A 69663-nucleotide genomic window follows, 5' to 3' on the forward strand; every position below is an offset into this window, starting at 1 on the left:
TACCCAAACGAATGAGAGATTCAGAGTAGTCAGATTTGATTACGACTTCCTCACTCGTAGCGTTAACCGGTGCTGGGAGTTTGTGGGGGTTTGTATGTTTACCGCGAGTTGATCTCGTTGAACGTCGCACTTCCTCCACCGGGGAATGCTCTTGATTTGTGTCATAACAATAATCAGCTATATTGCTATCCTCATCACTCGAACCCGACTCAAAATCTCTCTGATCAACATGACCAATGACATTGTCCGGACAAGGTTTTAAATCCATTCGATGCACGTGTTTTGTCATACTTTCATCATCGACTTGACAAATCGAATAAACATGGTTGTCACCACTGATGCGATCTTTGACCTTATACACAATGGGGGACCAGTGGTCTTGTATTTTATTTCTTCCGAGAATACCTCTCGCCTTATAGTAAACTAGTTGGTCTGGATGCAACGGAGCATCATGGGCTTTCCCATCCTGCTCGTTTCTACGTTCCGCTGATGTGAGTAAGGACTCATAAGCCTGTGAGTAGGAATGTTGCAGGCGTTTTTGGTGCTCCAATATCCAGGAATCTACGTTTTCCTTCTCAACACCAAGCAACACATCAATGGGCAAAGTAGGATTCCGTCCGAACATGAGGAAGTAGGGTGTAAAACCAGTCGAGGAATGCATTGAGGTATTGTATGCAAACGTTAACTCCAAAAGATGATCAGGCCAACGTCTTTTCACATCCACAGGTAAAGTACGCAGGAGATTGTGTAGAGTCCTATTAAAGCGCTCGGTCTGTCCATTACCCTGGGGATGGTAAGGCGCTGTCCTGCTCTTTTTAATACCGTATAGACTACACAGGTTTTGTATGACTTGTGATTCAAAATTCCTGCCTTGATCGGAATGTATACGGCAGGGCACACCGTAGCGCAGAAACCATTCCTTCACAAGCACTTTTGAGGTTGTTGACGCCTTCTGATCTTTGGTGGCAACGGCGACAGTGAACTTTGAAAACACGTCAGTGATAACAAGAACATTTTCCAACCCATTTGAAGCAGGGTCCAGTAAGGTGAAATCAATACAAATGACTTCGTTTGGCCTGTTCGCAAGCAAATTCTTCGTGGTTGTATGAGTGGCAACATTTGGCTTAGCCACAACGCACCGGGAACAATTCTTACACTTCCTTTCAACATCATGCCACATATCAGGCCAGTAACAGCGAACCTTCACGAGGTTGAATGTGCGCTCGATCCCTTGATGACCCGCCCGGTCATGAAGATTTTCAAGAACAGTATCCTTTAATGCGTTGGGTAACACAAGCTGATCTATAATACCGACGCCGGGATCATTTATTCGTCTGTATAACACATTATCCTTCAAAAATAGACGTTTACACTGGCGGAAAAGCATTAAAACCACCCGTGGGAGGGTTAACCGTTCCAGTTTTGAAGGTATCCTATCATGGTCCCAAAATGATCGAAATGTTTTTATAGTTGCGTCAGATTGCTGCAAGCTTGAAAGTTGCTCCAAAGTATATGAGGGTAATGCGTGAAGGGTTTCACTTAATGCGAAATAGACAGGTTCGGGATTAGTATTAAAATGTACAGAATGCATTTCACGAGGCAAAAAGGTTGTCTTTGTGACTTCTTCCACCTTAGATTGTACATCGCAAACAATCTTTTCAGAGTCACTGGATTCATGCGGCCTACGCGATAACGCATCGGCGTTGCTAAGTGTTCTTCCAGCTTTATACTTCAACTCAAAGTCAAATATGGCCAAATCGGACACCCAACGTTGTTCTACAGCACTAAGCTTTGCAGACTGTAAATGACACAACGGACTATTGTCCGAATACACGATGAACTTCCGACCTAAGAGGTAGTCCCTGAATTTTTCACATAAAGCCCATTTTAGTCCTAGAAGTTCAAGCTTACGGGAACTATAGTTTTGCATATTCTTTTCAGGACATCGAAGAGCCCTACTGGCATACGCAATGACACGTGACTGTCCATCCTGAATTTGGGATAATATGGCCCCAAGACCCTCCATACTAGAGTCAACCTCAATAACAAAAGGTTTAGAAAAGTCGGCAAATGCTAATATTGGAGCGTTGATGAGCCTCTCACGAATGTCATCGAAAGCTTTGTTACACTCAGTTGTCCACAAAGATTTTAACGTCTGAACATGATGACTAATAGCCTCTTTTAACAGATTCTGCAAGGGCGCTGTAACCTTTGAATAATTCTTAACATACCGCCGATAGAACCCACAAAATCCAAGGAAAGTCCGCAACTCCTTGACAGTTACCGGTCTAGGCCACGACGACACCGCGGAAACCTTCTCTGGATCCGTTGACACACCTAACGAAGAAACCACATGACCCAGATATATGACTTCTGATCGACACATGTAACACTTGCGTTCTCAGCACCCGAAAAACTCGATCGAGCCTTTGCAAATGTTCATCAAAGGACTTGGCGAAAATTATTAGGTCGTCCAAATATATTAGAAGTATTTTAAAAACATCCTCTCTAAAACAGCCCTGCATAAGTCTCTGAAATGTTGTAGGTCCATTACACACACCGAAAGCCATACGACGAAAATGAAAAAGTCCAAAAGGTGTCGTAAATGCAGTCTTGGCCTCATCCTTCTCATCCATAGCTATCTGATTGTACCCACTCGTTAGATCGAGGGAACTGAACCAAGATGCACCAAACATTGCGTCGAGGCTTTCCTCGATGCGTGGTAACGGGTAAGAATCCTTAATAGTCTTGGCATTTAAATGCCTATAGTCCACGCACAATCGCAATTCGCCAGACTTTTTCCGAACAAGCACAATGGGAGATGCGTAAGGACTATAGCTTGGTACTATAATCTGAGAATCTATCAGTTTGTTCAGGTGTTGTCTAACTTCTTCTAATTGTCGAGGTGGTATTTTACGAAAAGGTAGTTTGACTGGCACGTCATCTTTGAGATGGATTTCATGACGTATGGTATCCGTATACCCAATATCATCTCCAGTACTAAACACATGGCGATGACAGGCCAGAAGATCTCGCAACTTCAACTGTTGCTCGGCAGTTAGATGAGTAGGAATATCCACAAGCGGCAAGTCAGAATGCTCCCCAACTTTGTCAGATAGACCTTTCATTTCAACATTAACCTTATCAATAAATAGTTCGTTGTTTTGTACTGAAAGACGTATGCTGTCTGATTCAATGTTCCCTGTGGTTAATGTTCCAATTTTAGTGTAAGGTTGAATCCATATGTCTGTATTTGAAAAGTTCGCTATCTGTACCGGGTATCTGTTATACGAGTGACCGACAACTGTATCACACACCAAAAGTCCATTAGGCAGATGTGTTCTATCTTTTAACTCCTGAACACATAAATCGGTGTTTTTAGTAGTAGGGGGGCCTGTAGTCATAAGAACATTTACGCTACATGCCGGAACACACACTGGACTTGCTCCCGAAACATTCACAAAACCATAAATCTCCCTATCAACAGTCTTCTGATTACCAAAGGTAGCAGTCAAATGTCAAACAACAGCATCATGCTTGTCAACTGGGGTCTTTTCAACCTGTTCAAGAAAAGCCCAACAATGGCGAATGACATTCATTCCCAGAATTCCAGGTACCTCAGATTTACTCTTCTTGGTAGAAAGATCACTGGGGTCTTTTGTACCCAATAAACATTGTTTAGGTAACTTCTTCTCCATTACACACAAATCTGCATGCAGGACACCTAAATATGGGAGGTCAAAGCCATTAGCAGCTCGAACATTAAGGAAGTCAGTTTTAATAATATCCGCACCCAAAGGTAAGAGTTTTTCTTTATAGAAAGACTCCGTAAGACAAGATATTTGCGAGCCAGTATCGACGACAAACCGACATGGAACACCAAACACACCCAGAACGATTGTGGGACAGTCTCCAACAGCATCCTGATAAGAAATATGTTCATTAGAGCCAACATAATTATGATTGCCCTCGCCTTGGCTCACAGTTGAGGGCGTAGTTAGTTTTCCGCAGGTTTCTTTGAAGGACAATTCCGCTTAATATGGCCCGGCTCACCACAGCCATAACAGCGACGAAAGTTCCCACTTCTCGGTGACGATTTTGACTGTTCCGCCATCATTCCCATTAGCTTGGTAAGTTGCTCCTGCGATGCTAACATCTTCATCATACCGAACTCCCCATCGCTGATAGTAACAACTTCTGTCAAAGCATCTTTGTATGCTGGGGTTGGTGGGTCAAAATTTGCATTGTCCTCTTCTGACCAATCTAAAGTAAATTTCCGAATTGTTAGAAAAGTAATATTGGGACTTTCTCTCTTTTGTCGCTTGAGCTCCTTTCGAAGAAACGAATCCCGGACCCCTCAACAAAATGGTCACGAAGCATGTGTTGGTCAATCCTAGTTGGGTCACTGTTGCTGATTCGCTCAGTTAATTCTCGTAGTACATAAGAAAAATCACGTAAAGACTCATTTGGTTTCTGTCGCCTTTCATAGAATTGCCGTAGCAATTGGGACGTCGTTAAAACCTCACCAAAAGCCTCCACCAATGCTGTAAATATACCTTTAACTTCGCTGACACGTCTGAGCTTCACCTCCACCTTCGCATCTCCTTCAAGATGTGACATAATGTAACGAGATTCCTCCTCTGCAGACAACCCAAGCCCCGACATGATAGCTTTAATCTCCTCAATCCATTCATGCACTGATGGCTCACCCACCTTTTGTGGCCTACCACGAAACTTTCGAGCTTCACGTCCCCTTTCCATATAAACAACAGACCTAGACGAAAACGATTGATTTGGTGACCCAGGCAATGGGGTTCTGAGAGAAAACCGAGGTGTTTGAGGTGTTGACGCAAGTGACCTCTCAGCCTTGAAGCAGCTAACTGTCTTTGTAAATCACGGATTTCTCCTTCATAATTTCGCTTATCACTAGGGCTCTCAGCCATGGTTGCCAGTAAACAGGTAACAAAAATATAAATCAAATACATACACATGTATATTCAAACCAATCCTCAGTCAAAAAACAAGGCCATCCCTATCATCCGACTGAAGAAAAATAAAACAGAACATGTAAAAATATAATAATAATTGAGTATAGGTTGGAGCAAAGCTATCTCCGCTCAACCTTATTTCTAAAAATCAATCCACGACTACCTGTAACGACAGTTTCGGAAAACAACATACGATGACGTCACTAATTAGATGTCGCAATAAGCTATCTGGGTGAACACCATCAATCAGTAAACTAAAATTATGTGAATATTTTGCCTTCTTGCCGCGATTCTTCCGACACCGTAACAGGTCATTCGAGAATCCCAGAGTTGATTGATTCAGTTCGGAATTTAGAAGTTTTACTTCATTGTTTATTCGCGACAAATAATCTTTCACTCTACTGTCGTCAACGAGAAATTGTTCCGGGTCCCTGTGGCCTCGTGATGAATTAAACGCACAAGCAGATATGGGGGGCACTTCAATGAATTTAATTCTCGAATCGGGATATTCGCCAACAATTTGTATTGCTCGCCTATACTGACGTAAAACGGCACTCACTGGATCCTGATGTCTAGCATAAATAAAATCCCCTCGTTTGTCAGTGACATCACATGTTCCCAACCGAAAATAAATTACAACAGTCTTATAATCAGCATGCCAAGAAGACAAATTTTGTTGAATAAAGTTAATACCACTTTCCGTGTTTCTGCCTTTGAATGCCTCGATTTTGATGTCAATTAAGTGACTGTGAGCAAAATGTCTCCTCAAATAATTACCCTTACTAACCCAAATCCGTCTGGGTTAGACAGTGGATACTGCGTAGACCCCTTGCCGGCGCGTACCGTTCCCTAACACGTGAACTTGAAGACCCTCTCAGTTTGAAAAACTTTCTGAGAATGGGTGCGGAAAATTTCCATTTTTTGTGGGATTAATTCAAGACCTGCATGGCGATCATCGCCAATGCAGCCTGCCGCACGTCTCTTATTACTCACATCCCATAAGCAAGATTGTGAGAGGTAAATAATTGAATTGACAAAATTCTCTGTCTCAGCTTTGCTGAGCGCCTCTTGATGGGTGCGCTTCACGTCCATGTTTAACAACAACAAAGGGAGAGAACTCGTGTTTGTACTAATACTCGACGTCTCTGATTGGTCAATTTCATACGATCTGTTGACTGAGATAGGAAAGTTTCTATTTCGCTCAACTCGCTTTCAACTGGTTGGGAGCTTGTAAAAGTTGGTACGATTAGGGTGTTCTCACGCTGCATCTCGGGTCGATACTACAAGTAATTACTACAAGTCGCACCATGAGAATGGGCCTTTAGGCAGATTTAGCTCTTGCATAATGTATGTTTAATTAATGTAACTATAGGTTTTTTGACGCATGTTTATTAATGTATTTATAGAATATAATTACGCTGGTAATGCGGCGTGTAATTGTGAAGGTAAATATATTTTTATTTATCAATAGGAATAGTTTATTTATATTAAAGGAGATAAAATCGGTTTTAAATTCCATGTACTAATGAAGCAGGGCATACGCCATACAGTGTGCTACGAGGATTTTTTCCGGACAGCTGCACTACGGCCTACTCCTATATCGAATTCCAACCGCTAAGGGTTATTCTACGTGCATGCCAATGTGTACAGGGCACCTCGTTTTGATGTCCCATCCGAACGACTTTACACGTTTCTTGCAAGGTCCTCCGTCCTGCACCACAGAGAAGGGGAAATCACGCTGGGAAATCTTGACCAACTTTCTGCTATTATTGACCGGTGTTGTGCAAGGACCTGATAATCTGCATATAAGAAATGAAATGAAATAGAGGTCAATGTCCTACTGTTCTCCTTCAACGGAGCTATTGAAGATGGTCATACGCCGTCCCATATAATAACTTTTCAACTTCAACGGAATTATCAGTGAAATGAAATTCGATCGTTTGTCTGTTATCGCTCGTTACTTCAGTCAGTTATATTGAAGGACAACTCGTGTTTGGCATCACTTCCCGTTTCTTCACGTGCTTGTTACACGTCTCCCGTAGCAATGATCTCTGTGTTAAAATTATATTTGGAATGTATTTAACCAGTTCTATCACATATGTAATATTGACTGACACCAATATTGTCCTATAAGCCTCTCTTATGAGACTGGCCCAACTCTATAGAACCAACAGGAACGGTGAAGTTGTTTTGCGTCGCTCTCGCATTGGTCATACTTTTTTTAACACATATGTTCATCTTAAAACAAGGGCCTCAACCGGAATGTGAACACTGCCATGTTCCTTTGACAGTGAAGCACATTTTGATCAAGTGCAATCATCTCAAGCATACAAGATGACGATATCACCGTTGCCAGTCAGTACATCAGCTATTTGCTCAACCGGATCTATATGATAATTGTATATATGTATCGAGTGTTATGCTTTTTAAATATTAATATATGTAAAAGATTTAATATTTGTTTTTAAGTTTATTGTCTGTGATATTTGTTTTTATTTGCATATATAAATATCTGTGATATTATTTTAATTTGTATCGTTAAATTCGCCATATGTTTGGCGCAATACAGCCCGGTTGGAGCTGACGTGCCATAAACCCCATTTCATTACTCGATGTAAGTCTGAGTTTATGACTGAATGTGTTGGATGGGGGTGATAGTTGCGCTATAATAGCCCCACCCCCGTTTGCCAGGATTCTGTTATTACAAAAACATCTAGGTCGTAATCAATTATGATGCCAAATAGTTCAGTGCACTTATTCCCTACAGAATTGGCATTTATTAAAGCAATTTTAAAAGCCGCGGAACACTTTCTGAATTTTTTAGGCCTTTTCTTCATACCATCTGAACAGCCACGCCTGGTTTTAGTCCAAGTACATTTAATAATATGCTGTAAAAAGTTAACTTCTTTTTAATATACTACAGTTTTCTTATGGTGGGGTGCAAGGGGTCGGGTCGCTTGTTCAACCTCGTGGGTTTTCTCCGGGTCCTCCGCTTTCCTTCCACCGCTAATGACCTCTACGCGCTAGCGAATTATTGAAATAAAATTATGACATAAGGTCACGATGAGAAATAGTCATTACACTTGAGTTATAATCAGTCTGATTACAGGTGAGTATTTTAAAACAATATGTGAGTAGCCCTACAGAATGACATGTGAGATGCTTCATTCATCACTCATTCACATACCTAGATTTATCCAATATTTTAACACAAATATTTTATCCAGCTAGACGAAAATTTTGGCACAAATTCCACAAAGAAAAGTGTACATGTAATGACGAGCACAAAACGTTATTACGAAGGATCAAATCGAATGAGGGTAGCGGGTTATGTAGGACCAAATCGAATCAGAGTAACGGGTCATGTGGGACCAAAATCGAATCAGAGTAACGGGTCATGTGGGACCAAAATCGAATCAGAGTAACGGGTCATGTGGGACCAAAATCGAATAAGATGGCCGGCCATGTAGGACCAAATCGAATGTGAGTAGTGGGTTATGTAGGACCAAATCGAATGCGAGTAGTGGGTTATGTAGGACCAAATAATTTATACAACAAAAACAAATCCGACGATACAAAACATTAGAGGAAAAACGTTAAAAATACCGATAAGCACGCCCTGTTTAGAATTTATGGGGCTTTGCACAAAACAGCCGACAATAGAAAAAAATCCAGGAAAAACATTAACAATATTTGCTTAAAATACCGATTCCTGTTCAGAATTTAGAGGACTCTTGATTTTTCATTTGCACTGCTTAAATCATTGGCAAACCTCTTTGCGGTTCGTACGCCTATAAATACCACGTTTGTGGAAACAAACGTTAAAGAGCTAAAACAAAAACCTTAATAGGGTAGCCGTAACAATTAGTTATCATGGATGTAAGTGTCTTTGCCTGGCAAACAAGGATTTCATCAATACATATCTTTTAATTTTGCTCCCAAGCTTGCACCTCTATATTATCACCATACTACGGTTTGTCATTGAGTCAAGTGACACGCCCCCCCCTCTCTCTCTCTCTATCTGGGCCTGCTACCAGATATTATCAACTAAGTAAAAATTACATTTGTCGTTACAGACTCTGTTAAAGTGATCGCTGGCGGTTGGAGTAATTGGTCTGAATACGGTACCTGTTCTGCTTCATGTGGTGGAGGTACCAAAACCAGGACAAGGAAGTGTGATAATCCCGCTCCAGCTAATGGTGGAACTAACTGTTCTGGTCAATCAACAAGGAAAACGGCATGTAATCAACAACAACAATGTCCTGGTTTGTAATTTCATCGTTATTCAATCATAATCTTGTTGATATATACTATATACTAGACGCATTGCATAAAACTTGCCAAATGTTTTTATTGTATATTTGTGACCACATCGCCAACTTTACCTGAGCAATAAAGCACAGACTTGAACCCCGCCCTATAAAATGCACCCCGTACCTGGTTGAATCACACACTACAACGTCAGCAGCATGCCTCGACTCACGACAGCTCAGAGGAACCAGGCACTTGGGAGACTCGGCGCTGGCCACACTGCCCAAGCCCTTGCCAATCACTTCCAGGTCAATGTTCGGACCATCTACAGGCTTCAGCAACGCTTTCGGGCCATGAACACCACGGATGATCGCCCCGAACTGGTAGACCAAGGGTTACCACAAGGCGACAAGACCGCCATGTTGTGCGACAGCACGTGCAGAATCCCTTCACACAGTCATCCGAGACAGCACGTCAGACAGTGGGAACACACGGAAGACCCATCAGTACCGATACAGTGCGCCGACGTTTCACCAGAGAGAATATCCATTGCCATAGACCTTACTGTGGACCGATCCTCTCCCCTCGCCAGCGACGTGAACGTCTACAGTTTGCCCGCCAACATCTGTTCACAGATGGAAGTCGGTATTGCTTATCAACTGCAGAGGGCAGGACCAAAATATGGTGTCGACGTGGCCTGCGTTATTCTGACCAATGTGTCATGGAACAAGACTCATGGGGAGGTCCAAGCATAATGGTTTGGGTTGCATCGGCCTGAATCAGAGAGTGGGTCCTGTGGTGTTCCAAAGTCTTGGTCCAAGTACAGGAGGCGGCATCACAGCTATCAGACCCCACGTCATCGAAACAAAGTTTTCCAGCATGACAACGCCCGTGCCCACACAGCCAGAGTTACTCCGGACTTTCTACAGCAGAACGGTGTCAACGTTATCCACTGGCCAGCCCTTAGTTCGGACTTAAACCCGATTGAACATTTATGGGGTGAAATTTTGAGGAGATTTAATATCGTCGTACCGACTCCAAACACAGGCGATGGATTGCGCCAGGCTTTTCTGAGAGTGTGGTTCCAGGGACCAATGGTGTTCATCAATCGTCTGGTCCACTCCATGTACACACGCTGCGCTGCTGTTATTGACACTCGCCTTGGACACACCAGATATTGATGTATAGACTGTACAGACTCTAAAACTTCTCGTAATGTCTTGGAATTGTGATGAATTAATCACTAATGTGTCAACATATTGTTCACAAAAAATTGCTTTGATCCATTTAGTATGTCGTTTTCTAGAATGATTTGATTAAAGTGCCTCTCTGATTTTGAAATCGTACTGACGTTTTTTTTCTTTTTGTTTTTTTTCTTTTTTTTTTCTGTTTAGTATAGTATATGACCGTGCCTTTAAAATAGATTTTCATGATTTTTAGTAATTACTTGATGGGTTTTGCCCAAGATCATATATTAGTCCCGAAATTACCTAGTTTGTCTCTCTCTCTCTGGTTTTTGTTTATTAATAAAGACTTTCAAATAACCCAATCCATCATTAGAGGCCATGAGTGGTAGGGGGTCAGAACCTGCAATGCCCGAGGAAAAAAAGTCGGGTTACAGACGGTGGCCGCGGCCGTCTGCGAGAGGCGAGAGAGTCCCCATTTTGTGCTTATATCGTATATATATATATAGCTTTTAACACATCTTTTCTTATGTTTTCGATGTTGCATGATCTGAATCTGGTCATAAAAACCAATTTTGACAGGTTTTATATTAATATCATGCTAATTTATATTTTATATTGGTTTTTCTCGAGTAACAGGTTTCATATCACTGACGTGGTTTCAATTACTATTTTACAGTGGAATATGACATTTACATATGGATTTTAATCGGTGTTGCTGTGGTGATCTTTCTTGTATTTATCACATGGTAAGATATTATGTATATATAATATATACGTCATTGCCAGCTTGCAATTAGGCTCATGTTTCGTGTATCAATAGAGAGAGTTCTAATATATGATTCAGTTATATTCAATAATTTTCTCGGTGGGGGGGGGGGGCACGCGGCTTAAAACTTGGAATCCATAAGCTGTCCGGGCACAATTATCCCTCATTATCCTTGGGCGATCCCACTCCATGTCACGTACCAGCGGGTAATCGAAACCACGCTACTTGTTGATCTGACGCACGCGTGTGTTAAGCCGTTCCGCCACTTACAACCCCTCCCCACATCATGTATCAATAATAATGGAATGAATACGTCAAGTAGACCACCATAGCTGTACAAATGAAATAAAATGGGGTTTAACGTTCTGCTCCTATACTGGGCTAATGAAGACGGGCATACACCATACAGTGTGCTATGATGGAAAGATTTCCCAGGCAGCGGCACTATGCCCTACTCTTATATCGAATTCTAACTGCCAAGTGATCTTTTACGTGCACGCCAATGTGTACACGGGACCTCAGTTTGTCGTTCCATCCGATAGACTAACAGCTGTACCAATGAAATTAGGTTTACGTCCTATTGTTCTGCTTTGACTGGGATAATGAAGACGGGCATACGCCTAACAGTGTGCTATGAGGGAAATGTGCCCGGGCAGCGGCACTATGGCCTACTCTTATATCGAATTTCTACCATGGGATCTTTTACGTGCACGGGACCTCGGCTTTCGTCACATCCAAACGACTAGACAGCTCTCCTTGTCAGGCCCTTCCTCCAGCACCATTGACAAGGGGAACCACATCGGAAAATCCCGCTGAACTTCCTCGGCCAATGCAGGGATTGAACACGTGATCCCCAGGATAGCGAGGTAGCGTTTTACCCACCGTGGCTCCCACACAGTTGTACACTATGTAAACATTTTATTATTAGGTGTATAAGAATAAAGACAAACATCAACACATCCAAGTCAGACAAGAATTCCATCCCAAAGGAGCTCCCTGTACATCGTACACGTGTATCACAAGAGAGGACTGGCGATAATTCTAATTTGTACGACACAATAGCTGAAGATAAGCCACATTACAATACAATAGACGAACAAGTGCCACACTACGATACAATAGCCGAACAAGAGCCACACTACGATACAATAGCCGAACAAGAGCCACATTACGATACAATCGTCAATATTGTAATGCCACCATTAGACCGGGGTGGCGTCCTTACTACGCAGTTGCGACCATACGGCGACCAGAAAATGCACAAGGTTGCCGACAAACATGAACACAACGATCGAAAATGTCCACAACCCCCCCTCCCCTCCAAAAAAATAAATAAAAACTAAACGGCATTCCAGGTCAGATCGTAGAACCCTGGCGTTTGTTTTGATCATGCTCAAAACACACGCCGTGAATCAGCGATCATTGGCGCTCTCGAAGACCACAGCACGATATTTGGTGTTTCCACCACGCTTATGGCGACCTTGGCGCAGTCAGGACGCGCCCCGGTCTGACGGGGGTATAAGAGTATAGTGTCTTATGCTAATATATCAAACGTTGATCGTAGTAGAGAGTAGAAATTATGTCCATAAAAGTAGGCTTCTGACGATTTAAGGTTGTAAATATTGATGTTTTTACAGAATAATTGCATTTAAATTATGGGAAATGCTAATTGTAGGGGAGGATCGGGTGCTTCCGTAGACCAACATGGCCGCTTTATATAAATGAGAATTTTAGGGAATATCAGGCCTAACCCTAACCCTTTGTAGAAGACCGAACTTACCTTTTACCAATCTTAAAAGGGTTAGGGTTCCCCAAAATACTCATTTATATAAACCGACCATTTTGCACTCCGGACATACCCGAACCTCCCCAAAAATTGATGCTGTAAATGTTGATGTTTTTTGCAGATTGATTGCATAAAGTTTTCCTCCACAAAAATGGGCTTTTTGATCAGAATATTCCCTTTACTTTTGATATTTTACCTTTTACGTTTGTCTACTTGTTCTTTTTCTATTATTGTTTTAACGTCCGCTTCCACCGAGGGTGATATCGCAGACAAGATGTCTCTCCTGTACGAGGAAACCGGAGTAAACCCACGAGGTTGAGAAGACATCTCCAAGTTGCATACGCTCACACCAGGTACCGAAACCACGACCGCAAACCAGAGATGACCGACTAGCTACACCTCGAAGCGCGACACTCAAGACCCCCCCCCCCCCTGTTTACTTGTTACTCTAGATCGCATTTTGAACCGGATACCCCGGCATACAGCTGCGGTATATGGGTATAATTAGGGAAAAAATCTCGGATGGGTTAAGATAACTAATTATTACATAGTAATTATTTAACCAAGTTACTACTCCCTCAAATGTATCCATGAATGAACACTGCTCGATCACTTCTTTGAAATCTAACGTTACTATTTGTATTAAAGAAAGTGATAAGGGGGGCGTCATCGTTATCATGGACATGGAATACTATGATAATCGAGTATATATAACCATGTTATAAGAACAGTGGGGGTAATAAACGGCTTAATCCAAGACCACTAGCACGAACTGACTGACAACGAACGGAAATTTTAGAATCTGGCCATTTAAATTATCTTGAAATCTAATTGTGGTCGAATAACTGTTAGTAATAATGAATATTTAATTAGCGTAGAATCATCAACACATATAAGCGAACATTTTAATGATTTAAGTGAATAGAAGACATGTCTTTAAATGGCATTTGAAATATACACCTTCTCGTATTATCAGCACATGGCATTTCTTCGTTTCGTTGTGAATTTTCCGGGAAATAAAGTTATCCCGATCATCAAGCCACATTATCCCTATTTGTTTTTGCGTTCGCGATTGGCCGTTTTAGGACAATTACTGGTACCGCCGCACGCGCCAATCGTAAAATCTATTTTTCGGGATGCCATAGAGTTTGTTAATACACTGGCCCTATATCTAAATGGTGACGACGTTTGGAACGTGTATGGCAACAATAATCTTTAAATAGCATTTATAAACTGGATAGGGTAAACACAAAAACACATACTAATGGAAAACAGCTACTATTGTATTTAATTTAAGGCGACGTTTCGAACAGTTTTCTTTTAACGTTATCGAGCTAATGAGAGAATACTCTTCAAACCATCGCCTTTATTACACTAGTAGCTGTTTCCCATAAGTAAACATCGCCGTAAATACACTAGTAGCTGTTTTCCATAAGTAAACATCGCCGTAAATACAGTAGTGGCTGTTTTCCATAAGTAAACATCGCCATAAATACACTAGTATCTGTTTTCATCCTAGTAACATGGACGAAAACCTTACTTTGTTCTTTTCGTTGAATAAGCAGACTGCTGTCCCTCTAGCAGACTTGACTGTAGCTTTTCATCTTGAAGCGAGAGCCCCAACCAGAATGTGAACACTGTAATGTTCCTTTGACAGTTCGAGTGTGCTTAACTGTTAAAGGAACATGACAGTGTTAAAGGAACATGACAGTGTTCACATTCTTGTTGAGGCTCTCGCTTCAAGATGAACATGTGAGTTAAAAAGTATGACCACTGTTGGCATTCGTATTGAATTACTAATAGTTGGTTCGGTGCGAAGTTACATTCGACTTATTATATACTTTTATAATTTACCAATGTTTTCACTCAATGTAGTTAGTAAAATGAAGATAATGGAATATGAAATGAAATGAAATGTGGTTTTATGGCACGCCAGCTCCAACCGGGCTATATTTAATGGAATATGAAATGGTTGTAATAATATGATAAGAGGCAAAGAAGGCTAGGCGTTGGGTTTGTTTTGCCAAATTTACAGACAAGATATTAACCAAAAAAAGTGGGTGTGACACTGCCCCGGGGTGTCGGGGCACACCAAAATAAATAATTGCTGTCTTTACGGTATAAGGAACAAATATGCAAAGTTCCAAGATGATCCATTCAGAATTGCAGCCTATAGACGATAAATACAAAAATTGGGCGTGGCTCTTCCCCTGGGGGTTGGATATGGAACAATATAAATAGGTACCACCCTTTTATTGAAATGATTGATATGCTGAATTTCAACAAAATCTGTTAATTATTGCAGTGGCGTGGTACCACTCCCCTGGGGGTCGGGACATGCACCAAAATAAATAATTGCTATCCTTACAGTATAAGGAATACATATGCCAAGATCCAAGATGGTCTATTTAGAATTCCAGTCTGTAGACTTTGCCCAATATATATATATAGGTACAACCCTATGCTGGATCATTCCGGATTGATTCCAAATCTGTTAATAATTGCAACCTGTAGATCATTTACAGACAAAAAGCAACAAAAGGTGGGTGTGGCACCACCGAAAGTGGTGGAGGAGGAGGAAGGGGTTGTGCACCAACATCAATATTTGCCGTCCTTAGGGTATAAGCAATAAGTATACCAAGTTCCAAGATAATCCATTCATAACTGTTTTCCCTCGGGCGCTAAAGGGAAACATTGGGCGTGGTTCTGTCCCCGAGGGTAGGGGCATTCACCAAAATCAATAGTTGACGCCCTAAGGCTCTAAGGAATACATATGCTAGGTACTAAGTTGATCCATTAAGAATTGTGGCCTGTAAACGATAAACACAAAAAATGGACGTGCCTCTGCCCCTGGGGTCGGGACATGCAGTTGTCGTCTTTAGGCTATAAGGAATACATATCCCAAGTTCAAAGACGATCCATTACGAATCTGGCCTGTAGGGGGCACACATTGATACAAAGAAAAAATGTGTGTGGCTCAGTCCCTGGGGGTTGGGCAATCGCCAAAAACAATAGGGGTCATCCTTATCGAACTTAGTCAAGGTATTGATATAATGAAACTATACACCAAGTTTCATCACTCTAACTTAATTAGAACTAAAGTTATCGTGTCCCAAAGCATCAACCAATCAAATTGCTTATCTCTGTTTACCCTAAGCAGAAATGCTCATCTTCGAACTCCATCAAGGCATTGACCTAATAAACACAATCTGAAAAGCCTCCTAAAATAAAGCGAAATCTACTTCATATCACAAGGACCAGTTTTTGTGTATCTAAATACCTCGATCTTGGACGTAAATGTTCGCACCATACACATGTAATTAGCGTCAACGGCAATATGAATTGTGACGAGAGAGAGAGGGGGGGGGGGATATGGGGTTTAACGTCCATTCGACACAAACTATATCTTTGGGGATTAACATATGGTTCAATTTTATTTCAAGAATTCGCTAGCGCGTAGGAAATGAAATGAAATGTGGTTTTATGGCACGTCAGCTCCAACCGGGCTATATTGCGCCAAACATATGGTGAATTTTACAAGACAGGCTAAATTATATCACAGAAAAACATATGCATAAATAAAAACAATATCACAGTTAGTAAAATTAAAAATAAAATACAACTTTTATGCATATAAATATTAAATACAAAAATGAAATGATATATATATACATACAATTAAAATTTATGATAAAATCCTGTCTCCTTTAAAAAGTCTAACACTTTACCATATAAACCCGGTTGGGCAAACATATGATGTAATGACTGACAACGCTAGCGCGTAGGAGTCTTTATCGGTGGGGGGAAACCGGGGGACCCGGGGAAAACCCGTGAGGTAAGACGGGCGACCTTACTCCTTGCTACGTACAAGCAGTGGTTCGAAACCATGCCACTGGACTCAATGACAGACTTTGTGATCAAACGCGCACGCATTACCCCCCCCCCCCCCCACACACACACACACACACACACACACCCGAATTGTGACACAAAAAACATCAGATATATCTTGATTTGTAATGGATGGTTTTCGCCATTTTTACACCGGAAAAACGGGTACAATCTAACGGGTATAAAACGCAACCATCGATGGGATTGTAACATTGAAAGGGGTCCTGATTCGTAAATAGATATACAGTACAATAGATTAACACACGTGTATATATCTGTTCTCTCTTAGGTACTATGTAACCACAGACAATTGTAACTATAGACAATTAAAACCACAGTGTTACTATGTAAATATATATAAATATTTGGTCCGAGTGGTCTTTGGTAGTAGTAGTATCTTGGTGCTTTAACGTCTGCTTCCACAGAAGTCATATCGAATGAAAAGAGGGATTTCTGAGCACAACGCATGCGTCGACTGCATAAAAAAATTACAGCTGAAACTTGTTCATTCATTTTCTTATGAATTAGGCTATATAACAATAATGTACGCTTTGTGTTGTAACAATAATAGTATGTGCAGCTATACTTTTCGTTTAAAAAAAATGTATGTTTTATCTCCTATAGACTCTGTTTCGCGGAATGCTATGACATATTTATCCACATCCCTGTCGGGGCAGGCAACTTCGACACAACAGTATGATGGGACATAAAATAGATAGTGAGTAGGTACAATTAATTGGACCCAATTATGGCGTCTTTGACACTTGACGTCATATTTTCATGACGTCATATGAAATTTCTGGCTTCACAGTTGTCGCAACTTTATATATACGGCTTTGATTCATTGTGTTTAATGACGTCCTCATTCAACTCACACCATCTCCGGGACCGACAGAACTATGACGTAACTCTGCGTTAATCGATTGCAATTCTGTCGATTCTGGGCGCACTACCGACATTCCCAAAAGAGAACCAACACGTCGAGTTCCAAAATCAAGGAAAAGTGCAAATTTACATCAACGATAATGCGTAGGGTACGTTTAGACTCTTTGGGAGTTATTCGTGCTCAATGGATTCTCCTTTGCGGTACTGGAACCGGATATAAAGTTATATAAAGCACTCGAGGACAATATCAAATCAAGGTACACTCATCATTTCTAGATGGGAACTGATATTTATTAGACTGGCTGTTCTATTAAGCGGGATCTTTTCTTTCATCAAATGTTTAACTCTTTAACTCAATATCATCCAAAATCTTCGACATTGAAAACACGAATTATTTGTCAATTTAAATCAACATTGTTGTTGTGACCTTACGGGGAAAAGATGGGCCTCTGATATCCAATAATTAAGACAAAATAAACATTTTACCGCATGGTGCATTTCAGCGCCATTTTTAACAAGCAGGGACTCGTAGAAAGAGGCTATATATATTTCACAAGTCATGTCAATCGGTGACGTCATATTCTTATCTGGAGAGCATGCGCAATAAATACTATCGGTATAGAGTGGAATAACTAGACGCTAGAGATTGCCATTCGATTGAGACTTCTGGTGTATTTCGCCTCAGCTACATAATCTTTTTTGTAAATCAACACTTTTTATGAGAAACGTTTCTCGGCCGTGTGCTTTATCCTTTATTGTCAGATGTGGAACAGGATGGGCACTCAAAGCACGAGATAATGATATAGACATTGAAAACACGAATTATTTGTCAATTTAAATCAACATTGTTGTTGTGACCTTACGGGGAAAAGATGGACCTCTGATATCCAATAATTAAGACAAAATAAACATTTTACCGCATGGTGCATTTCAGCGCCATTTTTAACAAGCAGGGACTCGTAGAAAGAGGCTATATATATTCCACAAGTCATGTCAATCGGTGACGTCATATTCTTATCTGGAGAGCATGCGCAATAAATACTATCGGTATAGAGTGGAATAACTAGACGCTAGAGATTGCCATTCGATTGAGACTTCTGGTGTATTTCGCCTCAGCTACATAATTTTTTTTGTAAATCAACACTTTTTATGAGAAACGTTTCTCGGCCGTGTGCTTTATCCTTTATTGTCAGATGTGGAACAGGATGGGCACTCAAAGCACGAGATAATGATATAGACATTGAAAACACGAATTATTTGTCAATTTAAATCAACATTGTTGTTGTGACCTTACGGGGAAAAGATGGACCTCTGATATCCAATAATTAAGACACAATAAACATTTTACCGCATGGTGCATTTCAGCGCCATTTTTAACAAGCAGGGACTCGTAGAAAGAGGCTATATATATTCCACAAGTCATGTCAATCGGTGACGTCATATTCTTATCTGGAGAGCATGCGCAATAAATACTATCGGTATAGAGTGGAATAACTAGACGCTAGAGATTGCCATTCGATTGAGACTTCTGGTGTATTTCGCCTCAGCTACATAATTTTTTTTGTAAATCAACACTTTTTATGAGAAACGTTTCTCGGCCGTGTGCTTTATCCTTTATTGTCAGATGTGGAACAGGATGGGCACTCAAAGCACGAGATAATGATATAGACATTATAGACAATTAATGCTTTGCATCCATGAAATTGAATCACAATGTCATTGTATTAATTCATAAGAAAAATTAACGTCAAACGAGGTGATGAATTTCTCTGTTTAAAAAGCCAAAATGACAATAGAGACCATGTGGGGGGGGGGGGGTAAATTGTCTCAGGAACCTGGCAAACCCCCTCCTGTAAAAATCCCTGAATCCGCCCCTGGATAGAAAAAAATTAATAAAATGAAATAAACAAAACAAATCAGCACTAAGGATTAGTTTTCATACCCAGCTATTATGATACTAGTGACAAACATTATTTTTACAACTTAAAATAGACAACCTACTCGCAATATCGCATGACATTATATATATATAATTATGTCATATGTCAGTGATAATGAACTGGCCTAACATTTCATTTTAGTTTCTATGTGCATTATTCTTTGCTAATACAATGTATAATTCTGCTTTCATTTTTATATGTCTGTCAATAATGCCGTTTCTTCGGTTTGGTTTCGGTCCATTTTCTACAGATCGAATAATATCGGCTAAAATTTAATCATTGATATATTATATAAATAAACATGGGTATTTTATTTTTTAAGTCATGTTGCAACTGATCTATGTAAAAAAGGCAGAATAACTACATTTTTATACGCCCACATTGAAATGTGGTTGTATATTGTCGTCGCCCCTGTCCGTCCGGCCGGCCGGCGTCCACAGGCTAAAGTTAATATCTGATTGACTTTAAATTTATACACAGTGTTTAAGGTCTTGATCACTTTTAAAAATCTTGTGGACGCTCTAGAGGCCAAAGTTAATATCCGATTGACCTTAAATTTATACACAGTGTTTAAGGTCATGAGACAAAGAAGCCTATTGATTTTCAGCTATTTCCGATAATTACTGTCAGATCACTTCAAAAAATCTTGTGGACGCTCTAAAGGCCAAACTTAATATCCGATTGACTTTAAATTTATACACAGTGTTTAAGGTCATGAGACGAAGAAGCCTATTGATTTTCAGCGATTTCCGATAATTACTGCCAGAGTTCTGGCCCTTGAACACTTTCCAGAGTCTTGTGACACTCTAGAGGCTAAAGTCCGATTGAATTCAATGAATTTTTATGACTTGGAACAGTTAATCCATGATATTAAAAGTTTTGTATACAAAACGTTAGCATGGGGCAGAACTTTATAAAAACCAAACAAATTCTAATGGTTTTCTGAGTTGTTCCTCTTAATAAGATTTTAGTGTATTATAAATGTTTCATTACCGAAAAAAGTAAAAATATGCGACGACTCTTGTTGACTGCCCAGACGATTTAGCTGCTGTGGGCGTATGTTTCGTTACCTGGCAACCTATCTTTTAAAATTCTTGAAAAAATCGCTCCGCTCACCTGATATGGGTTCAATTGTCATATTCCACATGCCCAACATTCTACCAAACATCTCCCGTCAAGTTACACCATCCGCCAATAAAAATAAAGGTACGGTATCCTACTTTTGCGCTTAAAATCATAACCAGTATAGATACATATTGGCATGCACGCAAAAGATATAAGAGTAGACTGTAGCGCCGCTGTCCTGGCAAAATTCCCCCCATAGCATGGTTTATGCCCGTCTTCATTACTCAGTCTGAGCAGAAAAGTAGGACGTAAAGTCAAACCACATTTCATTTTTTTTTTTTTTTTTTTGTAAACCCCATTTCATTTCATTTAATGGTGCCGCTATGGTGACAAAAATTCCCTCATAGCACATTAAATGGCATATGCCTATCTTCATTAACCCAGTCGGAGCAGAACAGTAGGACGTTAAACCCCATTTATTTCTTTTTTTTTCATAATCTCTTGTAGTAACACAATTATGTAATAAAAACCAGTACTAAAATATGATATCAGACATGATATGTTTTACATAAATTTGAAAATAATTAAAATGAATGTAAAATCTAACTACTTGTTTTAACTTTTTATGATGGCTTCAATCTGAACAGATGCGACAATTTAACTGGGAGCTAGGGTGGTTTAGTCAATAAGGCACTGGGTCGCTAAACTGGACCTTAAAGGTCCTTATGATTTTTCAGGGTAGTTTCTCCTTGTCAGTGCTGCAGGAAGAGTGTCTAGTTGTTCGGTTGTTACAAAAAAACGAGGTCACTTGTACACATTGGCGTGCACATATAAGAACCGAGGCACTGTGTACACATATAAGAACGAAGGCCCCTTGCACACATTTACGTGCACGTGTAAGAATCGAGGTCCCATGTACACATTGACGTGCATATGTAAGAACCAAGATCCTGTGTACACATTGACGACTGACGTGTAAAAACAAAGGTCCCATGTACACACTGACAAGCACGTGTAAAAACAAAGGTCCCATGTACACATATAAGAAGCAAAGTCCCATGTACACATATAAGAAGCAAAGTCCCATGTACATATTGGCGTGCATGTAAAAGATCCTGTTTCAGTTTGAATTCGATATAGAAGTAGGCCGTTGAGCCGCTATCTGGGGAAAATTTCCATCATAGCACACCGTATGGCATATGCCCCCCTTTACATAGCCCAGTACTACTTAAAACCCCATTTCATTTAATGTTAACGGATATCTTTTTCCATTTCACCCAAGCTGTTTGGAGACATTGCTATGTTAATTTTTTGTAAATAAATACCATTAGATAACAAATATTATTACATCTATAATTTGGTTTGGGCATTTAGACCAAAGTAAACAATCATAAGGGTATATATACTCTTCAAAAAAAGTAGGGGATATTGAAATGCAAATACCTATGCAGGTTGTGATATGATAAATAGTCATGGACACTTGACATGCTTTGAGAGTATGTTCACAGATGAAGAACTTATCGCCCCAACAGAACCACTGAGCTGCACATACGACACGCAATAGAGCCATAAACGTGGGAGGGGTTCATTGTCAAATTTGACACTTCAAGGAAAGGTTGATGAAAACTGCCGCGTGCTGGTTTATCTATCCATGTTTGCTTTCCTATCGGTTCTTGCATAAGATTTACTGTTTAGCGTATCTTTGCTTTAGTGTGTTACGTTTAATTTGATCGGGAGACGTTTTCGTCAACATCAACCGACAACACTGCAAGAGGAGTGGGTCAGATTGCCCTAAATCGTGATTGGACGGTTGATTAGGAGCATGCCATGACGAATTGTTGAATGTCTGAGGATTGGTGGAGCAATTTACTCATTATTAAGACATAAATCAAAAACGTCCATTTTCCATTTTCACTTTTTACGGTGTATCTCTTTGCGAGTGAAATGGGCCGTCAGATGAGCCGCCCATATGAACTGTTTATGTTTATGTGTAGGCAATTGGCCTGTTATTAACGTACACTGGTTACCTCTAATAAAAACAGCAGTGCATTTCCGCAGTTTTGTATTGTTTCTGAGTATCCCTTACTTTTTTTGAAGAGTATATATATGACCTCAATTTAATATCCCTTCTCAATACTTTCACCACACACAAACATTACAAACTTTTATTTTATATATTATATTTATTTATTATTTTATCATGCTAAAATCTAAATTCAGTATGCTTTTTCTTTAGAAAAAAGAGGGAGGGATAGGGGCAGAATTTTTATTTTATATATTTTGGAGACCACGTATATACAAGAGTACTCTCTCAATTTTCTCAGTCAACTTTAAAGGAGCTAAATCTCTAACTCAATATCATCCAAAATCTTCGACATTTATTTGTCGGTTTAAATCAACATTGATGTTGTGATCTTACCGGGAAAAGATGGGCTTTTGATATCCAATATTTAAGACAAAATAAACATTTTACAATTGATACACGAATCGTGTACCATAATGCGTTTCAGCGCTATTTGTAATAAGGGACTCGAAAAACGAGGCTACGCATATTCCACAAGTCATGTCAAACGGTGACGCTATATTCTTATCTGGAGAGCATGCCCAATAAATGCTATCGGCGTAGACTTGAATAATCGGAAGCTAGATATTGAAATTCGATTGAGAATACTGGCGTATGTCGCCGAACCTAACTGATTAGAAATTACAGTAAAAAAGAAACGATTGAATGGAAATCAATTTATATACATTCATATTACATTATTGTATGCGTTGCGACCCATTTGTGTCAATGTCTAGGTCCCCAATATTAGCGACTTAGCTCTTTTAAGAGAATACTTTTCGATACATTGTCAAAATAATTAAGTATTTGTTCTCCATAAGTAAGTGTAATAGTTTATTGCTGCATCCACTTATTAAATGCCCCTATCGTTTCATATGCTACAAGGCGGGGTTGAATGGCCGGATGGTTAGCACGTGCACGCTGTATCGTAAGGCCTGTCATTGAGTTAACTAGCGGGGTTTTGATTTCCCGATTGTACATGACAAGGAGTAGGGTTTTCTCCGGGTTCTCTGGTTTCCTCCCACTGCTAAAGACCCCTACACGCAAGCGAATTATTGAAATAAAATTGAACCATATGTAAGTCCCGAAATGACCTGGTTTGTGTTGAGTGGACGTTAAACCCCATTTCTCTCTCTCTCTCTCTCATAAGATAAGATAAGGTAAGATGTTTATTGCATCAAAACGTCCAATATGGACAGCATGCATACATATACACTTAGACATAGTCATATACACATAGATAACTCAATACATTCATACAAACAGTATAATACATGTATATCAAATGCTACAAACTAATAAGTTGCATTATTATCATCCTGTCTTGTAGTAAAAATAAAATTCAGTACAGTATTGAAATATTTATTTAGGCAACAAGATGCTGATTTTATCAAATGTTTTGGGCCATTTTGATGTACGCACTGTATGTCCATAACCTGAATAATCAACAAATCTGTTCCTTTAACGCCAAACTGTAAACGTGTTTACTGTACGGTACAGGGAATAATTTTATTGCGAGTTACTCATGCTGGATAGATCCACGTCCCTTTTCCATAAACAACTGTCACTGCGTCGTTCCGGAAATGAACTTGGAAAAGAAAATCATAAGGCAGGAAAGGCGGTCTTTTGTCTGAAAACCGATTTAGCCATTTTCTTGACTTGTAATTTCACTACCAAATCAGCCATTTTGTATCTTGTGTTGTGTTGATTCATTCCTCCATCTTTACGTAATGGTGAGTTGATTTTGATACAAATTTGCCATAAAATCACACCCTGTACAAGAGCAACTCATAACTACACATTGTTTTGGGATGAGTTGTCGTGATTACATGTCATTTGGGACTCGCGTCATTTGGGACTCAAAAAAATATGACCGCGACATTTGGGACTCGGGTATACGACGTTTGGGACTTTGGTATACGACGTTTGGGACTCAGGTATACGGTGTTTGAGACTCGAGAAAAAATGGTGGACACACGACAATTGAATTATAAATATATTTTATTATAATAAATAAAAGACAACTAATGTTTTCATTTCTTTATTATTATTTATAATCTGTTCGGCCATCATCTAAAACGAAAAAGATATGTTATTACTATTTCTACATAATAATGTTTTAATTTCTGAAAAATAAAAGACAACTAACTAGTAATACTGTTTTCATTTCTTTATTATTATAATTAAAAGACAACTAATAATGTTTTCATTTCTTTATTATTATTACTATTTCTACATAATAATATTTTAATTTCTTTATTATTATTCATAATCTGTCTTCGGCCATCATCTAAAACGAAAAAAGATAAATTCTTAAGAGTCCCAAATGTCGTTTATATTGAGTCCCAAATGTCGTTTGTGTTGAGTCCCAAATGACGCCAATCAAGTCCCAAACGTCGTCAACTGAGTCCCAAATGACGTGAGTCCCAAATGACGTGATACCGTTATCTTTGGGATGAGTTGTCTGTATACCGTTTCATCCCACTACCGGTTCATCTCAGGCTGTTTCATCCCAAATTTACACAGGTCCTTTCATCTCACTTGTATTGTGTCGTTTCATCCCACAAATTTAAAAACCGATAGAACAGATCAAAGAATAAAATTGCACGTAGCATCAAATAACCCAACGTTAAAAGAAAGCATGCAGTGTCCACCTTACAACAACAGGTTCCATTGATTTACGATTTATTTTATAATTTATCACACAGTTTAGACCACAATGTGTTACCATTCACATTTTAGTATTCTAAATTGATTCTTATTCGGAATTCTTATATTTGGAGTTGTTTAGTCGAGTAGACTAATCACCGGAATTCATTTACAAATACCGGAATTCACTTAAAAAAACCTGATTCCTCCCATAAAACTAATTTATTTTAAATGTATTGCAGACCAACCCTTCCCATCACCTGCAAGGGTGTGGTAAAGTTGGTAGATTAAACCTGCTTAGTTCGGGGAAATAGATTTCTTGATTTATAACACCAGATAGGTTTTAAATAAGTTTATATATTCCACAAATAACACATGTTACAGTTAAAACAATTAAATAAAACGCGTAGTCGATGCTGGTTACTCTACATGTATATCAAAACCATGACCATGACCGTTAAACACCAGTTCTGTTGATATTACACATAACTAGAACATATAATATATTTATGTTTGGCAAGTGATGGCCCCATTTGTGGAAAAGAGCCGGTGTTGACCTTCACTATTCTGTAACATGTGGTAATGATGGCATGCATGTAATTTAGTTTTATCCCAGCTACACTTCCGAATAACCAACCAGGACAAAGAATTACAAATCACCTGATAAACAACTTTTCAGACAGACCACCTTAATCACTGAAAGACTCCAACGAGTTATCCTTTCAACTACCCAAAAAATATTAAAACTAAACCCACATAAGAAATCAGACATTTCAACCACTAAAATAAAATGAACCATAATCCAGACAATATAATTCCAGACCCTTACAATAGAAAATCCACCACCAGAAACATCTTCACTAATTTATATTAATCTTAATCTTTAAGAGGCATTTAGTAACTGGGTAGAGCAATACACAAAAAACACATACTTATGGAAAAACAGCTACTTATTTATTTGGGCGACGTTTCGAAGAGTATTCTCTCAACGTTATCAAGCTAATACAGTAATACAAGAATAATGAGATCAATATATACAGAAAACTGTAACAACAATTCATGAAACCATACAGGACAACAACAAGATCAAAGGGGTTTATTCTACAAAAACTAATTAAGTGTGAAGAGTAGCCAAAATTTATATTAGCTCAAAACCAAAACTATAAACTCACAAATTCAAAACTACCAATATTAAAGACACTGGCCAGGACATTCATAACCAATGTCAATTGACAGAGTCCCGAAATACGACCCTGTTACAAATGTATAATACATTCCGGTGATTAGTCGGGCCCTTGTTTAGTTCCATTTCGTGTACGGAAATTAAATAAACGATCAGTTTTAAAATTAATTATGGTTTCGAAATAGTATCAACCTAATTTGTCTTGTTTAAAAGGGGCTCCTGCGCAATTTAGTTGATTATTGGGTAATACGTAGAGTCCATGATGTATTTTGGCGAGTGATTAAGCTGTCAATATGTAATTATAGAATACCTTTTTATAAAGAAGATAAATGATGTTAGACATCATAAACTAACAAACAATACGAATATTCAATGTACTTTACTACAAAAACATCGGTGAACTGATCTAAAATCATAACGTCAATTAACAAACAATACGAATATACAGCAGTGAACTAATCACGGTCGTGATCGGTAATCAACAAAAATCGATGAATAAAACAATAAGTAAGTGTTTAACAGTTTATTTAACAATAAGTACAACTCAGTTAATTAACTGCTATTCTAATAACAAGGGGTTGAAACAGCCCAATAAAAAAATAGGTTGGGATGAAACCACCCAGGGTGAAACGGTCGTGGGATGAACTGACCCACATCTGCTTCTATAACCTGTATTTTAATTGTTTTCCAGTAATCCCTTAATTATGTATACTCCCCGCCTCATTCGTTCAAGAGAGATAATAGGGTAAAGAGTTGGGGAGGTGTTAATTGTAGCCCGGTTGGGGAGGTTTAGGAACTTCCAAAATCCACAATTGTAGCTTTATACAAATGAGTATTTTGGGGAATACTAACCGTAACCCTTTTAAGAGTAGTAAAAGGTAAATTAGATCCAAGGGTTAGCGTTAGTATTCCCCAAAATAGCCTACTCATTTATATAAAGCGGCCATTGTGGACTCCGAAATTTCCAAACCCCCCCAATCAGCCTACAATTAACATCTCCCAAAGAGGTACTGGTCACCCAAATTCAAATTATCAATTGATCTTCTTGAAAGTAGTAACTTGGCGAGATTTTAAAGGAATTAATTTTTCAGAAAAGAAAGAGTATTTTTTTAATATATACTTACATATTATTCTGTTGTATACTGATTTACATAAGTATATACATGTATTTTAAAAAAATATTTCGCAATGTTACTCCCTTGAATGAATGAGATGAGGAGTATACACAATTAGGGATTAATGGAAAACAATTAACAATGAATGAGTTGGTGAGTATAGCAATAAAGGGATTACTAGAACAAATTTAAAATACAGGTTAAAGAAGCTATGCACAGCCAAGGTGTGATTTTATGATAATTAAAGTATTTGAAGTGATCATGATATCCTTTCATATGGGCAAAAAATTTAATATACATTTAATATGTTAAAAATCTTGAATTTTTCATGTTTTTGATATATAATCATAAATTAATGGTACCACCTGGAATGCACTTGTAAGTGAGGAGGATTATTTTGTATTGAATACATCTGTTTATGGGCAGCCAGTGAAGGGATTTGAGCACAGGTTTAATGTGGTCGTGGTGATTAGACACGCGGCAGTGTTTTGTTCTGGTGATAAGACATGTAGCAGTATTTTGTATCTTTTGTAAGTCTTATAAGTAAAGAAATTGCAATAGTCCAGTCCAATCTACATGTGACGCTGGAACTTAATAAAGTAAAGAAATTACAACAGCCCAATGTGATTGAAGAGTTCACTTGTAGTTTAGTTGAAACTTTATCTAAGTATTTCCACACACGATCAATGTTGAACAGCTGAACATTATTACAGGCTGCTAATGATATGTTTATATATTACAGGAAACTAATGATGTTAGAACTTTAGAAAACCACTACAAAGTCCATGCTAGAGAAGAGAAAACTGATGATATAGATGAATATTGTTATGTTAAAGAAGAGAAAACTGATGATGTAGATGAATATTGTTATGTCAAAGAAGAGAAAACTGATGATGTAGATGAATATTGCCAGGTTACAGAAAAGAAAACTGATGATAATGAAACTAATGACGTACATAAATACATGTATTGTCATGTTAAAGAAGAGAAAACTGTTTATCAGTGTAAATTGTGTGACGAAGAATTTAATTTAGAAACAGATTTAGAAAAACATTGTGAAATACATGTTAGTCAATATAAATTGTGTGATGAAGAATTTGAATTAGAAACTGATTCAGAAAAACACTCTGAAGTACATGTTAAAGAAGAGAAGTCAGTTTTGCAGCATGGTAAAAATAAGGAGACACCTTTTAGCCAGTATAATGAAACAAAGATACAAAATCCAGATGTTTCCAAAGAATGTCATATTTGCGGTAAATCTTTTATTAAAAATTACTTCTTGCAAATTCATATGAGAATTCATACCGGTGAGAGAACTTGTAAATGTGATGTTTGTGGTATATCATTTATTCATAGTAGCAGTCTTCAGCAACACATGGAAACTCATTCTGAAGAAAAACCATATCAGTGTGAGGTTTGTACTACATCATTTGAAGAAAGGAGCGAACTAAAACAGCACTTAAGAATTCATACTGAATACAGACCATTTAAATGTGAGATCTGTAGTAAATCATTTAGACAAATGAGTGGACTCGGGCAGCATATGAAAATTCACACAGAAGAGAAGCCATTTGAATGTGGTGTTTGTAATAAATCATTTTATACACATAGTCATTTGAAAGTACACATTAGAATTCATACTGGTGAAAAGCCATTTAAATGCGATGTTTGTAATAAATCCTTCTTTATTAGTAGTCATCTAAAGAGACACATGAAAACTCATATTCAAGATACAGTTTATAATTGTGAGGTTTGTTGTAAATCATTTTCTCAGACGAGTCGTTTTGAAAGACACATGAAAACTCATACTGAAAATAAACTACACAAATGTGATGTTTGTAGTAAATCGTTCACCAGGAATACTAATCTGCAACGACACATGAGAACGCATACCGGCGAGAAACCCTATAAATGTGGTGTATGTGGTAAATCATTTGCTCATAGTAGTACTCTACAGTTACACATGAAAGGCCATACAGGTGAAAAAACTCACGTATGTGATATTTGTGGTAAACCTTTATCTTCTGGAGGTAAACTCCAGTCACATATGAGAACCCATACGGGCGAAAAACCTTACAAGTGTCACATTTGTGGTAAATCATTTTCTTCTCATCTTTACGGACACATGAGAATTCATACAGGTGAAAAACCTTACAGATGTGATGTTTGTAATAAATCATTCACTTTTAAAAATAATTTACAGGTACACATGAGAATTCATACTGGTGAAAAACCTTTTAATTGTAACATTTGTGGTACATTATTTAGAGAACAAGGTCATCTTCGGGAACACATGAGAATTCATACCGGTGAAAAGAAAACATTATAAATGCGATGTTAGTAATAAATCATTTACTGTGAGGTATATACAGGTCTCTCTGGATTGCCCTTTTCCCCTGTAGATATACATGTAAGTATTGGGGGTACATGTATAGTGCGCTAACAAACCCCCTTGACTACTATCGTCAAATTATCTACATCATGACTACTGTTAAGCTCCCTACTCGAGGTCGAAACTTACGATTAAAGCGCTGTAGAACAATCTCAATTTGAACTTTTATGCATGTGTAATGTGTACAGTTGTATATAGTTAGAATTTAACTGTTAAATGGTTATGTTTATGTGGTACATGCAGAGTCAGATTAAGCTTGCTTTGGACTCCTGACTGAAAATGTCACTGGGTCCCTTGAATTAACGAGTAAAAGGAAGCATATTCTGTTCTTTGTCTGTCACAATTGCAGTTTGTACAGTATGGTAGATAGATAGATTTGTTTGAGATAAACATATACAACATAATAAATGACATTATGGTACAAATTGTTTTATTGGGATCCTGGGGTTGCAGCTCAGTGAAGTTCTACTCAGATCCTACATCACTTCAATACATGTATGTCTCCTATAGACAACATCATACTAAGACATGATAAAACATGGCCCAATTTCCACATAATTTTTAGCTGCGGCAGATTCAGTTTAATGTCCTACTGTTCTGCTCCAACTGGGCTAATGAAGACGGGCATATGCCATACAGTGTACTATGGGGGAAATTTTGTCCTTACAGCTGAGTTACAGCCAAGGGATCCATTACGCGCACACAGGAGCTCGGTTTTTAATCCCTTCAAACAACTATATGTTGTCCCTTGGTCCTGCACTACTGACAACGAGGAACCATGCTGGAAAATCCAGATAACTTTCTCAGCCAACGCAGGGATCAAACAGGGGACCTCCAGGTTAGTGAGCCACCGTGTCTCCCACAGGTCTAAGACATATCCCCAATCAGTTGCTGCCAGTATTTATCTGAAAATTAGACATTTTCAAAAAAGTCAAATTTTCAATCATGTGTGGTGGGGGGGGGGGATTGGATGGCTGTTGGTTAGCTGCAACCAGTTGCTGCCAGTAATTATCTGAGAATTAGACATTTTCAAAAAAGTCAAATTTTCCATCATGTTGGGGGGGGGGGGGGGAGATTGGATGGCTGTTTGTTTGCACACTGTACCATAAAGTCTATCACTGAGTCAACTGGCATGGTTTTGATTACCCGGTTGTACATGTACGTGACAAGGAGTAGAGTCGCCTGTCCAACCTAGTGGGTTTTCTCCTGGCCCTCCGGTTTCCTCCCACTGCTAAAGACCCCTATGTGCAAGCGAATTATGGAAATAAAATTGAACCATGTGTTAGTCCCTAAATGACCTAGTTTTTTGTCGAGTGGACGTTAAAACCCATTTCTCTCTCTCTCTCTCCATCATGTGGGCACCCTTAATAGTCTACGAAAATGATCAGATCCATCCAATCTAATGGCATATATGTATATCGAAAGACCACCATGCGTGTCAACTAACCTGTTTTTTACGTCAAATTCACCACCCTTCTCCCGATCTCCCGCACGGGAGGAAATTTCCCACAGAAAATGGTCATATGCCAATGCTACTTTTACTTTCACCAAGGGATATAACCGTCTTACTTTCGTTTTATATTTGGTCTCAGACTAGCAATTCTTTGCCCATTGACTTCAATGTTGAATGGCTGTAACATCACAGGCTGTAGCTTTTTGCTCATATTCCGTTGGTTCCAATCTTTATAGGCACAATGGGGACAACATTTGGCAATCTCCCCATCATAATTTTGTAGGGGGTTGACCATTTAGATTTTTTGCTACGCGGATTTGAAGGTGACTGGGGTGAAAATCTCACTTCCGACACAATGATTGCTCTGCAGAAGGACACTTTACACCTCCTATCCCTCCGCTGTAATATCATCAGTATTAGCCAAAACTACTATGAAATTGCAAATTTGATCCCTTTTCTCCAATTCTAGACCAAAAAGTCAACCCAAAAATGCAGGAAGAGGGGAGAAAAAAATTAAGGGAAAAATTGTCTATTTATAACTCGCACTACATTCGATCATGAAATAAGGGGAAATAATTACTAGTCTTCGTCCAAATCGACCTCATGATTGGCTGAATTTGACCGGAATCTTCTAATTCCGGTAATATGCTTGACAGCCAAACGTGTGTTTGTGATTATTATTGTTTGGAGTAAATAAAGTATAATGCCTAGTAAACGTCTATGCAATTTTGACAATTCTCCCGCGAAGAGAAAACATTTCACGCCACGTGACTTCAGCGACTAGCGTGAAATCGGAAGAGTGAAATTTAGCCGACTTTCAGTCTGCGATTTTGGATTACGTTTTCATTGCATTATATTACTAGCGATAGTATTATAATACTTTGATATCGATCTCAATATTGAAAATTTATCGAAATATAAGCGCAAATACCATTAAATATGATTTATGTACAGGAGAGACTAGCGCAAAAATACCGCTCTGACGTCACGTTTCCGGGGATTTCCATTTACGCGATTACAGCCATAGACTGATAGCCTGCCTTTCATCTGATATAAATATTGTATATTTTATCCTTCAAATTATTACGACTTTTATAAGTTTTAGCGGGCTTCAGTTTTAAAATTGGTACGAGCACGTACCTTATAATATTATAAGGCCCATAGTACGAGTCAGTCTATACCGCTTATGACGTCGCTCAGATATTATGACTGAAAAGCACTTATTTGGAGTGGCGTAGTAAAGTTCTTGGGTAGCATTTTATGTATATTTTCACAAAAGTTTTCAAAATAAAAATTTCTGTCATTAAAAATATTGACCCAAAACCGAAAAATAATTTCAATTTGAACGCAGCAAAAACGAGTGCACAGTGTATAAAGTGCTAAAGAATGGTGAATGAAAATGAAGTTATTTCATGAAAAAAAAAATATCCTCTGAAGAGCACAAAAATATATATATAGTTTCTATATTTTGCAGAAAAATGGATTATGCCGCAGGCATTCGATTGAGTCTTGGCAGGAGCCACGTAAGGCTCCACCGATTGGATAACCGAAACCGGAGAACTAACGTACAGGGGGAGGGAGGTACACAGTGCCGATAGTGGATGGGGATTTCTTGTGGAGACCCGCAGCTATAGGGTGGATAGGCCCAGTTCTTTTGTAGCACAGCCGGTCAACTCAACCAGCAGGACATTTAATCCCCAGGGGTGGATACTCCCAGAAGAGAGGATTCACTGCACCCAAGGGCGGAGCCAAACCTACTCGCTCGTGGGCTGTAATAAAATAGACCGGAAAATTAAAAAAACACTGTTTTCAAAGAACATCTGCCCTCATGTTTTCTACAGGAAACCACTCTAGATAAAGGGGTTATTTCAATGTAGATAGAAGCTTTAAATTATTTCTGCCATTTGGTGGGGAGCACCCCATTTCACATAGCCTTTACTTTTAACGAAAGAGGTCTTATAAAAGATGGTTCCCTGAGGGAGGCTACCTTCCCTACTCTTAGGGCAATTTTTAGAAGATATGGGTGGCCCGAATAGAATACCTACACCCCATTCCCCTTCCGGGGCCCCTTTCAGCAGCCGGGACTATAACAGACCAAACGTAACCAAACTACACAACATAGTTCCCGTATTACTACGCTGCGAGATAAATAGATTGGCCGTCTGTCAGACGGTCATCTAACTCAGTTATTTCAACTACGGAAAGACAACAGATATCACAGATTAATTACGGTAATTGGATTACTTTAATTACGGACATAACTAGGCAGCCAAGTTGGCTGAAAATACAATACGGCTCACAAATATTGCAGCTAGGGTGTGTAGGGCAATGTGTATGAATGAGTGGATGAATTGTAAAATTGTTTTATTGTGATTTTGTAAATATTCTTTTGTATAAATAGTTTTATACTTTCTTCTTGGAAGCTGACATCCGCATCAAAGGCAATACATATCTGGACTAAGACTAGTAATTATTTCCCCTTATTTCATGATAGTGCGAGTTATTAATAGACAATTTTTCCCTTAATTTTTTTCTCCCCTCTTCCTGCATTTTTGGGTTGACTTTTTGGTCTAGAATATGAGAAAAGGGATCAAATTTGCAATTTTATAGCAGTTTTGGGTAATACTGGTGATATTACAGCGGAGGGATAGGTGTGTAAAATGTCTTTCTGCGGAGCAATTATTGTATCGGAAGTGAGATTTTCACCCCAGTCAACTTCAAATCCCCGTAGCAAAAAATCTAAACGGTCAACCCTCTACAAATTTATGCTGAGGAGATTGCCAAATGTGGGTCCCCATTGTGCCTATAGAGATTGGAACCAACGGAATGTTGAGCAAAAAGCTACAGCCTGTGTTGTTACACCCATTTAACATTGAAGTCAATGGGCAAATAATTACTAGTCTGATACCTGATCCGTTTCAGAGTTGTCTGGGTTGGATAGATCCAATATTCTATTCAATATACAACCGATTTCCTGCTTTTGTTTCAAAGCTATTTCCGGATCCGCACTGTACCGGAATTGAACTTCTGAAACAACAGAAACATATTTTCCTCTTCGTTTTCTTTCTTTCTTTCTTAATGCCAATCGCTCTCTTAACTCTCTCTCAGTCGATCATTAGCCAGCATTGGCACATTCGACGTATTGATACAGAACTTGACTAATTGCGTTGTTTAGATTGGACACATATACAAGCACAGACTGTAGCAGACGATTGACCATTATGATTTAGACGTGATCGACTATTTAGCAGCAGTTTACACACAAAATAATGGTGAGTATATTGGTTTAAATATTGTGACTACGTAACTTCCCTGAAGTTGATATCTTTGACACGTTTCTAACATTATAGGTTGGTTTGGCTCTCCCAAACTCAACCGTATATTGATGGGTTGCCTAAACTCAACTACATTTATGGGTCGCCAAACTGTATATATTCTTGGAGTGCACATGCTCTGTTGATAGGGTGCCCCTTGGCCGAAACTTTTCCCTTCTAAAAGTTGTACTCGACACGTTGAATGTGCACGCTTCAGTGACGTAACTCTAATTGATTTCAGACGAGTCTCAGACTCTCTTTGTGTCTATAAATAGCCACAGCTCGTGAAATTCTCAACACTTGTAATAACTATTACAGACGTAAAAAATCTATTGTTGACGATTCTGAATAGCAGTAATATTTAGTAGGGCTGCAACGATACACCAGGCCACGATACGATGCGCATCACGATTCATACCCCACGATACAATTAATATCGCGATGCAGTTTTCTCGGTCCACTGAACGAATTCCATTCTTGTCATAATTTACGGGAAATCCAAAAAACTCCCATACTTGTGACTTATACTTGACAGGGATTTTCAATTTCTACATTATTTTTGTCGCCCGTACGACCTGAATTTGTTGACGAATGCATCATTATTAAAAATATTCTGTTGCTGAATCAATTCAATGGCTGGCTCGTATTGCTACAACAATTTCAGCAAATGGAAAGCTTTCTCGTTGTCAGGTCAGTCGTAAATGAGAGAATGGCAAAGAAAATAACAATACGAAATTTGAATGTCAAAATATTATTATACATTGAAAATATAGAAAAGATAATTGTGCTGATCATTGTATGCACCTATCACCATTCTTGCACAGTAGTCTTATTACAAATCGCATATTACTGACGTATGTATAATAATATGTTGTATGTTTTTTCCGCATATTATTCAAGTGTGTAATTTGCAAGTAACCTAATTTCATGCCTGACTTGCTTATCCAGACTGATATTTTATTTTATTCTTGACGAAATAGCTGAAAGTCTCGAATTATTCACGTGCCGAAAGCGAGTTAACACGTACTCGCTGAAAGTAAAAAAAATTATTTTACTCATAGACTTATTTAGGCATTCCTCGTTAGGATATTTAAACGACAGAATGTCAGTCTATTTTTTTTTTAATTTTGGATAACGAATAGCGATACGGACATTGATTGTATCGTGCATCGTGGATTTTTAAACTATCGCGGTTCATCGATGAATCGTTGCAGCCCTAATATTTAGCTTTTTGGTTATTACTGCAGCTTTAGAAATTACGCTCGTTTTATTTTTTAAATTGCTTTATCATTAACTAGACCGTTAGGAGTGGCATCTTTTGGTTTAGTACAAATAATATCTCTGAATAACGCGGGTTGGGCAGGAAAATGATACTAGCAGTAGTTTCATTTTACTTTTACAAGGTTCTTAAAACAATTGTTGCATCGCCCACCGGGCGTTAAATTTGTAAATTCAATTTCTTGTTCTAGCTTTCTGTCATGTTTCGTAAAAAAGTAGTCTTGATTATCCCGGCCTGTCAATCAGACGGAGAATGGTCGGTAGACTGGTTAAGTGAGACTAATTTCAAAACAAGGGCACGTAACCTATTTTTTGCTCAAAAGTGTCTGGATGTCATGGACGACACTCCGAACCATTTTTCAGTGTATTATTTATAGATGGTTAAATGGTCATATCTTATTAAGTACAACATGACCGTCTATTTAGTGACTATAATTGTGCGAAACTGGTTTAAAGCTTAGTATATATATAAGTATTGTGGTGTAATTGTCGAGATATTTGGAGATATTTATTTATGGTGGGGCAGCCTACTGTTGATTAGCTCAAGTGGGGATTTTTATTGCACATGAGAGATGGTTGCTTGTCTAGCAGACCAGTTGATAACTCTTTCCAAAGTTTCTATCATAGAAGGGGGTTGGTTGTCTATAGTGGTTTAACGTGTGCACATGAAATCAAGGTCTGTGATGGGAGTCAAGTAGCATGATTTTGATTACCCACTTGTGACATTGAGTTCGGTCACCTTAGATAAGAAACCTCCTCTCTCAACCCTCCCGTGTTTTGAGATAAGAGATGGTGCTATATAGTTTTACCTGGCAAACCCCGACGTGACACATCAGGCTTCATTAAGCACAATTGACAATATATTTCATCAAAACAACAATTGATTATTGTTGGGTTGTCTGTAGTGGTTTAACGTGTGCACATGAAATCAAGGTCTGTGATGGGAGTCAAGTAGCATGATTTTGATTACCCACTTGTGACAAGGAGTTCGGTCACCTTAGATAAGAAACCTCCTCTCTCAACCCTCCCGTGTTTTGAGATAAGAGATGGTGCTATATAGTTTTACCTGGCAAACCCCGATGTGACACATCAGGCTTCATTAAGCACAATTGACAATATTTTTCATCAAAACAACAATTGATTATTGTTGGGTTGTCTGTAGTGGTTTAACGTGTGCACATGAAATCAAGGTCTGTGATGGGAGTCAAGTAGCATGATTTTGATTACCCACTTGTGACAAGGAGTTCGGTCACCTTAGATAAGAAACCTCCTCTCTCAACCCTCCCGTGTTTCGAGATAAGAGATGGTGCTATATAGTTTTACCTGGCAAACCCCGACGTGACACATCAAACTTCATTAAGCACAATTGACAACATTTTTCATCAAAACAACTGATTATTGTTATTTATAACATTTCAGCCACATCCAAGTACAAATAAGCATAAAGTCCTACCTGAAATGGGTACAAATCATCGTATTTAAATGAGGCATTGTGAGCCGTTACTAAAAAGCCATTTTACAATGTTGCTTGTTATTGAAATAGGCCATTCGGCACACCTCAGTTAACGTTGTTTCCTTACAACCCTGCAATGAAAGCTCTACACACGTTTCGAACAACACTATTTTGAGAATTTCTTTCTAAAAGCGGCAAGTTTTAATAATAAATGTAAGTAAACCGGTAGCTGCATCACATTGTGTAGGTGTAGCTACATAACATCATGGACAGTCCATGATTACTTACCGTCAAACAGCCATGGTTATGTGTAGGGTACCGGATGCGGTCCAGATGTCAAGGTTTTCCAAATGAAAAGAAGCATGTACAATGAACATCGATGTTGTTTTCAAGTCAGATAAAAACGTTGCTCCATTAATTATTTTAAACACGAAAATTTGGAATTAGGTGATAGTTGTGTCACTACATGTATTATCGACCTCTGTAAGTTTAATTAGTCATAATAGTATATTATTTTATTTTTAAGATGTTACATGTATTAATAAAAAAATTGAGTTTGCCAGGTGAAACTAAAGGCACCGAAACATAGCTATATCAAATACATCAGTATACAGTATCTTAAACGATTTTAACTCTGTTCTCGTAGCTAGGTCACCTGTCCAACCTTGTGGTTTTCTCCAGTTTCCTCCCACCGTAATTTTTAGTGTTGATCAACTTATTGTAAACAGGATTGAAAAAAAAACATGTTAATTCAGCATTGCAAATATTATCAAATCTGTAGTTAAACTTGTAATTATTCTTAACGAACAGTGCTTGAAAGAATGTTAGATTATTTTAGTATGCCACCACCAAAATGCTCCAAGACTACACATGATACTGACATCAGCACTCGTTCATCAGATGATCATACATACATGTACTTAGTTGTTAAAGTGATTTCCGGTTTCACAATAGGTCTACCTCAAAAGTCTGCAGCAGAGAAAACTTTCGAAAAGCATAAAATTTAATTCACTTGAAAAAGGTAGATCTTTTAGGGATGAAAGGAAATTTTCAAATCCTTCGTTAAGGCATGATGCAGCTACCCAAACGTATGTTTTGTTCCACATGTGAATCGGCTAAATTCATTCACAACTGGTTGTAGTGTACTAAAAAAGGAAAGAATTAGTGCTAATCTTTCAAGTAAAGTTACATGTAACTACCGGTACTTGTTTGTTTTGTTCATGATTGTGAATATATGTATATACATGTATGCTACATGTATTTCAGTTTTCTGTTAGGGATAATTAAATGTGTTTTGCACAGGAAACAAGAGCCACAAAGTTGCCCATCAAGTCTTAGGAACTGGTAAAGGTATGGTTAAAGCTGCCATGAAGAATGTTTTATTCAAGGCATAGCATGACCTAACCTACCCAATTCCATTCTGCAAGACCTCAACAATCCGTTGATTGAACGTTGTGTCAGTCATTTACAGTCCTTAAATATGGATAAACATACAAGTTACACTCATAATGTTCTTGAATTTCAACAAACATGGCAGATGTAGTGTTGGATGAACTGGTAGATAAAGTTAAAAAAGTCAAATGATTCTAGCCTGCGAATTGATGAATCAACAGATGTTCAGTAGATAAAAATTTAGTAATTTGTGTAAGATACTTGTTTAGTCCTAGTACGGAATATACATGTAACAGTAGGACGTTAAACCCCATTTCCAATCCTAGTAATTTGAATGCTTGTTTTGAAGAAAATGGAGATGCTGTTATATTGAGTAATTTGTGTAAAATATTTGATAATAGTAAAATAGATGTAGCATTTGTTGATAACATTGTAGATTATGTAAATTTGTTGAAACTTGATACTTTTACTTTGTCTGAAGAAGTTATGGTACATGCATTTAGAAATTATGTACAGGTTTCTGACTTCGATGATGATTATATTACTGCTGTTTGTAAATTTGCCCTAATGCAAACTGATTCATTCCCAAGTATTTGTAATATTAGTAAGCGCTTGCTCACAGATCCTGTGGCAACTGCAGACTGTGACAGAGGGTTTAGTCGACAGAATATTATCAAAAAATAAATACAGAAATTCTTTAAAAACAAATACCCTTTGTATACCCTATTTTTCGGTGTATTAGTTGCACCTTTTTTACCATATATTTTTATTTATAGAAGGGGTGTGCCTAATACATAGTGTTAAGCAAATCGAGGCTTTTCCCAGTGTCAACATCGAAGTCCGAAGTTATGTCGACATTTTTCGTGCAATAAAGATGGCGGCCATTTCAGCTACCGCTATTCCGTATACCATAGTCATAAACGACAATGCTAAGCAGTGGTTGTAATTTTACTGATACCCGTAACCGTAACACATAAGGTGTCTATTGAACAGGGCCCGCTTCAACGGACCAAACCTAACCAAACTACACGACACCAAAGTTCCCGTATCACTACGTTGGTATCGTACGTAACTAACGTACGAAAATTAAATGGTAGCTGGCTTTTTTTTCTCACGTATACAGTGAATGGCCATTTTGCTCAGTAATCCCAGCCAGAATTTGGCTATTTTTTTAAAATTGCGTTAAAGTTTTAAATTTTTGTTTAGAACTGAAATAAATTAACTTTTAGTCAATCCCCACGCTAAAAACATTAACAGAATTGATTGTGTATATCTGAAATAGACATGACCGAAGCACAAAATAGTGCCAATATGCTGACGTCAAATCTAGAGTTGTAGATGATGTTATTTTTGTGAAAAATCATTGGAAGAAGCGATAAGACGTTCTGTACGGATTATACAGTCCTAAAGGCTGCAAAAAGGCTATTGTTTACAATTTAACATTGTGTCTTGTACTGTTGATAATGATCATAATGATGGTGTTTACATTTTGTTTGTTGATGTGACCTCATGACCTGTAACGTTTAGATAACGTCATATGCATATCATGGCTATTCACTGTGTCAGAGACACTTCTCTGCAGGTAGGGTGAGTCTGTCGTTCAGATTGCGTTGGTATATAAATAGATTTGACCGTCTGCCAATCAATCTTTTTCAACTACGGAAAAACCAACAGTGCACAGATGGAATTACGGTAATTGGATTACTTTCTTTTCTGGACATAACTCGTTGGCTGAAAATACAACATTGGTAGTACTGACAAATATTTATTTGAATAATTTGTCCGAAATATAGAGGCAGAGAGAATTAGGATAATTTGAAATAAAAGTTAATAGTTCCTTTATCAAATTTTATTTCGGCAATTTAATTGAGAAGGGTTGTATTTGTGAGCGTGTGTTCGAATTTCCGAATACATTTCATTTGCACATTGTTGATAAATTTATACAGTAGCAGTCCATGTGCGTTGTGGGGGCGTATTATTTGACTGCCTATTAAAGAGCAGTCCTTTATATAGGGTATACAAGTATTAACTATATGTGGCTAATTAATTGTTGCATTTATTGGGTGAATAAATCCAGTATTGCATTGGGAATATTTTTGTTAGGTTTATAACTTAAATCTAGATGATTTAACTGGATATAATTTCATATAAGGTAAACGTCAACACGTGTACCAGGGATGAATTTTTGAGTCTGGGCGCAAGCCCCGTGGCCACAGACACAAGCCAAGTCGTCCACACGAAAAATCTGGTTAAGTCGTCCACGCGACATAGTTTACTTTCGGGACACATAAGGTATTCTTAATTAGTATGGTTTTTCTGCGTGATCACCCTTTCTCCCGGCAAATAAACAACAAAGTAAATCATTTTATTCAATAAATAACAAATTCATAAACAAATTTAACAAATTCAATATAACAATTTCATTAATATAACAATTTCATTAATATAACAAGCCCTATGCACAAATGAATTTCTACACCGCCACTAAACGACCCACGTCCTTCAAAAGCCCCGATACACTTTTTTCCCCTGTTCATACAATTCCTATATTTTAAAGATTTTCCCTGCTATTGTCTCAAATTTTTTCCTTTGTCGCCGCTTTAATTTATTTTCCGATACCAGTCTTTGTTGTAGCTCTGCAGTTTTCGATTCGTCGTGTAAAAGTTTGATGAGAAAGTAGAATTGGAGATTATTTCTTGCGGCCTTGTGATTTATTCTGCGATGCCATCCCTCGACGTCGTTGTTGGTTCTAATTGGTTGTAAAAATACACACCAGTTTTCGACGTCCCAGGATTGAATCGATCCATGTCCTCTGAATGTACAAAAAAAAATTCTCTCAGTAATTCTGTTGTTGCATATTTTCCTGTAGTTTTAAGAACGCAGGTGAGATGTGCTCTGCCGGAAGAAAGGGGAGTGCGAAGATCTTCCGTATGGTGCGGTATACAGCGTCCTTTTCCTTATAAGCCTGTTCCTCCACCTTTATGTAGACGGCCTGGCACCAGTGGAAATTGCAGCCTCGAATACAGGTATCTGAAAATACGCTCTGGAATCCACTCCACACCCCCCTTTCAAAATCCGCCACAGCACATCTCAACTTGAGGTTATCGGCAGACATTTCCCGTATGACCTCGAACACCTAAAATGACATAAAAAATATCAATATTTCATACTTTATATGACAAAAATATCAATATTTCATACTTTATATACAAAAATATCAATATTTCATACTTTATATGACAAAAATATCAATATTTCATACTTTATATGACAAAAATATCAATATTTTATATGAATTAATATTTAATTTCAGTATTTGACTTTATATGACAAAAATATCAATATTTTATATTTGTATAATCCTGTGTTCGACGTTTCGACATCAAGCAGTACAGCAGAGGTAACTGCTTGATGTCATCCCCTGACCGGACAAACCCATGGAGTGAAAACAGTTGAGTGAATGGCCTTTTCACGACTTTGAAGGTGGCATCCATATACCATGTTTTAGTCTCTTTCAATAAATCCAGCTGTTTGTCTGTTGCAAATATTATATGTCTATATTTTCCCACCCGGATATCCCGCCTGAAAAACCCTTCTGGTAGGCTTTCTTCTTGTAACTTAAAATGAATAAATTATTGTAACCGAAAAAAATGAATAAAATACTAGCTAATCAGTAACTACTCTTCCAATATTGGGGTTGGTCTCGTATATTCGACGGCCTCGACATCAATATTCATCTCACTTTCACCCTCATCCATCTCTAAACCACCATCGGCCACATCATCTAATTCCACATCATCCTGATCCATCTCCATACCACCATCGACCAAATCATCCATTTCTTCCCCTCTCACCTCGACATCAGCCTCCAGATCACTCGTGAAGGATGGAGCGTTGGGCAGTTCTATCAGACAATCTTGACAATAAAACTGCACACTCTCCAACTCTCCACGAACGATCTGACGATACGTCTCCCGACTCATGGCCGTATTGCAAATGCGATGTTGCCAGCGGTCACAACCATTGCATTGCAATGCTTCTTGTCGGGGACGCACGTCCTTGGAGCAAACTACACAGACACTAGTCATAGTAAATAATTAGAGCTTATGATATAGATCAGTAAGAACTAATGAAGGTAATGAATCTTCTTTTCAACTACGGAAAAACCAACAGTGTACAGATGGAATTACGGTAATTGGATTACTTTCTTTTATTGACATAACTCGGCAACCATGTTGACTGAAAATACAACACACCATTTGCCGATAGCGGTTCAGCATTAACGGTGTTTAAAAATATCTGCAAAATTATCGTTATTATTTCTGTTATTCCTACGCAATTGATGACATTTCTGCTATTCAGTATGTGTACCGGTACTGTTAGTCATTACCGACAATCCAAACAGGGTCCCGTTCAATGTCAATGATCTTGTCAGTCAAGGTGACGAAAAGGCAGGGCTTACAACAGACATGCATTTTCATTGGCTTTTAGAAAGGTAACGTCTATTGAACACCCGCTCCAGTATACCGCAAGCCATTGGTATCGTCTTTTACGGTGACAGCGTTAAACTGGCAGAATGTTGAGGAACTGCTATCTAAGCGTTCGAGTAAAATATATTTAATGACATAAAATGTAACGTAAGTATAATAAAAACGAACAGGTTCTTCAGTTTTATCGATCATCATGTGAAAAGCACAATATTTTATAATGCAAAGAGTTTTAGCACAGTATAGTTTCGAGTTTGAATAATCCGGGAGCCACGGTGGCTAGGTGGTTAAGACCCTGGCTCGCTAGCCTGGAGGTCGGGTGTTCGATCCCTGCATTGGCCGAGAAAGTTCATCTGGATTTTCCGACGTGGTTTCCCCTTGTCAGTGGTGCAGAACAGAGGGTCTGACAAGGACAGCTGTCTAGTCCTTCGGAGGATACGAAAAACCGAGGTCCTGTGTATACATTAGAATGCACGTAAAAGATCCCTTGGCAGTTGGAATTCGATATAAGAGTAGGTGATAGTGACGCTGCCCGGGCAAAATTTCCCTCATAGCACACTGTATGGCGTATGCCCGTCTTCATTAGCCCAGTATAGGAGCAGAACAGTAGGACGTTAAACCCCATTTCATTTCATTTCATGAATAATCCTTTTTTGTGTTATTTTAATGAATATCAGATTTCGTAAAGCCATTAAATTCTTCATCATCTTCAAAAATACGTACAATGTCTGCCACTTTAAGTTCAGGGACGTTTTCGTCGGTATAATAAATATCAATTTCATCTTGGGTATTGGCTTCATAGTTGTCTGCTTCTTCGACCACCTTTCTTCTTTTCTACCATTTCGTCCCAAAGAAGATCATCTTCGGTTCCATCCATAGCATTGGATATACAGCACGCACTTCTTGAACGAGTTAATCATTTCAGGATTTATCGACTCCCACAACTCAACTGCAAATAACATTTAATTCTCGCTTTCTGCTCGCACCCCATTTTGTATACAAGTGCTCGTCGCCTGACATCAGGTCTTGCCACAGCTGCCTCAGTTTTACTTTCACAGGTTTGTTAATGGAAACATCTAACGGCTGTAAGATACTGGTCATACCCCCAGGAATTATTACTAAATCTGTATTATACTTTCTCTTTAGATCTCGCTTTACTCAATCATATCATCAAAATCTTGGGGCAGTTTCTGGTAGATATGCGTTCTTCGACGAATGGATAAGTCGTGTTGATTGAGAAATCTATACACCCAACTTGAAGTTGCCTTGAAGCTTGCATATTTGGCTTTGCCCTTCGCCAAGGGGGCAAATCTTCTTGACGGCTGTCATTAACATATTCAACTAATTCTTTCTCAATTAGTGGATAACGTGCGGCGGCCAATCTGTTCGCTTCTTTACTTGGTTTCATGTCACATTTCTCCTCCAACGTCTCACGTTCGACTCACCCAAACTAAATTCACAACCCGCGATACTGTTACCGTAACTCGATCACCCCTAACTTTTCCTTAGCGGCATAAGCGGTTCGTCGCGTATCCATTCCAGATTTAAAGTCCAATACAATAAATATCATATTGTGGACAGATTGGTTTAGTTAGACTTAAAGGGTTGAATATTGGTAAAACACAAAATAAAAAAAGTCACCGTAAAACACTTATAAAATCGCTGTCGTGAGAAGAGAGGATGAGATGGAAGGTTCACTGGTATTTTATATACCTTGGGTGTTTTCGTTGAGTAAAACTGTTATAATTTTAACTTAAAAGCGTTTTAATATACCGAATGTTTTCATACAACATGGATTCAGTGATTGATCCATTGTTATTATTTACCGGTATAGTTAATTATCTACCTGTGGTATGTCTTTAGCAGGTAACAAAGGGAGGGCAAAAAGCTATCTTACTGGTTATACGCAGTCTGAAAAACAAAAAATTCGATATCAATAATATGATTTTTTGATATTAGAACACCGCAATTCAATTTTATGATTGTTACCTTACCTGCAGTCCCCTTTCTTGCATTTTTCTCCGTAATGCTTGTCCTGATTCAAAATTTACAACAAATGAGGTAACTGGCGGATGAAGTAGAAGTTATCGAACTGCTAAAAACACCGAAAAAAAGAAATCATTTTAAAGTTAAGTTCACTCAATACAAACTAGGTCATTTCTGGACTTACATATGGTTCAATTTTATTTCAATAATTCGCTTGCCCGTAGGGGGTCCTTAGCAGTGGGAGAAAACAAGAGGACCCGGAGAAACCCCATAGTGTTGTACAAATCATGCTAGAGCCTACATAAACCCCCTTTAAACTTAATTCAATATCAAATCGCAGTTTCTAGTATTTTTATTGCGTGGTCCGAATCAGCCCCATAGTGGTCCGAATGAGTCTAGTGGTGGTCCGAATAAGCCTAGAATGTGGTCCGATTCCGCCATGGTCCGAATCAGCTTAGTGTCGTCACCGTATACTTTATGTTGTTTGTAGTTCACAAAATCATTTCCTTGACAGGTATTAAAAATGCTACTGTATTACGACACTGATAGATCTAAATACATGTAGCTACAATCTAGGTATTGTCATGACGCGTGTAGTGGGCGGGGCAATGGACGCTATCGTTTGGTTGTCAGTTGTTTGCATAGCGTAAAGTAAACTAGAATTGTGTTCTCGTTTACCGGTAGTCAGGATTTAAGTCGTGAGCATAATGTAGCTGATCATGAGAAATTGTTTCTACAGTTATTTCATTTGTTTAACATCAATACCTATTCATTTGTTTAACATCAATACCTATTCATTTATCACAGCCATTTGCTCATGAATTTAAGACGGCCATGTTTGTTGTGGGCGGGACATTAACGACAAACTTGACTACCGTACGAGCGCCAGAATTACCGTAAAGTTATGCAATAATGTAGTTGAAAGTTATAATTAATATAGAGTTTTATACAATTGACAACAAATGTATATAGAGATTTTTATTTCATAATATATAAAGTCTGATGCGGCTAAATATCGGTAATTGTTATAACTGTAGACAACAGGGGCCCGAACAATACAGTTTGGTCCAGTTACTGGAGATCGCTGGTGGATTTTAGACATGTATGATTTCTTCAAATGCCACTGGAGAAGAGCCGCCGAAATCATGCACTTTTATTTTTTCCTGAAACACCTCTGCACCTTATCAACGCATGCGCCTAATACACCGAAAAATATGGTTGGTAAAGTGGTTACCCCAGATTTTGAAAAAGCTTTCAAAAAAATGTGTCTCTGCAAAGTAAAGAAGCATTTTGTAAATTATAACATCGTATTTATATATTATGTATTTATATTGAATGTAAAAATGTAATAAAAATTATTTAAAAAAAAACCTACCAGATATTTTTTATTTTTGGTGGCAGAAAAAATATATGGTTAATAAATCAGTGAATATTGGCCCAAAGAAAATAGAACCCAGAGTGAGCAGTGGTCTGGGGGAATTGATAATACTCTTGTGTACTGAATAAGTACATTAATTTTATATAGAATAAATATAAGAAATATATAAATAATCTGGCTACAAGTTTCTGATTAGGCGAATGATATTTGTATTTGGCTAAAATTTAACTAAAGGGTTTGGGAAGCCAGATCATTCCTTGATTATAAACTTGAGTCCCCGCATCACATTTGTCCATATAATAATAACCACTTGCCACCCAACCACCCTATTTATCATAATAACAATGTTAGGCCATAGATTTAGAGCCATTTTTGTCTGTCTGATCTGCCAGCTAATTTGAGAAAACAAATTGTTCATGAAGATAGGCTATGAGATTACCTCTTAAAATTTGTGACAAAAATTTTCTTTGCAGCCCCTTTAATCCCACCCAAGTCTGAAATTCTCTTCTAAGATTTTCTTCTACGTAGCTAAAATTATTTTGTTCTAAGTAAAGTGTGGTGTGATGAATGTTCAAAAATACCTTTCTCAGACTGTATACATAAAGTATTGTGATAGTTGTTTTTAATTGATAATCTCTGTGATATTTGTTTTTATTTATGTATATATAGATTACTATTGTGATTATTATTTAGTTTGTCTCGTATAACTCATCATATGTTTGGCGCAATATAGCCCGGTTGGTGCTGACGTGCCATAAAACTACATTTCATTCATTCATTCTCAGACTGTGAAAATTGTCATTGATTTTACGATAATTGTTGCCATTTATCGGCACTAAATAACTGTTAATGTTGTATTTGATAGTTTAATGTGAAATCGTAAACTACAACTGGACACAACAGCTCAACATTTATTATATATTACAGGACACAAATGATGTTATAACTTTTATAGGTTTACAGAAAATTTTTATATACAGGAAGCTTATGATGTTATAACTTTTATATATTACAGGAAACTAATGGAGTTATAACTTTTATACATTACAGGATGTCAAAACATGTCATCAGTGTGTTGTATGTGATGAAATTTTTCAACAATATGATGATTTTGAACAGCACCATAAAATGCACTTAAAGGAAAAGAAAAGTGAAGATGAAGATGAATATTGTCATGTTAAAAAAGAGAAAAGTGAAGATGAAGATGAATATTGTCACGTTCATTTTAAAGAAGAGAAAACTGATGATGTAGATGAATATAGTCATGTTAAAGAAAAGAAAACTGATGATATAGATGAATATTGTCATGTTAAAGAAGAGAAAACTGAAGATATTGAAACTGTTTATCAGTGTAATTTGTGTAATGAAGAATTTAGATCCGAAACTGATTTAGAAAAACACTGTGAAATACATGTTAAAGAAGAGGAGTCTGTTTTAAAGCATGATACAAATAGAGAGACAAGTTTCAGCCAGGTTAATGAAACAGAAATAAAAGATCAATCAACTTCAGAGAAAGGTGTAAAATGTGATGTTTGTAACAAATCATTTACTAAGAAATATTACCTTAAAATTCACATGAGAATTCATACTGGAGATAGGCCCTATAAATGTGATGTTTGTGGTAAATCATTTACCAATAATAGTGACCTACATAGGCATATGAGAATTCATGCTAAAGAAAAACCATATAAATGCGATGTTTGTGGTAAATCATTTACTCAGTGTCCCAATTTACAAATACACACCAGAGTCCATACCGGAGTGAAACCGTTTACATGTGATGTTTGTAGTAAATCATTTAATCGGAAAGGTGATCTTCAGAGACACAAAACTATGCATTCAGGTGAAAAACCATATATATGTGATGTTTGTGGTAAATCCTTCAGAGAAACAGGTAATTTAGGGCAACACATGAGAACCCATACAGGTGAAAAAACTTATGCTTGTCTTGTTTGTAGAAAAACTTTTACTAATAGTAGTCATCTACAGAGACACGTGAGAATTCATACTAAACAAAAACCTTTTTCATGTGATGTTTGTGGTAAATCATTTCGTCAAAGTGGAACTCTTCAGATACACTTGAGAACTCACCCTGGTTAAAAAATCGTTTCATTTTTATTTTTTTTGTGATTTTATTATTTATTGAGAATTATAATTTACAAGCACAGAGAAGAGTATATTGATCAGCAGTAAATATTCACTTCTCCGCTACTATCACTGTAAGAGATGATGTCAGCTCTAAGTATGACCTATTTATCTTCTCCAAATTAAATTCTAAAACAATTTTTTTAAATTATTAAGAAAAAAATAATAAGTTGCTAAGGTATATCTAGATACAAAATATTGTAAATGTGTACGTAAAATGAGTAAACGACACCAATTCTGCGGGGAACAGTTTGTGTTACTTTGTTTGATGTAAACAGCATAGGTGTTATACGACCAAGATTAAAATTATACCTCGTTAAAATCACCGTAATTAAACTTGTCAACGATGGGGAAGCAGTAGCTGAATATTCAATTTTAATAATAAACTGTAGGACGTTAAACCCCTGGTTAGTGTAAGCCACAGCTTATTTCATTTAATAATAAATTGTCAATAATATTTGTAACCTGTATTTCTGTTATATTTATTTATTTATTTAAAAAAAAAACATCAACAAATTACAATTTCAGTTCCCCACTTGCACATCGCCTGTCCAACCTTGTGGGTTTCCTCCAACTGCTAAATACATGTACCCCTAGGTGCAAGCGAGTTATTGAAATAAAATTGAACCATGTGTTAGACCCAAAATGATTTAATTTGTGTGCAGTGGGTCTGTCTCTCACTCTCTCTCTCTTTCTCTCTCTTCCCCCACCTACTCAATCTATATAAATATGCTTTACGCTGAAAGTTTACAGTATCTATAAAGTCTCTATACATGTATAAGCAAGGTACTGTAAGAGTTTGTGCTCTTGAACCATGTATTAATATATTGTATATTGTTTGAATTAAGATGAATATAAGAATATCAATCTGTGTTCTTGAACCGTATATTAATTTGTTGTGTATTTTATCCAATTTTTGTTTGTATTTAGATGAATTTTACTCTGATTGAATAAAATATTATTTAAACCTGCAAAACAACATGTTTTACATAACAGCAACATTGAGGGGAAACCCCAAAGAATATAAGATAATATAGTTTTCAAGAAGATATGGTAATATAGATTTATAGTACCTATGGCAGTGGTGGGCAAACTAGAGCCTACATCTGAAAATTTATGAGTAATTTCATCTCTAAATGAAATAAAAAATCGAAATTGCTCATTGTTGGCCCAAACTCCAAACAGGCATTATTCTCTGTAGGATTAGTAATCTTTGTAGGTCTATTTATAGTTTGCAACCACTCAATAACCTAGTTGCCTAATTGAGGTCACTAATTGACTTGTGCCTACTTTCATTTTAGGTTATTGTTTGATTCGTTGACATGCTTTGATTTTTCTCTGACTATTACTATGGAGCCGAATAAAAATTTCAAAAATGTTGATACAGAGGTTGCATTTTTTAAAGTCATATGTCTAAAAATTGTTAAAATAAATCCTTTAAGTACATGGAATCTATTAATCCTATTACACCTATTAATCCTATAATTCACTATTGTCATTTGAGAAATTTGCAAATATATCCTGTTTATGTTGAAACATCAACGTTGAGCTTTGCCAATTATAATGCGTATAGAACACAGGTAAGGTAATTCTGCTAATATATCCAGTTTACTTATTATTTTAAGTGAAGTATTGTGTTGACGAGACTTTAATTTACTTTCCTTTTGATACACACACGGCGAAAATTACAAATTCAATTAAGCGTTGCGTGGGGCGTTTCTGAGTTGTTCGCGTTGGATAGATCCATGCCTATATTCATTATACAACCCTAATCCGTACTCTACCGGAAATGAACTTGGGGCAAGAATAAAGACAACTTTCCTCTTTGATGTTTTCCGTTATATTAAAGCAGATTTTGAACCTGCAGCTTACCAGACAACCGACTATTTACTGGAGCAGAACTTTACAAACAAAATAATGGTGAGCATTACTCTTAATATGCAAGCCACTAGAAATGGTTCTACTACTGATGTCTTTCGTCCAGCCACAGTTGAGGATCTTTCTCCAGCCACAGTAGAGGATCTTTCTAAGGACTTCCTTTGGGCAAGTTTTGTAGTCAGTTGATGACAAAAAAGGTTACTGGCCTATAACTCTCGGGTTATAGACATAACGGCCAAAACATTTGGTCATAACGACCCAAAAATTTGGTCAAAATGCCCCCGCCCCCCCAAAAAAAAACATTTATTACATGTAGGAAATGATATTTATTAACAAAAAAAATGCGTAATAGATAATATAAATACATATATTATATAAAAATTATTAATTTAACACACAAGAAAAATTATATTTATTGCATAATAGATAATCTAAATTTCATACATACAGACATTGCGTAATAGATAATATAAATACATACATTAGACATAAAAAAAACCAAAAAAACATTTATTGCATAATAGATAATATAAATTTCATACATACATAGTCAATATTCAGTCAAGATATCTCCTGGACCATGAACTATGGTACTTACCCGTAGCAGCATGGACACACTAATACTGCCTTCTTTGTACTCGTTCCAGGAATTGAAAATTACATCCTGTCTTTCTATTCTATTTTTGATTAAATACCAGTGGAGTTTCCCCGCAAATATCAGTGCAGATTGGAGTGACAGAAGTTGGGCCTCATCAAACAGAAAATTTATCAATTTGTAAAGCCCCAACTTCTGCTCTCCAGCCTTTTTTTATTCTCCTGTGCCAACCTGAAAATAAAAACATATTTATTGAATATATTAAAAACAAATTTTTATTGGAATATTAAACATACATTATGCAAGAGCTAAATCTGCCTATTTCAGGTCTTTCTTTAGGCCTGAAATGTTATCTAAATTATTAATTAGACATTAATTAACCTATCCAGGCCATAATCAACTCTAGATGGCAGCGCTAGCCTGCGATCTTTAGTGGATTGTAAGCCGATTTACTGCATAACTTTCCTTCTCTATTAAACGATTAAATGGATAATCGAGACTATGCTGTTTGTCGTACTGACTTTAGTAATGATGACCGAGGCTTATGGGAATTTCAGTCGCTTAGTTCTCGGTTCATAGTGGATCAATTTGAATGAAATTTTCACCAAATTGCCTTTTCATTATCTAGTTTTTAACTATTATAGAGAGAACTGCCAACTCGTTACCGAATCTCCCATAATGTATCTTTAAATTAAGTAATTATTTAATTACTGTCATAAATAATTTCATGAATAAGTCAAAGATGCTCACCTTCAACGTGGTTATTAGTCCGTATGGTCTGGTTGAATACGAACCAAGACGCAATTTTAAAAATGGAGTGATACATCCATTGTCCCTGGACAATTTTAGTAAATTGGGACTTGTAGCCTTGGCTTTTAGTTGCTAGAAGACTTCCAGTATGTGGGATTTTGGTAGAAATGGCAGGCTCATTAATGTCCTTATGAAACCTGATGTAGCTTTGTGTGTTGTGTACTTTTTCTGAAAATACATCAATAAACAAATTAAATTACAAAATGCTGCCACTTATGAAATTTGATGTGGCTTTGTACATTCTGTGCTTTTTCTGAAACTAAATGAATAAACAAATTAAATTACAAAATGCTGCCACTAAGTGATCAAAACGTTGCCAATATAAAGTAATCAAGTTACCTGCAGACCAAGCTCTTGACACTGTCTCCAAATAGCCTGGTTGAAGTGAAAAAGGCACCCCTTTACTTTAACGTCTGGCAGTACCATCTCAAATGTCCTCCATGTTGCCACCTCAAAGTCCATTGTGACACATTTAACGTTCGGTTGTTCTGGTAACAAGGCTACCAATTTTCTCAATACTTTTATATAGTCTATTTTACTTTTCCGTGACATCACAATAAACAAAGTGGCGCCATTTTCATTTGACGACCCGATTTCACAAAACTGTGTATTGACACTAGTTGATAAAATGACTTTTTTTACGATCTTGAAAGTCCCATCTAAAAACCATTTAGCTAGCAAGTGCCTTTCTCCTTTTACTCTTAAATCGGCACACAAAAAATCATCCGGTATTGCATCTTCATTTACCTAAAAAATATTGTAATTTATAATTATAACTTTCAACACAATAAAATCTTTTGGGTCAACAAAATAACGAAATAAATAAATAACACAATTATAACTAACAATAAAATTCTACCGGACACATGGTTTGTATTACTGTAGCACCACATCGATGTTTTGTTGTCCGTATGCTACAGCGCCAATACATCTTTCTCTCAGTTGAAGACTTCTTGACATATGTAAATCCATTTCCATTTACTAATTTATTTTTTCCTTTCTGGGACCCACTATATACCACTGTAAACTTGTGAACTTGTTCACACACCATATCTTCCTCCATTGATCTTTCAAAGACATCCTCATGGAAAGATATATTTGTTGTTGGTGTAATAATATTGGAAGTGTCTGCAAGTACAATATCCGTATTTATGAAAAATGTTATAATAATGAGAGAAGTCCTGCTTGTGTATGTTTAAAATATATTTATAAGGAGTCATTTTTCCATTTTGACTTTAAAACTATTTGAAAACACTTACGTTTCTGATGAGATGGTATCTAACGTTGCTTTCAGTGAAAAATTACCAACTGGTATACGGCATATGCTGCAGGTGAAACTGAAATCCGTTTCCGAGTTTAAAATCTGTAGGTTATCGAACACGCGACCTCCAGGCTAGCGTGCCACCATCTTGCCCACTTAGCCTCCATAGCTCCCTGATGAGACAGACTTAAAACTGTCTCATATATAAATATTGTATCCGTTTGTTTCTATGTTCATACCATCTGACCGTTTGTTACAGTACCTGTTACATAAACATATATTGTATTCTGATTGGTCGAAAAGTGGCGTTGGTCGAAAAGCGGCGTTGAATGAGTGTAACAGCCCTTTAAATTTCCTCTCTTTGCAGTGGCCAAAAATTCTACACCTCGAAACTTTATTCTAGGAAATCTTCATGAAATTTTGCTTGCTTGACATCAACACTGAAATTCAACATATTGGCTTATTAAAACACACGCCTGAAACGTAAAAATACAAATCAGTGAATGTATGTGAAAGATAATAAGTAAATTTCATTTTAATTCTAATCTGACAATAAGATTTTCAACAAGTGAATCAAAATACTACAACTTATGGACTGTTAATAACTGATAGTGATATATTCTAAATAACTGATACTGATATGACTGAAGACAAATCTAATTTTCATACACAGGTTTTTTTTGTGAAGACAGAATCATACCGGATGTTTTCATTACGTCAAAATTGTTTTCTTTGGTTTTAAGTTATTAAAGCCAAAAAACGTCCGTCAACAACCACAAAAGAAAGATTCCCAAGTAAAAGGTTAATTATTTTGGGCAATGATATCTATAAACACCTTCTGTTTAGAATTTTTAAGCGGTATCAAATAACCAATAACAGTCTGATGAATTCTAAACAGGTGTTTATCTCCTAATTTTAAGAGTATATGTTCAAATATATGTTGTCTGCCAATAATTGTTTTTGAATGTTATACCTTTTATATATTACAGGAAACTAATGATGTTAAAACATTTCATCAATGTGTTGTATGTGATGAGATTTTCCAACAATATGATGATTTAGAAAAGCACAATAAAATACATGTTAAAGAAGAGAAAACTGATGATAAAGATGAATATTGTCATGTTAAAGAAGAGAAAATTGATGATGTAGATGAATATTGTCACGTTCATTTTAATGAAGAGAAAACTGATGATGTAGATAAAGAATTTAAATTTGAAATTGATTTAGATAAACTTGTGAGTCGGCAAGGGCAAATTGAAGAGAAAGATTATAAATGTGATGTTTCTGGTAAATCTTTTAGTCAGAATGGTTATCTCCAGAGACACTCAAAAACCCATAGTTATCAAAAACCTGATAAATGTGATGTTTGTAGTAAATCATTTAATGACAGTAGTGCTGTACAGAACCAAATGAAAACACATTCTGGAAAGAAACCTAATAAGTGTGTTTTTTGTGGTAAATCATTTACTCTGAGAACTCATTCCGTAGAAAAAACATATAAATGTGATATTTGTAGTAAATCATTTGAAGAAACTCGTAAACTAACACGTCACATAAAACTTCATAAGGGAGATAAACTCTTTAGATGTGATGTTTGTAGTAAATCATTCAGAGATAATGGTGGTCTGCAGCAACACGAGAACTCATAGGGAAGAGAAGCTATATAATTGTGATATTTGTAGTAAATCATTTGAAGAAACTCGTAAACTAACACGTCACATGAAACTTCATAAGGGAGATAAACCCTTTAGATGTGATGTTTGTAGTAAATCATTCAGAGATAATGGTGGTCTGCAGCAACACATGAGAACTCATAGGAAAGAGAAGCTATATAATTGTGATATTTGTAGTAAATCATTTGAAGAAACTCGTAAACTGACACGTCACATGAAACTTCATAAGGGAAATAAACCCTTTAAATGTGATGTTTGTAGTAAATCATTTGTAGAAAATGGTAAACTGGCACGACACATGAAACTTCATACGGGAAAAAAACCCTATAATTGTAATATTTGTGATACATCCTTCACAGAAATGTGTCATCTAACGCAACATAAGAGAATTCATACCGGTGAAAAAACCTTATAAATGTGATGTTTGTAGTAAATCATTCAGTCAGAGTAATAATCTACAGCGCCACATGAGAACTCATAGTCGAAAAATTCACACCGTATAGCAACCTTTATACAGTAGAATCTGTATTCAGCAACTACTAACAAACACAGAGAGTTTCATCCGGAGCCAAAACCTTATATGTGTGATGCTTGTTGTAAATTATTTACTCTTAGTAGTAATCTACAGATACATGTCAGAATTCATACCTGACAAAAACCTATTAAATCAGATATTTGTAGAAAAATCACTCAGATTGGTAATCTACAGATCCACATGAGATGCCATACGGGAGAGTAGCCATATGAATGTGATGTTTGTAGTAAATCATTTAATGCAGGCAGTGCTCTCATAGTGGAAAGAAGCCATATAAATGTGATGTTTGTTGTAAAAACACATAAGAACTGGTACAGGATAGAAACCTTACAAGTGTGTTGTTTGCAGTAAATAATTTACTTTTGAGTATTAATCTAATGTTTGTAGTAAAGCATTTAATCACAGCTGGTTTAACGTCCTACTGTTCTGCTCGGCTAATGAAGACGGGCATACGCCATACAGTGTGCTATGAGGGAAATTTTGCCTGGGCAACGGCACTATCGCCTACTCTTATATCGAATTCCAACTGCCAAGGGATCTTTTACGTGCATTCTAATGTATACACGGGACCTCGGTTTTTCGTGTCATCCGAAGGACTAGACAGCTGTTTTTGCCATGCCCTCCGTCCTGCATCACTGACAAGGGGGAACTATGCCGGAAAATCTGGATGAACTTTCTCGGCCAATGCAGGGATCGAACACCCGACCTCCAGGCTAGCAAGCCAGCGTCTTGCCCACTTAGCCACGTAATCCCCTTCCCTTTTCAGTGGTGTAGGATGCAGTAACTGGTGTGGCATAGTGTTAATTTGTTTGGGTAGGACCAAACACAGTGGTTCCATATGTACAGTACATGTAAAAGAACCCGCGACAGTTGACATGTAAAAGAACCCTATGGAGAGTTAGCAGAAATGCCACTATCTGGTGTGTGTGCGAGGGGGAGGGGATGTCCGAATGGTTAGCATGGGCACACTGTATCGTAAGGTCTGTCATTGGCGTGGTTTTGATTCCCTTCTACTGTTCTTCTTGGACTGGGCTAAAGAAGATGGGCATACGCCATACATAACATAACAATAAGAAATGTGACATTTAATGGACTGTTGTTGTTCATGATGTTTAAGGGTGATAACACAGATAAGTGGTCATATATTGCTACAAGGATCTGACTAGACTGGTTGTTACAAGAATCTGTCTGTCCAATCTCTGGGGGGGGGGGGGGGGGGTTCCTGTTTCCTCCAAAAGCTAATGCAAATTATTGACATAAAATTATACCCAATGTTAATCCCAAAATGACCTAGTTTGTTATCTTGTAGAGTTTCAGCCTAATTTGAAGATCCAAGTTTACTGTAAAAATGTCAACCAAATGCCAAAAATTTCCCACATTGCACACTGCATGGTGTATGCCCGTCTCCATTACCCCTGTTGGTGCAGAACAGTAGGACGTTTAACTGTGTTTCATTTCATTTCTGTTGAATATGCATGTCTTAGGGTATTTTGATGTTTTTAACTACATGTATAACTGAATAAAATATTTACAAAAACAAAAAAAGATTTTACATCGTAACAGGGTTAACAATTTCTTTCACAGATATTGTTGACCAAGTCTATATTTTTTCATTGCATATATGACATCATAGCAGCATGAGACATGCTGTGGTTATATAGATTCAAAGTAGTTATGTAACACTGTAAAGTTGATATGTTGACTAAGCAACAGATCAAAGATGACATTTTATATACATAATGTTTATCGGTTCATTAAAATTGCTAGTAATCAGGCAGAAGTCATTGTCTAGGTGTTATGTCACTAAGGTGTTAAAAATCATGACTATTGAATGATACACACCACTATTATCCAGGTTTGTGTATAATTGTATGGCAACTGTATAATTTCTTTTTATACATACTAAACATTAGTTAAGAATAATGATCACTTATATCATTTAATGACAATAATTGTCATTACTAAAGGCCTAGCTTCCTAAGTCAACATATCAGCCTGAGCTCACCAGTGTAATATAGCTAGCTCTAAAGTATCTATATAAGTAGTTTGGGTAATATAACTTTAAAGTAGCTATGGTGATGTATCCAAGGTAATATCGCTTTATAGTAGCTATGGTAATATAGCTATGGTAATGTAGCTTTAAAGTAATATGGGCTAAGGTAATATAACCTTAAAGTAGTTGGGATTATATAGCTTTAAAGTAGCTGAAGTAATATAACTTTAAAGTAGCTTGGGTAATGTAGACTTAAAGGATCTGGGGTAATATAGCTTTAAAGTGGCTTGGATAATTAGGAGATAAACACCTTCCTGTTTTGAATATTCTGGGCGTGGGGCGATATATACCATATGTCCATTTAGAGGGTATTAGAATATGTCATATACTCTTAGCAATGCAGACTACATCCAAAATTTGTGCGAATTTAGAGGCGATATTACGGAAAGAGGGCGAATAATGATGGATGGGTTGGATGGGTGGGTTGGATGGCTGAATGGTTAGCACGTGCGTGCTGTATCATAAAGCCTGTCATTGAGTCAACTGGCGTGGTTTCGAATCCCCTGTTGTACGTGACAAGGAGTAGGGTTCTCTCCGGGTCCTCCGGTTTCCTCCCACTGCTAAAGACCCCTACGCGCAAGTGAAATATTGAAATAAAATTAAACCATATGTTAGTCCCGAAATGACCTAGTTTGTGTCGAGTGGACGTTAAACCCCATTTCTCTCTCTCTCTGAACTCTTTACTGAATGAAGTGAATTTCAAATGAAATACTATTTGTTAATTATTCGGGTCGGTGAGATCCAGGACTATATCCTGCAGACAAGCTCCTACCGGAAACGATTTTTTTTTCGTGACATCTAACATTTTATGGAAGCTATCGTTACTTTATACTTCACCGAAGACTTGTTTACTAAATCAATGCCTATTTTCTTGACTTAAAGTTGCAGAAGAGACAGATCAGCAATTCTGTGTTGTGTTTTTATAGTCGTCATTCGGTCACACAACAGTTATACAAATAGTTACTACGGTAACAAAATAATGGTGAGTAATCCAACACGCTAGATGTTACTCTTTGATATTATGACCCGATATGTTTCACAGAGGATTATGAAAGTCTTCTAATATCTCTGTAAAAGATGACTACCTTCAACACGTGAAGTCTCATCACACGGCGTCAATCATTGACTCAATGGCGCATGCATTGTTTACATAGTGTGATTCTGCCCAGGTAACATCTAACATCTGGACAGTCAATAGCGTGATGCTAAAGTTGATAACTAGTTTTCACCTTTCAGCGGAAGGCAACATTCAAATTGTTCAGTTGTCTACACCAAATTAGTCTCGGTTATACAGGAGCTAATGATTAACTGAGTATGCGAACACAAAATGAATGACAGCTTAACAATGACACCAAAATGAGCTTGAAAGGCCCTATATTAATGGAGTTATGCCTAATTAATTGTCGCTAATTAACGCCCCTTTTGTCTGAAGAACAATGAATGAAAAGCGAGGCCATCGCGCGCAGTCGCTCGCAGTAAAATTCCACTAACTTTCGAAACTGGATGAAAAATTTTCCGCACTTCATATTTTGTCTCTGCACCTACCGATTTCATTGAAAACTGGCAGAATTAAAGTTGAATATATATATTTTCAAATCAATATATTATTGTTAACCCTATGCTATCCTGGTATCCGTCCAAAAAATTTGTGTTGTTTTCTACTTTCATTTTGACGTTTAGCTTTCTCCTCACTCGGAGCAGCTAGAGTAAAAATTCGAAAATGAGGCGAAAAGCTAGTCTTTTATTTACGAAAATAACCACATCTGAAGCTGCAGTTTCGTACCAATGGACAATCCGACAAGGAAGAAAAGCCAATATGCAAATCGCACTGGTGTATCTGTGGCGTGACTTGCGCCGCCGAAATTACACCAGCGGTTCACCGCATCATTGGCGTACCTAATGACAAAATGATCTGTAACTTCACTGAAATGAAATGGGGTTTAGCCGTCCCACCTTTCTGCACAGACTGGGATAATGAAGATGAGCATTCAGTGTGCTATTAATCTGATTAAAACACAGACTGGGATAATTAACCTATCCGGACCATAATCAACTCTCGGTGTCATCGCTCGCCTGCTATATTTACTGGATTAGGATCCGATTTGCTGCTCAACTTTCATTCATTAAATCATGAAACAGCTATCACTTCACTCAGAATAAATTAATTTGAATGAAATTTTAAATATATCAACTTTCATGATCTATTTTGGAATTATTATAACAAAAAAATGACCAGGTCATCATCTAAATTTTACATACATGTAATACATTTTTCAAAAATTTAACTTTTTTATTTGTTACAATTAATGTTTTTTGATGTTATTATAGGAAACTAATGATGTAAAAATTCTCCATCAGTGCCTTGTATGTGATGAGACTTTTCCACGTTATGATGATTTAGAAAAGCACAATAAGATACATGTTAAAGAAGAACAAACTGATCATGGGGTTGAATGTTGTCATGTTAAAGAAGAGAAAACTGGTGATGTAGATGGATATTGTCGTGTTAAAGAAGAGAAAACTGATGGTGTACATGTAGATGAATATTGTCATGTTAAAGAAGAGAAAACTGATGGTGTTGAAACTGTTTATCAGTGTACGTTTTTTTTAAATTAGAAATAGGTTTAGAAAAACACTGTGAAATACATGTTAGTCAGCAAGGACAAATTGGGGAAAGTGATTATAAAGTTGATGTTTGTGGTAAATCTTTTAGTGAAAATGGTATTCTGCAGAGACACTCTAAAACCCATAGCAATGAAAAACCTCATGCATGTGATGTTTGTAGTAAATCTTTTAGTCAGAATGGTAGTCTACAGCAACACATGAGAACGCATACTGAAATAAAACCTTATAAATGTAATGATTGCCGTAAATCATTCACAGAGAAGGGTCATCTACAGAAACATATGAGAATTCATACTGGTGAAAACCTTATAAATGTAATGATTGCAGTAAATCATTCACAGAGAAGGGTCATCTACAGAAACATATGAGAATTCATACTGGTGAAAACCTTATAAATGTAATGATTGCAGTAAATCATTCACAGAGAAGGGTCATCTACAGAAACATATGAGAATTCATACAGGATAAAAACCTTATAAATGTGATGTTTGTAGTAAATCATATTCTAGAACTACTGATAACAGAACACAATTTTTATGGGAAACAATCACTGGTTTTATTCTAATAGCACGACGTTTCGACAAGCTTGATAACGATAAGAGGATACTTGTTGAAACGTCGTGCTATTAGAATAAAACCAGTGATTGTTTCCCATAAAAATTGTGTTCTGTTATTGTGTACCCCAATCACTAAATGCCACTTAAAGATTAGAACTACTGATCTTATACAGCACAATCAAGTTCATATTGGAGAAAAAACCTTATCAATGTGATGTTTGTAGTAAATCATATTCTAGAACTCCTGATCTTATAAAACACCATCGTATTCATACAGGATAAAAACCTTATCAATGCGATGCTTGTAGTAAATCCTTCACCAATAACTGGCAAAAAACCATATAAATGTGATGTTTGTAGAAAATCCTTCACCCAGAGTAGTGCTCTACATAGACACATCAGATCTCATACAGGAGGGAAGCCTTATAAGTGTGATATTTGTGATAAATCATTTATTGAATGAATGAAATGAATGAAATGGAGTTTAACGTCCTACTGTTCTGCTCCTAACCTGGGCTAATGAAGACGGGCATACGCCATACAGTGTGCTATGAGGGAAATTTTGCCCGGACAGCGGCACTACGGCCTACTCTTATATCGAATTCCAACTGTCAAGGGATCTTTTACGTGCACGCCAATGTGTACACGGGGCCTCGGTTTTTCGTCCCATCCGAACGACTAGACAGCTTTCCTTGTCAGCCCCCTCCGTCCTGCATCAAAATCATTTATTCAGAAAGTGCATCTACACATGAGAAATCATACTAGAGAGGAACCATTTAAATGTGGTGTTTGTTGAAAACTTTTTACTACCGGTACTAGTCTACGAACCCACATGAAACTTCATTCAGGGGAAAACCTTATAGATGTGACGTTTGTGGTAAATCATTTACTATGAGAAATAACTACAAACACACACGAGAATGAGACTGACTGAATGTTCAGCGCTATAGAAAACGATTATTATTATTATTATAGTCATCAATATCTTCAAATATCCAGCTGTCATCCTCACCATATCTTTAATTCCATAGTTTACAGTGGATCCATCACATGAAGTGTATTTGAAGCAAACCAGAATGGAGCGGCTACCATTTAGCAAAATTTGAAACTTACCTCAAACAATGTGGATATAAAGCTTAAGTCATTAAAACAGTCCATCAAAAAACAGAAATCAATTACTGCAATATAAAAACAACGATATTAATAAGGAGAACATTATGCCATGGGTAACCACATTTGACCCCCATTAACCTAATTTACATACTTTAGCCCAAGATACTTCTATTTTAGAGACCAGCATTATTGGATTAATCAAAAATTGTGATATGCCAGAAGAAGTGTAAGACTGTTGGTTTTGAAAGTATAAACATTTCTTACATTATCTTGGCTAGCATACTACAATATAGGTATATCACTCGTCATACAGTTTTGACTCATTGAAGACATTTTCTTCCTTGATTATCTCACAAGCAATACTCACTATATGTAATGCTCTCCTTCTGTTTTATTGCAGACTAGACTTTATTTAATTCTTATACAATACCCAATGTCACTGAATTGAACATTTCATGTATTTATTGTATTATGCTAAATAAGATAATGTAAGAAATTTTAATCCCTTCTCCCTTCAAGTGTCTGTGAAGTGAATAGAATGAAAACATCTGGATTGTCTGTAGTTGAAAGTGATTTTTTATAATGGATGGAAACCATGTAAACTTTTTATATTAAGGCTAATTGTTTAAATTGCCATAGTTCGAATGTTATTTAGTGTATAACGGTATAACTTGTGAGGTTTTTTTTAAGAAACAGTAGGTTGGCCAAATTATCAAGCCCTTTAGTACCAAACTGAATAGTCATAGAAGTAATATTAAATTGAAAAAGATTGGAAAGTCACCTGACATAGCTCCACATTGTAATACACCTGGGGCCGGTTGCTCAAAGCTCTGTTATCTTTTAACGATCCGTTAACATGGAGTTAACGGATCATTAACTTTAACGGAGAGAAAGGTTGTTGCTGGAAGCCCCGTTAACTTTAACGTGTAGTTAACTTGGCGTTATATTTAACGGAGGTGTTGGTCTCCGTTATCTTTTTAATGATGCCATTAGTTGGCTGTAGCAAAAAGTCATAGATTACATTGTACCTATGTAATTTTCTATAGAACATTCTATGGGGTTGACCGATGCGGGCCTATTCCATTTTCTATAGGATGAAATTCTATACTATTTTACAGAATTTTGGTGGCCTGTAGGAAATAATGGCCCCATAATTCTGTAGTGCAAATCCCATCATTTTTCCTACAGATTTATGCTAAAATTTCTAAAGGAAAAAATAAAGTATTCTATGGTGTTTTCTGTAGTAAATTCTAGTTATCTTTTTGTCTTTAATCAAGTTTTGTGAACAGACTGCACAGTTAGTTGTCTCACTGTCTTCAGTTTCTATTAAAATACTAACTTCTATGAAGTTGTTATACATGTACATTGAATTCAAAAATTTAAAATTCAGCCAATGAACAAACAGTATTCTCTTGGATTAACTTTAATGAATCCGTTAGCTAACGGATAATGAAATTGACTTTCCAGCAACAGAAATTTAACAGACTGTTAACAAACGACAAGTTACCAAGATAACGATCGGTTAAACTCTAACGGATCGTTAAAATAACTTAGTTTTGAGCAACCGGCCCCTGGTCATGATTCTTATATCTTATATCAAAACGATAGAGCCAAACCTTATACAGTAAACTTAGCATAAGTCGGATCTAAGTGGACTGACCAATTTCATCTGAGTTAAGCGAGGGTCCGAGTTAGCCAAAGACCAAAATTCAATCTTAGCTCGATTAGAAATAAACTGCAAGAGCCGGATAATAATTGATTCAAAGGCACATTTCAAGCTTTTGTTCGTATGTGTGAGTAGATAACTTCCGTTTTGGTGCGAGTAGATAACTTCCATTTTGTCGCCATCTTTGAAAAATGTCCTAAATTTTCCCAGAAAGTGTCTCGTACAGCAGACAGCGAGTTTCGAATTTTCCGGGAAAATTCTATTATTGCGTCGCGTCAAATTGACTGATTTGATTCAAAGTGATAGAGGAAAGTATTTTGGGGCTCTGTGCATGGAATACCTAACAGCGTTTTAGACCATCGGGATGAAACTGACAGTGAAATTCTGAACATACTGCCAGTCCAACTTAGGCGAAGGAAAAAAGCCGGAATTAGATCAAATGGACCGAACATTTTGATCCGATTTGAGCAAAGATCTGACTTAGGAAATCTGACTTACGCGCAGAAATTTAATAAGAAAAATGTGAAGGATGAAAGGATCCAAACGATTTTATCCGAGATGAGCAAAGATCAGACTAATGCGAGGTTTGCTGTATTGCTGAATCACTTTGGATCCACAGATTAAGCTCTGTATGGCCCAATGGTTTAAATATTACAGCTTGTAAACAAAATTAATTAACCTACTTTTCTATTATTTCTATTTTTAACTATGAGATCATTTATCTATATTTAGCTTATTCTTTATATTATGTCATCAAGTTATGATGTCATCACTGGTTACTATGACTCCCCTTGTACTTAAATTTCATTTGTGTAGTAGTGTTCTCTGAGGAAGTAAGTTTTTATACATGAAACGTTAGATGCTATAAAAGATGATTTTGTGATACCCATGACTTTGTTTTTAACCACATAAAAATATGGGTGGATAAAAAAAACCCACTTATTATTCACTTTGGCATATTGATCATTTGTGCTCTGTTTGTGTACTGTTCGCTGCATGTTTAATTGTTGTAGCCCCATTCCAATTAGATTGAACCGTGGATCTGTAGTTTTAAAGTATAATTAATTTATGGTTTAGTCTTAAGAATAAATAAAGCAATGAACTAGTTTCAAGAATATTTCTTAGTTTTACATGATTTATAATCCTTGAGAGGCATTTAGCAATTGATTTATGATCTAATAATACTAAAAGACTTACATGTAGTATAATAAACCAAGTGATTGTATCCATAAATGAAATGGGGTTTAACGTCCTACTGTTCTGCTCCTAAACTGGGCTAATGAAGACGGGCATACGCCATACAGTGTGCTATGAGGGAAATTTTGCCCGGGCAGCGGCGCTACGGCCTACTCTTATATCGAATTCAAACTGCCAAGGGATCTTTTATGTGCACGCCAATGTGTACACGGGACCTCAGTTTTTCGTCCCATCCGAACGACTAGACAGCTTTCCTTGTCAGCTCCTCCGTCCTGCATCACTAACAAGGGGAAACCACGCCGGAAAATCTGGATGAACTTTCTTGGCCAATGCAGGGATCGAACACCCGACCTCCAGGCTAGCGAGCAAGCATCTCACCCACTTAGCCACGTGATCCACGATTGTATCCATACTAAGTGTTCTAATATTATATGATATATATTAAACTGTATATAATACCATAACCAAACAGTTTTTATATATTAACTATTAACTATTTCCCACTGACATAGTCAAGTATATCAATTTTAACATTTCATTAATGTTCTCAAATGTGATGACGCTCACATACAAAATTCCTAGGTAGGATCAAAAAGAACCATAAATACTATAACCACATTTACGTTACATATTTTAAGCATGCCAGGCACGGCACGATTCATTTTTTTGTAGTATAAATGGGTCCAACGTAAGCTTACGCGTAGGTGTCTTTTTGAGTTGGAGGAAACCAGAGAAAACCCACGAGGTTGGACAGACGACCCAACTCCTTGTCACGTACAACTGATACTAGTTGGGAAATTAAACGGTAGTAAATTGAATGCTCATTATCAAAATTAAACTGTCATATTTAAATTGGATACAAGGGTACAAATTGATTTCTTTCATGTCCTTTTCAACTGTATTTACGACATATTTCAAGTTGGCACGAAATAATGGACAATAAAATATTTTAATTTGGAAGGAGGGGATATGGTTTCATTTGATCGGTAGCATCAGGAGAAACAGAGATATTTTTAAGTCTGGGGAATGTTTTATTATATTTGTAAATGAATGGGATCGGAGAACAGTCATTTCACCCCTCTCCAATAAATATAAACAACTCAATTTTAACATAATCAAAATGGTTAAAATTACATGTACAGTGACTTGACATGTACATACAATACTGTGCTTTACTATAATATAATGACTAAAAATTCTGAATCTTAAATGTTTGTTCTCTAACAAATTTCAAACAATTCTCAAGATTATGCAGAACAGCAGCATAGTCACCTAGCATGCTTTCAGATGTGAAACAGGGATTCATTTTAAAGTCTGTCTTACAAGATATTGCCTCTACTATGTGTTCTGATGTGTCTCTGTAGACTAGGGTTATCTAAAAACCTCTCAGCTATGTGTTTTGATGTGTCTCTGTAAACTATGGTTATCTAAAAACCTCTCAGCTATGTGTTTTGATGTGTCTCTGTAAACTATGGTTATCTAAAAACCTCTCAGCTATGTGTTTTGATGTGTCTCTGTAAACTACGGTTATCTAAAAACCTCTCAGCTATGTGTTTTGATGTGTCTCTGTAAACTACGGTTATCTAAAAACCTCTCAGCTATGTGTTTTGATGTGTCTCTGTAGACTACGGTTATCTAAAAACTCTAAGCTATGTGTTTTGATGTGTCTCTGTAAACTATGGTTATCTAAAAACCTCTCAGCTATGTGTTTTGATGTGTGTCTCTGTAAACTACGGTTATCTAAAAACCTCTCAGCTATGTGTTTTGATGTGTCTCTGTAGACTACGGTTATCTCAAAATCTTTTATCACAAACACCACAGCTATATGGCTTCTCTTCACTGTGGGTTCTAAAATGTTTATGTAAATAATTGTTATTCGTAAATGATTTATCACAAACATCACATTTGTACATTTTTTTCACCTACATGAGTCTTCGCATGTCTCCGAAGACCACTGCTATCAGTGAATAATTTACTACAAACATCACATTTATATGGTTTTTGCCCTGTATGAATTCTTCTGTGTTGCTGTACCCGGTAATTATCAGTGAATGATTTGTCACAAACATCACATTTATATGGTTTTATTCCGGTATGACTTCTTCTGTGTCTCTCCAGATACGAAAGATGTGTAAATGAGTTACCACAAACATCACATTTAAAAGGTTTCTTTCCTATGTGGCTTTTCAAGTGGTACTGTAAGTAGGTGTTGCCACGAAATGTCTCACCACAAACATCACAATTATAAGGTTTTTCTCCCGTGTGAATTCTCATGTGAACGAGAAGGTAACACTTTTTAATAAATGATTTACTACAAACATCACATTTAAAAGGTTTCTGGTCTGTATGAGTTTTCAAGTGGGACTGCAGATAGCCCTTGCCAATAAATGATTTACTACAAACATCACATTTAAAAGGGGTCTCTCCGGTATGAATTCTCATATGAATCTGCAGGTAATATGGTTTATTAAACAATTTACTACAAACATCACATTTATAAGGCTTCTCGCCAGTATGAAGTCGAATGTGCTGGTGTAAACTACTGCTATGACTAAATGATTTATCACAAACATCACATTTATAAACTTTCCCTCCAGGATGAATTTTTATATGAATCTGTAAGTCTGATTTTTTCATAAAGGATTCATGGCAAACACCACATGTATGAAGTTTTTCTTCAGTATGACTTCTCATGTGTTCTTGTAGACTACTACTCTGATTAAATGATTTACCACAAACATCACATTTACAAGACCTTTCTCCCGTATGAATTCTCATGTGAATTTGAAGACAATACTTTTTAATAAAATGTTTACCACAAATGTCACATTGATTAGAATCTTGTGAATTTCGTATTTCTGTTTCATTATTCTGGCTAAAACTTGTCTCGCTATTTTGATCAAGTTGTAAAACAGACTCCTCTTCTTTAATGTGTATTTCACAGTGTTTTTCTAAATCAGTTTCTAATTCAAATTCTCTATTACACAGATTACACTGATAGTATGTGTCAATATCAACAGTTTGCTCCACTTTAACACCACAACATTCATCTACATCAACAGTGTTCTCTTCTTTAACATGACCATATTCATCTACATCATCAGTTTTTTCTTCTTTAACATGACCAAATTGATCCACATCATCAGTTTTCTCGTCTTTAATATTAAAATATTCATCTACATCATCAGTTTTCTCTTCTTTAACATGACCATATTCATCTACATCATCAGTTTTCTCTTCTTTAATGTGAACTTTGTTGTGCTTTTCTAAATCATCAAGTTGTTGAAAAATCTCATCACATATTGTACACTGATGAAACGTTAAAACACCATTAGTTTCCTGTAATATACAAAAGTTATAACAGCATTAAGTGTCTGTAATTATATAAGTTATAACAGCAATAGTTATAGTCCCCATGAAGGGTAGAGAGCTACGGTAATCTATTTATAAGGTGGCTGGAAAGTAGAAGAGAGAGAGGGAGAGGGAGAAATGGGGTTTAAAGTCCACTCGACACAAACTAGGTCATTTTGGGACTAACACATGATTCAATTTTATTTCAACAATTTGCTTGCGTGTAGGGGTCTTTAGCGGTGAGAGGAAAACGGAGGACCCAGAAAAACCCAGGAGGTTGGACAGGCAAGCCTACTCCTTGTCACGTACAACCGGGGAGTCGAAACCACATCAGTTGAATTAATGACAGACCATATGATACAGAGCGCACGTGCTAACCATTCGGCCATCCCACCCCCCTGGAAAGTACAAAATGTATTTGATTTGACAAATAAAATAAACAACTCTAAACCCTGGTTTTAAAAAAAAAATCTGGCAACTTTCTTTTCAATTTTATAGTTTTCTGTAATACATCAATGTTAAAGCAGCCCAGTGTTGCCTGTAATATATCAATGTTAAAGGGCCAATCTCGATTATATTTTGGAGAATAAAACTGCTTAATTTTGTGTTAAAATCCTCCACCTTAGGTGCCGAGCAACTAACTCAATATACGTGGTACGTTTTCAAACAACTTAAACCCATCAGCTTTCATCTAGAAATCTAGACCAGTGTCCCAAGCTGTATTATATGGTGTCTGGATAAAACCCGACTTTTATTTTTCACAAAATAACATGTAGGTGAAATTTACCTTTTGTTATCAAGTACAGCAGGTGGGTCATGCACTGTATAGACCTCTAAAAGAACGGCAATAGATTATAAGGTCACCCAACGAAAAAAATGACCTGAAATCTTAAAAGGATTACGTGTCCGGATTTATAAGCGGTTTGATGTCCACGTCCAAACGAATCAATATTTTGAGGTGAAATTTTGAGACAAGATAAATACACCTATCGATCTAATTTTAAAATACCTTTTTATAAAGAGGTTTTGACGGACAGAACTATTCTTATCACAGACATTTCACTTTCATTTCTATCATATAAACTAAGGCAGGTAATTATTGAGTAATATTATTGACGTGAACTTCGAGCCAGTACATGAAACAATCATGGAAAGTATGAGGTGCACATATTTTTCTAAAATAATATTTTTGTGGAAGGCTAATCATAAATATCATTCAGAACATAACATAACAAATATTTGTAGTAGAAGTTTATGAAAGAGAATGGAAGTTTATTGACCCTGATTACCCCAACTAAAA

At 37.0% G+C, this 69663-nt stretch overlaps 3 protein-coding genes and 1 pseudogene across 4 annotated transcripts in view; 2 read left to right on the plus strand and 2 right to left on the minus strand.

The window, feature by feature from the left end:
- Window positions 1-24380: 24380 nt before the first annotated feature.
- Window positions 24381-30568, plus strand: LOC126819505 (zinc finger protein OZF). Its single transcript, XM_050547613.2, has 2 exons — window positions 24381-24554; window positions 28511-30568. The coding sequence occupies exons 1-2, from the start codon at window positions 24552-24554 to the stop codon at window positions 30095-30097; spliced, it is 1590 nt and encodes a 529-aa protein (XP_050403570.1). The 5' UTR covers window positions 24381-24551; the 3' UTR covers window positions 30098-30568.
- A 4007-nt stretch (window positions 30569-34575) lies between these two features.
- Window positions 34576-50149, plus strand: LOC126819537 (zinc finger protein 239). Its single transcript, XM_050547669.2, has 2 exons — window positions 34576-34885; window positions 47917-50149. The coding sequence occupies exon 2, from the start codon at window positions 48030-48032 to the stop codon at window positions 48999-49001; it is 972 nt and encodes a 323-aa protein (XP_050403626.1). The 5' UTR covers window positions 34576-34885; window positions 47917-48029; the 3' UTR covers window positions 49002-50149.
- On the minus strand, window positions 41026-43138 carry LOC130012373 (uncharacterized; annotated as a pseudogene).
- Window positions 50150-66032: 15883 nt separating the features above from the next.
- The window catches only part of LOC126819513 (zinc finger protein 664), a 4589-nt gene continuing 958 nt past the window's right edge, over window positions 66033-69663 (minus strand). Inside the window, exons 2-3 of one of the 2 annotated variants that reach the window (XR_008787783.1) lie at window positions 66761-68351; window positions 66033-66706 (exon numbers count right to left, since the gene is read on the minus strand). Coding sequence is in view for 1 of the 2 variants with exons in the window: in XM_056100078.1 (XP_055956053.1) it covers window positions 66912-68351 (1440 nt within the window). In the remaining variant the exon portion in view is untranslated. Of the gene's footprint in view, window positions 68352-69663 lie in introns of both variants that reach the window. The other variant, XM_056100078.1, reaches the window with a different exon arrangement.

This window comes from Patella vulgata, chromosome 4 (genome assembly GCF_932274485.2).
Source record: "Patella vulgata chromosome 4, xgPatVulg1.2, whole genome shotgun sequence".
Classification (NCBI taxonomy): Eukaryota; Metazoa; Mollusca; class Gastropoda; family Patellidae; genus Patella; species Patella vulgata.

Bases quoted from the DNA above. Each gene is read 5' to 3' on its own strand.
- LOC126819537 (XM_050547669.2), top strand. From the start codon at position 48,030: ATGCACTTAAAGGAAAAGAAAAGTGAAGATGAAGATGAATATTGTCAT.